Here is a 60948-nt window from a genome sequence, read left to right on the forward strand (position 1 = left end):
AAAGATCATATGAAACTAGATTCTTTAATTTCAAGGTGAAGAGTATAAAAGTCTGAATCTCTGAGGTTCTAACACATCAATCTCCATCAAAAGATAATTACTCCTATACCCTACCTTCTGTATCCTGCTTGGTGAAAAAGGAAACCGGCAACTGAGACCTGGGTTCTAGCCCCAGCTCTGTCATTAATTTGCTATGTGATATCTGGCAAGTAACTTGACATCTCTGATCCTCAACTTTAAAGACCCAAGGTTAGATCAAAATAACTCTTCCAGGGCTAACATAAATTTGACAATTCTGATTAATCTGTGCTTTCAGGTGAACCCAGATTTCTTATCCTTATCTACTTATAGTTGTGACTCTACACCGATTTTCTTTCTTTCTTTTTTTTTTTTTTTTAACCACACTGCATCAGAAAACAATAGGACATTGGCCATTTCTGAATTTATATTAGGCTTTCCTCCCTAACCTTTCCCCATCTCACCACATAGTGCTGGAAAAATACTCTGCACTATTCATTGTGGGAAGCTCAACAGAAAAGAAAATACTCAGCCAGTAATGTGATCAATAAAACCAAATTGGAAAGAAATTTAGGTACATGAATATAAAACCAATGTTTAAAAAATGGTTTCAACCAAAAAATGATTGCTCATAGACATAGACAGGAAGATGTCTTTTCCCAAAGGATTCACTCTTCACAGAGTTCGGCAGCATGATGAAAGGCAGAGGAGTGTGACTCCATGGCAGTAGAAGAAATGATACTCTCATCAGCTGGCAACCAGTTTCCCTCAGAGGAGGTACAGACACAGCTAAGTCAAGCCAAAAGTTATGAATGTCCCCGAATTCCCATGGGAAAACAGTGAAGTGCCAAGAAAGAAGTTTCATCTATTGGGCCTAGATGAGCTTGAAGAAGACAGGGTAGTCCCTTAACAATTTTCTTACAAAGAGAGAAAGCAAGAGAAATATGGGAATGAGGGAAAGAAACAAAGGTAAAGAAGAGAAAGGTTAGAGAAAGAAAGTGGCAGAGAAGCGTTAAGAATGAAAGAGAAGGGGAAAAATTATCCAGCACTAGAGACTCATCAAGAGAGCCCTGATTGTCTTCGTCAATAAGGTATCCTGACCACCTACCAGAGTGCCTGTACAGAACAGGAGTTCAGCATATGTTGAATGAATGAAAGAATGCAGATAAAGAAACAAAAATCAGTTTGGAAAAGGAAAACCAGGATATTCATTTTCTTGCAGTGATGCACTAACTCTAGCTAAAAATTTCATGACCTAAAAAATGTACATGAGGAAGGCTAGAAAAGGTAGCTAGATCAGTACAAATCTATAACCCTTTGAAAAAAAAAAAGAATAAAAATACATGTGCTGCTGTTAAATATTTTGTCACTTTCTTATTTCCTTTTGTATATTAATAATCTGTCTCAATTAAGTACCTCATAAATATTTTAGGATCTCATGTTAAGAAAGAAATAACATCTTTATTTTTATGCCAGTTCAAAAGAATTTGATGGTTCTAAAAAAAAAAAAAAAAACACTCACTTTATTTGGCATAGAAACCACATAGTCATCTATGTCATTTCTTAGAGCTCTGTCGATATTTCAGTATTAAAATAAAGTTGTCAAGAAAAAGTAACTGAGTAAAGAAACATTTCAATGTTTTCTAGGACTTTTATCCTTCCAAGAATAAGTTGTCTGCATATGTGTTTCTTTTGGTTAAATACTGACACAAGCTCAAACTATTACAGTTTGAAATTGCAGCTCATTCGCCTTTTACAGATTTTACAGATTGTTTTAGATCTTGCTCTAACACAACTATCCCTGTAGGACCAGTCACATTGCCATAGTAATTGTTCCGTGACCACAGTTGTTGCAACTTTGACACAGGAATGACCACAGTTCTAGGTCAGCTTTCATTTCACCCAGATATGAAGACACATTAACAAAAGTAGGACTACACACACATAGACAGAATCACAAATACAATATCTGTTATAGAGAGGAAATAGAATAGTATCCAATTTGACATCACATAAAGACTCAGATGGAAAATACTATCTATTATTTTTTTCCTTCATCAATCTTCTCTTTTAAGAACATGAAGAGATTACTTCCACACAGCATTTTAATCAGATATGCTTTGTTTAAATTAATTATATTATTCAGTGGAAATAAACCACATAGCCTGTTAATAATATATGGAATGTTTTTTTCTAAATTCATATCTGGAAGTAAATAAATATTTTAGAAACCAGACTGAGATTTCTTTCTTTCTTTCTTTCTTTCTTTCTTTCTTTCTTTCTTTCTTTCTTTCTTTGAGAGGTAGTCTCACTCTGTCCCCCAGGCTGGAGTGCCATGGCACAATCTCGGCTCATTGCAACCTCTGACTCACGGGTTCAAGCCATTCTCCTGCCTCAACCTCCTGAGTAGCTGGGATTACAGGCACGCGCCACCACACCCAGCTAATTTTTTCTGTATTTTTAGTAGAGACTGGGTTTCACCATGTTGGCTAGAATGGTCTCGATCTCCTGACCTCATGATCCGCCTGCCTCGGCCTCCCAAAGTGCTGGGATTACAGGCGTAAACCACCGCGCCCGGCTGATATTTTTTTCTTAACAAAATTAATTTGTGTTGAGGGGAGAGGGGGCTTTCTGGCAAAAACCAGAAAGCCTGCTAGACAAATTCTAAAAGAGCTGTAGTACTAATAAAATGAGTTTCAAATTATTTTCATGTCACTTTAAAATTTGATTTTTTTGTGGGCTGGGGGGGCGGGGGGCCGATCACGGTGGCTCACACCTGTAATCCCAGCACATTGGGAGGCTAAGGCAGGTGGATCACGAGTTCAAGACCAGCCTGGTCAACATAGCGAAACCCCATCTCTATTAAAAATACAAAAAATTAGCCAAGCGTGGTGGCACACAGCTGTAATCCTAGCTACTCAGTAGGCTAAGGCAGGAGAATTGCTTGAACCCAGGAGGCGGAGGTTGCAGTGAACTGAGATCACAGGTGCCACTGCACTCCAGCCTGGGCGACAGAGCAAAACTCTGTCTCAGAAAAAACAAACAAACAAACAAAAAACATCAATGTCTGATATAAAAAATGTACTGGATGAGATTAATGGAAGGTTAGACATTGCAGAAACAAAACAAAAAACAAAATGGTGACCTTGAAAACATATCACTAGAAACTATCCAAATATAAACACAAAGAGAAAAATATGCAAAAATAAAAAATAAATAAAACAAGAATTAATGAAAGACAGGAAAGAGAGAAGCAAGGGAGAGAGGGAGGGAGGAAAGGAAGGAATATCAGTATCCTGCAAAACAACTTCAAATGGTCTAGTATACCTATAACTGGAATTACCAAAAACAACATGTGAGACAAAAAAAAATTTGAAGAAATATGACTGAAAGTTTTCCAAACTTGTTGAAAACTATAAACCCACAGATCCAAGAATTTCAATATACCCTAAGCACATAAAAGCAAACGATAACGGCCAGGCGCAGTGGCTTACGCCTGTAATCCCAGCACTTTGGGAGGCCGAGGCAGGCAGATCATGAGGTCAGGAGTTCAAGACCAGCCCGACAACATGATGAAACCCCGTCTCTACTAAAAAAAAAAAAAAAAAAAAAATTAGCCAGGCATGGTGGTCGGCGCCAGTAATCCCAGCTACTCAGGAGGCTGAGGCAGGAGAATTACTCGAACCCAGGAGGTGAAGGTTGCAGTGAGCCGAGATCGCGCCATTGCACTCTAACCTGGGTGACAGAGTGAGACTCCGTCTCGAAAAAAAAAAAAAAAGCAAACGATACCAAGGCACATTATAATCAAATTGCTCAAAACCAGTGATAAAGAGAAAATCTTAAAGGCAGCCAGACAAAAAAGACACATTACTTACAGAGGACAAAAATAAAAATTACAGCAGGTTTCTCATCAGGACAAGCACAAGTGAGAAATCTGAAAAATGTACAAAGTACTGAAAATAATAAAAACCTATCAAACTACAATTCTACACCCAGTGAAAATATCTTTCGAAAACAAAGGTGAATATTCATCATAGCCAAAAGGTAGAAACAATGTAAACTTCCACCAGTAAATGAATAAACAAAATATGGTATATCCATACAATATAATATTATTTGCCTGTAGAAAGGAATGAAACACTGATAGGACAATATGGATAAATTTTGAAAATACTATGCTAAGTGAAAGACACCAGTTATTAAAAAAAAAAAAAAAACTATGTACTTTATGATTCCAGTCATATAAAAGCGTAGAATAAGGAAATCTATATGGATAAAAAGTAGTTGGCTGACTGTAATGGCTCACGCCTGTAATCCCAGCAATTTGGGAAGCCAAGGCAGGAGGATCATGAGGTCAAGAGATTGAGACCATCCTGGCCAAGAGGGCAAAACCCTGTCTCTACTAAAAATATAAAAATTAGCTGGTTGTGGTGGCGCGTGCCTGTAGTCCCAGCTACTTGGGAAGCTGAAGTAGGAGAATCACTTGAACTCGGGAGGCAGAGGTTTCAGTGAGCCAAGACTGCACCACTGCATTCCAGCCTGGTGACAGAGTGAGACTCCATCTCAAAAAAAATTTAAAAAAACAGGTAGTTCAGTAGTTGCTTACAGGTTGAACTGGAGGAAGACAGTGGGAAAAGGAACTAATAGCTAAAAAATACAGTTTCTTCTTGAAGCAATAAAAGTGTTCTCAAATTGACTATGGTAATGGTTGCACATATCTGTGAACATACTAAAAAACAAAGAATTATACAATTTATTTTACTATTATTATTATTATTATTAGAGACAGGATCTCACTCTGTCACCCGGACTGGAGTGCAGTGGCATAATCTTGGCTCACTGCAACCTCCACCTTCTGGGTTCAAGAGATTCTCTTGCCTTAGCCTCCTGAGTATCTGGCACTACAGGCATGTACCACCATGCCCAGCTAAATTTTATATTCTTTCAGTAGAGATGGGTTTTCACCATGTTGGCCAGGCTGGTCTCAAATTCCTCAGCTCAAGTGATCTGACCTCCTTGGCTTCCCAAAGTGCTGAGATAACAGGTGTGAGCCACCATGCCCAGCCTAAAGACCAACAAGTTATACAATTTAAATGGGCAAATTGTATTGTATATGTATTATATCTCAATAAAGCTATATTTTTAAAATGAAGTAGCCAGGCACAGTGGCTCACACCCATAATCTCAGTACTTTGGAAGGCCAAGGTGTGAGGACCACTTGAATCCAGGAGTTTCAGACCAGCCTGGGCAACATAGTAAGAGCCCCATCTCTAAAAAAAAAAAAAAAAAAAAAAAAAAAAAAAAAAAAAAAAATTCAAATTAGCCAAGCATGGGGGCACACTCTTGAAATCCCAGCTACTTGGAAGGCCAAAGTGGGAGGATTGCTTGAGCCTGGGAGATTGAGGCTGCAGTAGGCAGTAATGACTGCACCGTGCACTCTAGCCTCTAGACAGAGCGAGACCCTATCTCAAAATAAATAAATAAGTAAATGAAAATGAAATAGATATTAAGATTTCTTCAGACATACAAAAACTGAAAGAATCACCCACAGACCTCCAACACAGAAAATGTTAAATAGTGTCCTTCAGGCAGAAGGAAAACAATATTAGTTAGAAATATGGAATGTAGAAATGGAAATGTACTATTATAAGGTGTTTATACTATATGTGAAGTAGAACAATATCACTTGTATGTAAACTGGTAAAGATCTATACTATCAATTCTAAAGCAAACACTAAAATAATAAAAAAAGTTATAATTAAGTCAACAAAGGAAATAAAATGGAGTCATAAAACACACTCAATCCAAAAGAAGGCAGAAAAAGGAGAAAAGAGGAAAAAAAGAAAGACTGAACAAACAGCAAGATGGCAGATTTAAACCTAACATAATCAATAATCCCATTAAATGTAAATGATATAAATACCCCCAATTAAAAATCAGAGATTATCAAATTGGGTAAAAAAGCAACAACCAACTGCATGCTGCCTACAAGAAACTCACTTTGAATACAAAGACACAACAGGCTAGAAGGAGAAAAATGGAAGGAGTTATACCATGCTAATGCTAACCAAAAGAGAACTGGAAGGGCTGTTAATATCAAGGTAGATTTCATAGGACAGACTATTACCAGGGATAAAGAAAGATATTTCATAAACATAAAGGTGCCAATTCATCAAGATGACATAAAATCCTAAACGTTTATGAACATAATAACTAAGTTTTAAAATAGATAAGAGAAAACCCAATTGAACTATAAGTAGATAAATCTGCAATTAAAGTTAGAGACTTCAATATTCCTCTACAAAAACTGATAAACTAAGTAGAACTCCAGCAAATATACAGAATTGAAAAACACTTATCAACCAATCTGACCTAATTGACATTTATAGAACCCTCCATCCAACAACAGCAAAATACACAATGTTTTCAAGTGTACACAGATTATTTACTACAAAAGACCATATTCTGAGCAATAAAATGTCTTAATATATTTAAAATCATTCAAGTTATACAAGGTGACCAAACTGGAGGTAAATTCGAACTCAGTAACAAAAGAACATGTAGAAAATCCTCAAGTATTTAGAAACTAAGCTTTAAATAACCCATAGGTCAGAGAATAAATTAGAAGAGAAATTAGAAGGTATTTTGATCTGTATAAAAATAAAAGCACAACATATCAAAATTTGTAGGATACTGTTAAAGCCACACTCAGAGAGAAATGTATAGAACTAAAATGTCTATAACAGAAGAAAGACTTCAAATCAATGACCTCAGCCTCCTATATCAAGAAGCTAGATAAAGAGGAGCAAATTAAATCCAAAATAAGCGAAAAAGAAGTAATGAAAATTTGAGTAGAAATTAATTAAATAGAGAAAATCAATGAAACCAAAAGATGGTTCTTCAAGACCAGTAAAATGGATAAACCTCTAGCCAGATTGATCAGGAAAATTTAAGAGTACACAATAAATGAATAATAAGCATACAAATAAGCACAATAAATATCACAAATATAATGTATAAAGTAGAGGAAGGAAAAAGCAAGTTGCTGCTGGGCACGGTGGCTCACGCCTATAATTGCAGCACTTTGGGAGGCCGAGGCAGACAGATCACGAAGTCAAGAGTTTCAGTCCAGCCTGGCCAATATGATGAAATCCCATCTCTACCAAAAATACAAAAATTAGCTGGGCATGGTGGCGCACGCCCGTAATCAGCTACCCAGGAGGCTGAGGCAGGAGAATATCTTGAACCTGGAAAATGGGGGTTGCAGTGAGCCGAGATCACCCCACTGCACTCCAGCCTGGGCGACAGACCGAGACTCCATCTCAAAAAAAACCCAAAAACAAAGAAAAAGCAAGTTGCAAAAGAAGACATACAGTATGATTTCACTTAAGTTCAAAAGTCTATATTTGTGAGTGTGCATGTGTGCATGAGACATACGTAAGAAAAGTATAAAGAAAATCAAAGAAAATAGGTCGGGCACGGTGGCTCATGCCTGTAATCCCAACACTTTGGGAAGCCGAGGCGGGTGGATCACCTGAGGTCAGGAGTTTGAGACCAGCCTGGCCAACATGGTGAAAACCCGTCTCTACTAAAATACAAACAAAATTAACTGGGCGTGGTGGCAGGCGCCTGTAATCCCAGCTACTAGGGAGACTGCAGCAGGAGAATCACCTGAACCCGGGAAGCGGAAGTTTCAGTTTGTCGAGATCACGCCACTGCACTCCAGCCTGGGTGACAGAGAGTTAGAGAGAAAGACTCTGTCTCAAACAAACAAAAAAAAAAGAATAAAAATTTCAGAATAATAATTATCTCTAGGAAGGATGGTTAAATAATGTTGAATTGAAGGTTTCAGTCAAATTATTAAAGTTTCTATTTTTTTAAGCTATAGGTTGGTTACACAGCTGTTCATTTTATTATTCTTAATAACTTACATGTACATAATATGTATTCTTTTGTATGTATAAAATATTTTATAGTAAAAATTTCAGTAACATATATAGGTATAGGTAATCACTAAAAGAATAGAATAGGGACTGGGTGCAAAGGCTCACGCCTGTAATCCTAGCACTTTGGGAGGCCAAGGCAGACAGGTCACTTAGGCCAGGAGTTCAAGACCAGCCTGGCCAATATGGTGAAATCTCATCTCTACTAAAAACAAAAAAATTAGCCAGGTGATGTGGTGGCACACACCTGTAATCCCAGCTACTCGGGAGGCTGAGAGAGGAGAATTGCTTGAACCTGGAAGGTGGAGGTTGCAGTAAGCCGAGATCACGCCATTACACTCTAGCCTCAGTGAGGAATGAAATTGTCTTAAAAAAAATTGTAAATTAAGGTGATAGTAATAAAACCTGCAAGATCAATCATAAAAAATAATAGAACAAAATGTATAACTTCTAAAGCAACAAAGAGGAGTGACATTAGCAAGATGGCAGAATAGAACTTTCTAGAGCTCATCCCATTCATGAAGCCTGGGGAAATATTAATTTGTATCTGTACACCAAAGTACCATCATAAGAGTTAAGAAAATCAGGTGAGAGATTACATCACATAAGTATATCACAGAATTAAGACACATTGAAGAGAGCCTAGGAAGGACAGTTTCATATTACCCACGTTACCTCACCCCCGACCACAAGCAGCACAGCATGGACAGAGATACTATTAGGAGAAGGAATATGAGCACTGGACATTGCCTCAGATCCCAATACCAGGCCCACTCAAGTAAAACCCAGCACCAGGCAGGCCTCCACTGCCCCAGACTCCAGGCCCACCCCAGCACCAAGCCAGTCCTCCCAACTCCAGACCTTAGGCCTATCCCACAGATTCAGATGCCTGTTGGAGACTGTAGACATGCCCCACTACTAGGCTCACTCCGTAGGTCCCAGCTTCCAGATCACTCCCAGCACTAGGCTAGCCCCCATGGCCCCAACCTCTAAGCCAGCCTCTGCAGCCCCATCCTCTAGGGCAGTACCTACAGATTGTAACATCAGGCTGACTGTGTAGCCCCAGAATCTAGGCCTGCCTCCACAGAACCAGCCTCTGACCTAGCTTCCAGGCCCATCCCAATGCCAGGCTAACCCCTGCTGACCTGGCCTCCAGGCCTATCCCAGCACCAAGTCAGCCCTCACAGCCCTAGACTCCAGGCCAGTACCCACAGACCCAGCCTCTAGCCCCACTGCTACACCAGGTTGGCAACCACAGACCCTGGATCAGGGCTAGTTCCTGCAGATACAGGCTCCAGATGTGCCAAGTGCCAGATCAGGCCCCATAAGCTAAGGCTCCAGGCCTTCCCCAGGCTCCAGACTGGCCCAGCACTAAGCCAGCCCACACAGCCCCAGGCTTTAGGCCCACCCCAGCACCCAGTTGGTATTGGCAGACCCGGTAGATCAAAGCCCACCCCTATGGCCTCAAGAACCAGGCCAGTACCCTCAGACTCCACCTCCAGGCTTGCCCAGAGGATACAGGCTCCAAATTCACCCTGTACCATGCCAGCCCCAGGGTCCCAGCTCCATGCCAGTCCCCAAGGACTCAGGCTTTGGGCCCGCCCTAGACTTCAGATCAGCCCAATGCCAGGCTAGCCTCCGTGGACACAGGCTCCAGGCCATTCCTTGTGGGCCCACACTTCAGCAGACCCAGAGCCCAGGCCCAGTAGACAATAGCACTAGGAAGGTTCCTATAGACCCATCCTCCAGAATCATTTCTGAGTCCTAGTTTCCAGGCTGGCCCCAGTGGCCCCAGGTAGACTCTCACAGACCCAGCCTCCAACCCAACCTAGAGCTAAGCCATCCCTCAAAGCACCAGGCTCCAGGCCAGACATCATGGACCTAGCCTTCCAGCCAGTACCCACACAGCCAGCCTCCAGTCTGTTCCCCATAAACCCAGGGATCAGGACCATCCCCATGAATCCAGGCTTTAGGCCAGTCCCCAGGCCCTCAGGTTCTAGTGGACTAGAACTCCAGGCCCAGCATATTAGACACTAGAAACAGCCTGGCCTCTGTGAATTGAGGCTCCAGGACTATACTTGCAGACCAGGCTGGTCCAGGCCAGCTCCTGCAGACCCAGGATCCAGGCCCACCCCTGTAGACCCAGGTTCCAGACCTATGCCTACAGACAGATGCCAGTCCTGTCCAAGTTTCTGGCCAGCCCCTGCAGACTCAAGTTCACTGTCTCAGTGGCAGATTGGCCCCAGTGGGCTCAGGATTCAGGACAGCCCCCATGCACACAGGCTCTGCATCTGCCCTCACAGACAAAGTATCTAAGCCTGTCACAACAGACTCAGTCAACAGGTCCACCCCAGTGGACCCTGGTGCCAGACCAGCCCCCACAGACCCAGAATCCAGGATCATCCCAGCAGACCCAAGCTCTAGGCCTGCCCCAGTGGACTGAGACACAAGGCCCAACTCTGTGGACCCAGATGTGAGGTCCTCCACCTGCTCACCCAGGCACCAGACCATACTACCCAAGGGCTCCAGCAGTAAGCCCTCTTACAAGCAACAGCAACTAGCCTGCCCAGAATCTCTGGTAAAGAGTTTTCCCTGACAAAGCCAGTCTGCAAAAACTGGAATAAATCCCTACCTCTTTAAATGCACAGGCATCAACACATGGTCACAAGTATCACAAACAATCAGGAAAAACATGACACCACCGGAGAAACAAAATAAAACACCAGTAACCAGATCCAACAGAAAAGGAGATTTATAAACTGACTAAAAAAAAATTCAAATAATTGTCTTTAAAAAGCTTGGTGAGCTACAAGAGAATACAAATAGACAACTAAATGAAATTATAAAAACAACACATGAACAAAATGAGAAGTTCAACAAAATAAAGAAATTATGAAAAAGAAAAAAAGAACCAAACAGAAATTCTGGAGTTAAAAAAATAAATAAATAAAGATGACTTAACTCTGAACTGACAGTTTCCATAAAGAGCTTCAACAGTAGGCTCAATCAACAAGAAGTATCAGTTAGCTTGAAGACAAGTCATTTGAAATTATGCAGTTAGAGGAACAAAAGAAATAAAGAAAAAGAATAAAGAAAGCCTACAGAAATTATACAACACTATCAAGCAAATCAATGTAGACACATTATAGGTGTCCTAAAGGAGCAGAGAAAGAGAAAGGGGCATGTATTACTCTGTTCTTTCATTGCTATAAAGAACTACCTGAGACTGGGTAATTTGTAATAAAGAGGTTTAATTGACTCACAGTTCCACAGGCTGTACAGGAAGCATGACTGGAGAGGCCTCAGGAAACTTAAAATAATGGTGGAAGGTGAAGGGGAAGCAGACATGTCTTATATGGCCAGAGAAGGAGGAAGGGAGAGGGAATGGGGAGGTGCTACACCCTTTTAAACAACTAGATCTCATGAGATCTCACTCACTAATCAAGAGAACAACAAGGGGGATGTAAACCCCTATCGTCCAATAACCTCCCACCAGGCCTCTCCTCCAACATTGGGGATTACAATTCAGCATGAGATTTGGGTGGAGACACAAATCCAAACCATATCAGGGCAAAAAAGCTTATTTAAAAAAATAATGATAGAAAATTGTTCAAATTTGGAAAGAGAAATAAACATCCGGATTCATAAAGCCCAAAGAGGCTGGGTGCAGTGGCTCATGCTTATAATCTTAGCACTTTGGGAGGCCAAGGCAGGAGGAACACTTGAGGTCAGGAGTTCAAGACCAGCCTGGCCAACATGGTGAACCCCCATCTCTATTAAAAATACAAAAATTAGCCAGGCATGATGGTGCATGCCTGTAATCCCAGCTACTCGGGAGGCTGAAGCAGGAGAATTGCTTGAACCCGGGAGGCAGAGGTTGCAGTGAACCAAGATTGTACCGCTGCACTCCAGCTTGGGTGACAGAGCAAGACTCCATCTCAAAAAAAAAAAAAAAAAAAAAAAAAGAAAAGAAAAGAAAAAATTAGCCAGGCATGGTGGTGTACACCTGTAGTCCCAGCTACTCTTGAGGCTGAGGCAGGAGAATTACTTGAACCCAGTAGGCAGAGGTTGCAGTGAACTGAGAGCACGCCACTGCACTCCAGCCTTCCAGCCCGGGCCACAGAGCAAGACTCCGTCTCAAAAAAAAAAAATCAGAAACAAACAAAAAAAACCCAGGATTTGGAATTAGATGTCCAGCATCAGCTCTACTACCTACTTATCTGTGTGACCTTAAACAAGGTACTGTGCAACCATAAGCCTTGGTTATAAAATGGATTGATAATACTTACCTTACAGAATTATACAACAGAATGTATATAAAGACCCTAATGAGGCCGGGCGCGGTGGCTCAAGCCTGTAATCCCAGCACTTTGGGAGGCCGAGACTGGTGGATCACGAGGTCAGGAGATCGAGACCATCCTGGCTAACACAGTGAAACCCCGTCTCTACTAAAAAATACAAAAAAACTAGCCGGGCGAGGTGGTGGGCGCCTGTAGTCCCAGCTACTCGGGAGGCTGAGGCAGGAGAATGGCCTGAACCCGGGAGGCGGAGCTTGCAGTGAGCTGAGATCCGGCCACTGCACTCCAGCAAGGGGGACAGAGTGAGACTCCGTCTCAAAAAAAAAAAAAAAAAAAAAAAAAAAAAAAAAAAAAAAAAGACCCTAATGAGTACCTGGCCCATAATGGCTTTTTAAGAAATATTAGTCTTCCTTTCCTTTATATAGCTATTCAAACTAGCACATACTATGGACCCAGCATTTTCATAATACTATTTTCTTTTTTTTGTTTGTTTGTTTTTTTGTTTGTTTGTTTGTTTGTTTTTTTTTGAGACAGAGTCTCGCTCTGTCGCCCAGGCTGGAGTGCAGTGGCCGGATCTCAGCTCACTGCAAGCTCCGCCTCCCGGGTTCATGCCATTCTCCTGCCTCAGCCTCCCGAGTAGCTGGGACTACAGGCGCCCACCACCGCGCCTGGCTAATTTTTTGTATTTTTTAGTAGAGACGGGGTTTCACCGTGTTAACCAGGATGGTCTCGATCTCCTGACCTCGTGATCCGCCCGTCTCGGCCTCCCAAAGTGCTGGGATTACAGGCTTGAGCCACCGTGCCCGGCCCATAATACTATTTTCAATAACTATAAACCCCAATTTAAAGATATACAGATATCTTAGGACGATAGTATACCAAATATACACTTCCCTTAAAATCTTTCCTCAAATGTCACCTTTAAGGCCTACCTTAACAACCATATTTTAAAATTGTGGCCAGGTGCAGTAACTCATGCCTGTAGTCCCAGCACTTTGGAAGACCGAGGCAGGCAAATCACTTGAATCCAGGGGTGTGAGACCAACCTGGGCAATATAGTGAGACCCCATCTCTAAAAAAAACACAAAACTTAGCTGGACATGGTGGTACATGCCTATAGTACCAGCTACTCAGGAGGCTGAGGTAGGAGATTGCTTGAACCCAGGAGTTTGAGGCTGAAGTGAGTCATAATGTTTGCAATTCATTCCAGCCTGGGTGGCAGCGGGAGACTCTGTCTCAATAAATAAATAAATAATAAATAAGTAAAATTACAACAGTCCCATTCCTAGTACTCTTAACCCTTTTATCTTCTTTTTTTCTTAGCACTTACCACCTTCTAAGATAATGTATAAATGTTGTTATCTCTTTTATTATCTTGGTAGAAAGTGAGCTCCACTAGAGCAGGAATCCTTTCTGTTTCACTGATGTGCCCCAAGCACCTACAACAGTGCCTGACCTACAAGCACTCTATAAAGATTTGCTAGCCGGGTGCGGTGGCTCACGCCTGTAATCCCAGCACTTTGGGAGGTCAAGGCGGGTGGATCACGACGTCAGGAGTTCAAGACCAGACTGGCCAACATGGTGAAACCTTGTCTCTACTAAAAATACAAAACTTAGCTGGGCATGGTGGCGGGTGCCTGTAATTCCAGCTATTCAGAGGCTGAGGCAGGAGAATTGCTTGAAGCTGGGAGGAGGAGGCTGCAGTGAGCTGAGATCCCACCACTGCACTCCAGCCTGGGTGACAGAGCCAAGACTCCATCTCAAAAAAAAAAAAAAAAAAAAAAAAAAATTGTTGTATTAATTACCTGAAAGTATAATATACTTAGGATGAAGTTTATCAATGTTAGTGAAGATAAATCCATATTTCAAAAATTCTTGATAATTTTGAGTTTTTGTCGAATTTCTTGACAGATCTAATGAGATCACCATTGCATTGTCTTTATTTTGTAATATTTTAGAGAAAAGTTCTAATTAGATCACCATTATTTTTATCTAGTAATTGTGGCTGAGGAAGAACTCTATTAAAAGGGAAAAAGAGTTGGCTTTGCCATTTTATCATTAGTACCATCTGCAAAACAAAATTTCTTTGCAACAATCTTTTCAAGCTTAAATTATAGGTACAATTTTAAGGGTTATTTTAACTACATATTATAATCTATAAATTTACTTAACCCAACAAATGCTAACTGCAACTACTGCTCAGTAAGCTGGAAGCAAGCAAAAGAATGAAAGATCCCTGAAAGCCTCTCTGTATTGTGCAATTTCTACTCTTCTCTCAAAACACTGCATTTACCTTATTTATACTTACCACTACTTAGGAGATTACTACTTTAAGTAACCAGGCAAAAGAAAACACAAATTATACAATTTGTCCTTAGTGTTAAGGAAAATGGCAAATCCGGGTACCTTCACAATTCATGTCACAGACTATTATTAGGTTTTTCTGACAGAGTAAAAGCTAATTGCATGAATATCCTGTTTAGTCCTGGTAAGGGAGGGGGTGGGTTGCATTCCTGAAATAGGTGTGCAAACTAAATCTGTATATGTGTAGTTGTTTAGCATGGCCCCTGTGGAGATGCTTTTGTAAGTCAGCATTGTTCCCTTCAAATCCCCTGAAGTCACTGCATCCCTTAGGTAACAGTCACCTCGTGCTACCATTCCTACAATTATCGGTCAATCCTCCAAGACTTCAGTAATGTTTATTATGCCCTTCATAATGTCAAAGAACTCTACCAGTGTTTAAAGGGCTTCTGGCTGTTTCTGACTCTTTTTCCTCTATCCTTCACTTGAAGACACATCAAGCTGCCTTGAAAATGCATTTTAACACCCAGTATGATGCCCTTCCTTTGTTACTTTGTTACTATTCATGTATATCTTTTGTCAGCTATTAGAGGTTTGCTAGAGCACAGGATACATGGCAGAGAGAGGCTACAGTAGAGTAGATCCATTGCCTAACACACTCAACTCAGGACTGCAAGATAAAGAGCTCTGATGATTGAGACCGGATGGCCAGAGTTCAGATGTCCAGAAAGTTCAAAGACCAAGAGTATACAACAGCTCAGAGAACATGATGGGTGTGGTGTGTGTGTGTCAGTGGGGGCGTGGTGTGGGGACGGATACACACACACACACATCAGTAACATACATTGTGTTTATATGGGAAATATTTCATATACAGAGATATAGAAAAATCAGTGTCGTTTAAAGCTGTTTTTCTCTGTCCTGATGAGTGTTGTCTTTCTGAAACAACATTTTGGAAGGTTATAAACTTATTTTCAAATCCTCAAAACATTTTTAGAATTCTATGTGGAAAGCAGACTAAAGCACGTTCTTTTAGTCATCCTTAAGGATGAGAAATTGTCATTATTTGTCATTATTTGATGCTGGCTCTAATTCTAGACAACAGCCTCTAAAAGTGAGTTGTAGAAAAGTGGATAATTGGCCAGGCGCAGTGGCTTACGCCTGTAATTCCAGCACTTTGGGAAGCCGAGGCGGGCGGATCACAAGGTCAGGAGATCGAGACCATACTGGTTAACACAGTGAAATCCCGTCTCTACTAAAAATACAAAAAATTAGCTGGGTGTGGTGGCACATGCCTGTAGTCCCAGCTACTCAGGAGGCTGAGGTGGGAGAATCGCTTGAACCCGGGAGGCAGAGGTTGCAGTGAGCCAAGAGCGCACCACTGCACTCCAGTCCGGGCAACAGAGCAAGACTCCATCTCAAAAAAAAAAAAAAGGGAAAAAAAGGGGCTGGGCTTGGTGGCTCACACCTGTAATCCCAGCACTTTGGGAGGCCAAGGCAGGTGGCTCACCTGAGATCAGGAGTTCAAGACCAGCCTGACCAACCTGGTGAAACCTCATCTCTACTAAAAATACAAAAAATTAGCTGGGCATGGTGGCACGTACTTGTAATCTCAGCTACTCGGAGGGAGGCTGAGGCAGAAGAATCGCTTGAACCCGGGAGGCGGAGGTTGCAGTGAGCCGAGATCGCACCATTGCACTCCAGCCTTGGCCACAAGACTGAAACACTGTCTCAAACAACAACAACAAGTGTATAATTGAGCTAGTACTATTTAGGGAGTCAAAAGTTAAATGTCATTATAAAGTAATTAGACAGATTTTATTCTTATGATTATTTATAACATCTCATGAATTTTATAATACTGCATAATAATTTTGGAGTACTTTAGAAAAGAGAACTCAGAAATGACACATGGTACCACAAAGAAAAGATAGTAGAGAAGGAAAAAACACATTTAAATTATAATATTCATTACTTACTATGATCAAAAACCATTAGTAATAGGTCATTATTTTCAGCTATTAAACCAGTTTTATGGATCTATTTGTTTGGTCCAAAATAATGCGAGATTTAAAACATGTTAAATACACATGTTTATATATACATGTATTTATAGGATAATGAAAGTTTTGTTATGTCTTAAAAAAACATAAAGTTGAAAAAACATTTATATAATTAGTATCATTAATGTTCTGTCTTATAGCTGGCCTTAAGTACTCACATCCATAATTTTGTTATGTCTAAGACTAACCCTCTTCTTAGGATGCCATCTCCAAGAAAGTTTACTTTCCCATCCCTTGAGACCATCTGTACCCAAACTTGTTTGATATTGGTAAATGCTAAAACTTTTGGAATAAAAGACAAAAGTGTTTTCAATATATATTTTTAAAACCTGAAAACCTTTTTAAAAAATATGTGCATTACTATTCACAATAGCAAAGACTTGGAATCAACCCAAATGTCCATCAGTGACAGACTGGATTAAGAAAATGTGGCACATATATACCATGGAGTACTATGCAGCCATAAAAAAGGATGAGTTCGTGTCCTTTGTAGGGACATGGATACAGCTGGAAACCATCATTCTCAGCAAACTATCGCAAGAACAGAAAACCAAACACCACATGTTCTCACTCATAGATAGGAATTGATCAATGAGATCACTTGGACTCTGGAAGGGGAACATTACATACCAGGGCCGATTATGGGGGTGTGGGGGGAGGGATGGCATTGGGAGTTATACCTGATATAAATGACAAGTTGATGGGTGCTGATGAGTTGATGGGTGCAGCACACCAACATGGCACAAGTATACATATGTAACAAACCTGCACATTGTGTACAGTACCCTAGAACTTAAAGTATAATAAAAAAAAAAATTTTTTTAATGTGCATTAGAATGTAACTGCTAGAAACACTGGTTTGGTATTAGGGTTTACTAACATTATTTTTTATTTTTTTATTTTGTTACTTGCACATAGGGCTTACTAACATTTTAAGTGTCTTAACTCTGCTAGTAGTCTGCAAGTTCAGTAGGTTAGGCTCCATATTTAAGCCACTTAGTGTAAGACTTCAGTAAATTATTTCTGAATGCCAACAAATGTATTATAGAGATAGTGTGGGAATAAAACACTGGACATTTTCTTTTTTCTTTTTAATAAAAACTGTATATATTTAAAATGTACATGGCTATACACATAAGATTTCAAAATAAAACAAAGTGTACAATATGTTTTGATTTACATATACATTAGCTTGACTACTGTCAAGCTAATTAATATATCTATCTCCCCATATAGTTATGGGGGTGGTGGGGGCGGCGAGCTGGGTATTTTCAAAAGGGAAATTACCAAAGAAAATGCACGCACTCTTGAAAAGGTATTAGAATGCTAGATAATAGTAAAGGGATACAGAGTAGTTTGATTAGAATGTTGACATTTCATTTGATACAATAGATTTACCAAGTGTTCCAATTAAGAATTTCTCAGGCGGGGCACGGTGGCTCAAAAGGCCCAACACGGTGGCTCACGCCTGTAATCCTAGCACTCTGGGAGGCCGAGGCACGCGGATCACCTAAGGTCAGGAGTTGAAGAACAGCCTGGCCAATATGATGAAACCCCACCTCTAAAAAAAATATAAAAATTAGCCAGGAGTGTTTGTGCACGCCTGTAATCCCAGCTACTTGGGAGGCTAAGGCACAAGAATCACTTGAACCCAAGAGGTGGAGATTGCAGTGAGCCAAGATCGTGCCACTGAACTCCAACCTGAGCAACAGAGTGAGATTCTGTCTCAAAAAATATATACAATTAAATTTAAATATATATACACACACACGCATGTGTAAAATCTATACTGAACATGTATAGATTTTTTTCTTGTCATTATTCCCTAAACAATATACAATATAGTATAATAACTAGTTATGTAGCATTTACATTCTATCATGTATTATAAGTAATCTAGAGATGATTTAAAGTGTATGAGAGAATGTGTGTAGGTTATATGCAAATTCCACACCATTTTAAATAAGGGACTTGAGTTTTCATGGATTTCATTATGGTGGGGGCCCTGAAACTAATCCACTACAGATACTATATTTTCTATCACAACACTTTTCCTTGTTTATCACATTTTTTTGGAGGTGCTGTTTTTTTGAGATGGAGTCTCACTCTGTCACCCAAGCTGGAGTGCAGTGGTGCAATCTCTGCTCACTGCAACCTCCACCCCCCAGATTCAAGCAATTCTCCTGCCTTAGCCTCCCAAGTAGCTGAGATTACAGACATGAGCAACCATGCCCTGCTGATTTTTCTATTTTTAGTAGAGGCAGGACTTCACCATATTGGCCAGGCTGATCTCAAACTCCTGACCTCAGGTGATCCACCCAGTTGCTCAGCCTCCCAAAGTGCTGGGATTATAGGCATGAGCTGCCACGCCCCACCTCTTTATCACATTTTGTACTTTTTTGTTTCTTGTCTTTTATCTGTCTGCTCCATCAGACCCTATGGTGGAGAGAGCGTGACCACATCTGTTTGGTTACCACTACATATCTAATACCTGGTGTTTTATAGGTTCTTTATTCATTTGCCTAAATGAATGAAAAAAAAAAAAAGTCAAATCCATGGATTTCAAACTGTAATGTATAAGCTCACTTCAGGATCTTTTTTTGCTTGTTTTTGGTTTCTTGTGTTTTTTTGTGTTTTTAGTAGAGATGGGGTTTCTCCATGTTGGCCAGGCTGGTCTTAAACTCCTGACCTCAAGTGATCCTCCCACCTTGGCCTCCCAAAGTGCTGGGATTACAGGCATGAGCCACCACGTCCGTTCTGACTTCAGGATCTTGATAAGCTTCAACCTCAAGTACTATTATGTTTAAAACATTAGACCTGGGTTCAAATTCCAGTTTAACTACTTACTAGCTATGTAATTTTGAGCTATTTAGTTAAGTCCTCCAAATCTCAAGTTCTTCCAAAAGGAGCTAAAAATAGTATCTACTTCTCAGAGTTGTGAGAACTGAATAATATTCCTCCTTCCCTGTGAAGCTATTAAGCACTCAATAAATGGTTGATATTATTATTCATATTAGAATTTCTTTTGTCTCCCACTGGTTATTTGTTCTTCCTTTCTCTGCATCAATTGCTTCACTTAAAGCACCAATTCTAATTTAATGAGGTTATTTTAAATGTGATCTTGGCTCAAGGGTCTTCTAGACAATATGATAAGGAATGCTGACCAGCGACACTGTGTATAACCTTCCATACCGTATGAATATAGGAGCATCCCTGTTTGGGAAACCTTTAGGAAATTCTATGTATAGATTCACTGAACACATATTTAATGAGTACCAGGTATGTGTCAGGTAGTATTCTAGGAGTCAGGGATATACCAGTGAACAAAACACACAAAAATCCCTGCCTTTCTGGAGTTGACATTCTAGTATTATTTGCTATAATGCAAAAGGATTTGTAAATTTTAGAAATTTTGTGAATTTTTTTAAAGGGGATTCCTTTAAATAGCTATAAACTATACTTAAAAAGTAGCCGGGTTGGCCAAGCATGGTGGCTTACTCCTGTAATCCCAGCACTTTGGGAGGTCGACATAGGCAGATCACCTGAGGTCACAAGTTCGAGACCAGCCTGGCCAACATGGTGAAATCACGCCTCTACTAAAAAACAAAAATTAGCCGGGCGTAGTGGCGCACACCTGTAATCCTAGCTAATCGGGACGGTGAGACAGGAGAATTACTTGAACCCGGGAGGCGGAGGTTGCAGTGAGCCGAGATCGTTCCAATTGTACTCCAGCCTGGGTGACAGGAATGAAACTCTGTCTCAAAACAAAACAAAAATTAAGACTATTCAGAAACATTAAATGTATCCTAATGAAGATTAAATAAATGCATTCTCATTAATGTATTTAGATAAGCATTCTAAAGACTCATCTATCACATAAAGTAAATATAGCTACAATAAAAGACTACCTCTATAGCCGGGTGCAGTGGCTCATGCCTGTAATCCCAGCACTTTGGGAGGCCAGGGTGGGCGGATCACAAGGTCAGGAGATCAAGATCATCCTGGCTAACACTGCGAAACCCTGTGTCTACTAAAAATACAAAAAATTAGCCGGGCGTGCCTCAGCCTTGGGAGGCTGAGGCAGGAGAATTGCTTGAACCCGGGAGGCGGAAGTTGAAGTGAGCCAATATCACGCCACTGCACTCCAGCCTGGCAACAGATCTGTCTCACGCATAGATCTGGCAAGATCAAGACTCTGTCTCAAAAAATAAAAAATAAAATAATAAAATAAAAGAAAAGACTACCTCCACAATCAATTTTTTTTTTTTTTTTTTTTTGAGATGGAGTTTCACTCTAGTTGCCCAGGCTGGAGTGCAATGGCACGATCTTGACTCACTGCAACCTCCACCTTCTGAATTCAAGAGATTCTCCTGCCTCAGCCTCCCGAGTAGCTGGGATTACAGGCGTGCGCCACCATGCCCGGCTAATTTTGTATTTTTAGTAGAGGCGGAGTTTCTCCATGTTGGTCAGGCTGGTCTCAAACTCCCAACCCCAGGTGATCTGCCCGCCTGCCTCGGCCTCCCAAAGTGCTGGGATTACAGGCATGAGCCACCACGCCCGGCTTCTACAATAGGTTTAAAGTGTATCGGAGGCAGAGGTTTCAGTGAGCCGAGATTGCACCACTGCACTCCAGCCTGGGTGACAGAGCAAGACTCTGTCTCAGAAAAAATTTTAAAAAATAAAATAAAATAAAGTGTATCCAGTAAGAATCTCATAATCATACTCAAGTTATGGCTGTTTCATTCATTAACAGATCATTTATTCTATAAGACACTTCCTGGCTGCAACTTCCTCCACTCCTGAAGCTAGCCCTAATAAAAATTTCCCGGCCGGGCGCGGTGGCTCAAGCCTGTAATCCCAGCACTTTGGGAGGCCGAGACGGGCGGATCACGAGGTCAGGAGTTCGAGACCATCCTGGCTAACACGGTGAAACCCCGTCTCTACTAAAAAATACAAAAAACTAGCCGGGCGAGGTGGCGGGCGCCTGTAGTCCCGGCTACTCGGGAGGCTGAGGCAGGAGAATGGCGTAAAAACCCGGGAGGCAGAGCTTGCAGTGAGCTGAGATCCGGCCACTGCACTCCAGCCTGGGCGACACAGCGAGACTCCGTCTCAAAAAAAAAAAAAAAAAAATTTCCCTTCTAGGCAACTATGGAGACAGCAAAAAGATCAGCGGTTACTGGTTTTTGGGGAGAGGATGAATATAGAGGTACAGAGAATTGTTAGGGCAGTGAAAATACTCTGTATGACACTATAATGATGGAGACATGTCATTTTACCTTTATCCAAACCCATGGAATGTACAACACCAAATGTGAACCCTAAAGTAAGCTATGGAGTTTGGGTGGTAATGATTTGTCAATGTACAGTAGCTCTCCCTTATCAGAGGAAGATACATTCCAAGATCCCCAGTGGATGCATGAAACCACAGATAGTATTGAACTCTCTTTATATCATGCACAAATTTCTTTTTCCTTCTTCACAAGTTCACAGATAGAAGAGTTGTTCTTACCATAGACCCTAGCAACATCAGCATGCGATTTTTTTCTTTTTTATTAATTAGAGAACTTTCTCCTTTTCACTGAAAGGTAGTACTTCATGGCTTCTCTTTGGCATATCTGAATTGCCAGCATCACTACCCTTGCACTTTGGGGGCTTTTTACTTTTTTCTGTTTTTTGAAACAGGGTTTTTCTCTGTTGCCCAGGCCAGGGTGCAGTGGCACCATCATAGCTCACTGGTGCCTCAAACTCCTGGGCTCAAAGGATCCTCATGTCTTGGCCTCCCAAAGTGCTGGATTACCTGTGTGAGCCACCACGCCCAGCCTGGGGCCATTATTAAGTAAAATAAGTGTTATTTGAGCACAAGCCCTGATATACTGTCACGGTATCTCAGGATAATCTGATAAGCGAGACTAATAGGTGGGGAGTGTATACAGCAGGGATACACTGGACAAATGGATGATTCACATCCCAGTCAGGATGTGATGGAATAGGACAGCACGAGGTTTCAACATGCTACTCAGAATGGCACACAATTTAAACTTATCAATTGTTTATTTCGGGAATATTCCATTTAATATTTTCAAACAGCAATTGACCATGGGTAATTGAAACTGAGGATAAGATGGGACTTCTGTAGGTTCATCAGTTGTAACAAATGCCCCACTCTGACGTGGCATGGTGATAATGGGAGAGGCTATGCATGTGTGGAGGCAGGGGGTATATAGGAAATCTCTGTATCTTCCTCTAAATTTTGCTGTGAACCTAAAACTGCTCTAAAAAATAAAGTCCTTTTTTAAAATTGTCTTTCCATCTTTATTTTATTTTATTTTATTTTTATTTATTTATTTATTTATTTTGAGACACAGTCTTGCTCTGTCGCCCAGGCTGGAGGGCAGTGGTATGACCTTGGCTCACTTCAGCCTCCACCTCCCAGGTTCAAGCAATTCTCCTGCCTCAGCCTCCCAAGTAGCTAGGGCTACAGGCACACACCACCACGTCCAGCTAATTTTTGTATTTTAGTAGAGACAGGGGTTTCACCATGTTGACCAGGCTGGTCTCGAACTCCTGACCTCAGGTGATCCGCCCACCTTGGCCTCCCAAAATGCTGGGATTACAGGTATGAGCCACCTCACCTGGCCACCTTTCCATCTTTCAATCTGTAAAATCCCAGATCTGAAAATAACATGTGAAGGAAATAAGTAATTAGGTAAAAATGTGAAGGGCAACATAAAGGAAGGGAGGTTTTATTTCGCTTCAGCATTCCCCAAAGTGAATAAGAATATGCTTGTTTCATTCTATTACTTCCTAAAATCTTGATAGTGTTTTATCACACTGTTGGTCCCAAATCATTAGTGGGCCATGAAATCAATTTTGTGGGTCTGACTAGCATTCTTTTTTTTTACTAGAATAGAAAAAAATATGGTATTACACAGTGTGAATTTTGTTCTGTGAAACTTGTGTTTCATGTATGTATATATGTAGTTACATGTATTTTATATACACTGGGTCATGACTATGAAATGTATTTCTCATCGTGAGTCATAGTCAAAGTTCGAAATATCACAGAAGCTTCATGTGTTGGGGAGGAGGAAGGATGCAAGAATGAAAGAATAAGCTGAGTTTTATGAATCAAAGTTCAATATTAAAACTTCTCCAAAATGGTAACCAGTTTGTAGATTTCTGTTTTAACTATTTGAGAGGAGAGCAAGAAACATTATGACCAGAAGCATTCACTTTTAATTCAGAAAATCAGTGCTAATTTAAAACAAACTTTTTTCAACCTCTTTATATAAGACAGAAAATGTTTCGTTCAGAAATAAAAGAAACATGGTTATGTTGAATTCATTTCCAAAGTGCTGTGATTGCCGTTAAGATCTAGCAATTCAAGATTCTCTGGGGTTCTCCATAAGCCTGTCCTATCCCTGGAAGAGTTGATCCTTCCTTCCTTCCTTTGTAAAATAACATGTGAATACCTAGGGCAAGGATAAGCCTCTTGGAAAAACAAAACAAAACAAAAGATGTTCCTACCTTAATAGGTGGTAAATTCATGCTTCCCAACTGCAGGTTTCTTCATTCTAGGCTGAAAATTATTTGCAGCGCCTTATAAATATTATTTGAAACAGGAGCCCTTAGATCAAGAAAGTCATTTTCTTAGGATATTAATTTACATCCTTTGAATGTTATTTATTTACAGGGCTTTAAAAGTAATTAAGACATTTAGGGAACACATTAAACTATGGATTAATGTGAATTTTTCTCTTGGACTATCTATCATTCAAAGGCTTACCCCTACCCTTTTCCACCCAGGGAGATAAATGTTTCAGAACCAAAGAGGCATATTTCCTTTCTGTCTGGTTTCTTAGAATTCATTTAAACATGCTTATTGAAATCTCCTGTCATGCAATATTTTAGCAAGATTCCCTAAATATATACTGCTTGCAGACTGTAAATATTGCATGACAAGATTGTTACCATGTTTTCTTCCTTAGGCAAACAATACCACAGTCAAAATCCCCTATATAAACAATTCCAGTCGGTATGTACATTAATTTACATAACAAAAAAGTAGGTATAGCTGTTTTCCTCTAAGGCTTTTAAATAAGTAGAAGTGAATATTCAAAAACTTTAAATGCCTTGGGACAAGGGGACTGCCTACCTCCAAACTAAATTTCACTTTCTCTAAACACACCCAAATCAGATCACAAAGAAAACATTTTCCTCTTTAAGGCACCGTCTTCAAAAAAACTTGAATTCCTAAGGAGTCCCAGTGGGTTATACACTGATAAGACCACCAGAAACAGAAGACTCCATGAGCATTTTTGAGACCAATTTCCTATTTCTAAAAAGGAAAGATACCTGTCAAAACTAAATATGACTCCCATTAAACAACTGCATAATCAGGACACTAATAAACAAAGATTCATCCCCTTAGGTCTCTTGGCCATGGCATGGTGTAAAGTATTCTAGGAAAAAAGAGAAATATCAGAAGTGGTTGCCACCCTTTTAACAGTTCATTATAGGTGGGGGTGGGTGAGAGGATCTGGGACTGAAATTTTACTCATCTAGCTACTTAAACTGGGCAAAATGATCAGGTCTGTACGGAGCCGGCTAATTTAACAGGCAAACAACCAGTTAGAGAAATTAGAATCTTGATCTTGTTTTAAACTTTTGGGTTTCCATTTCCTTCATTTTAAAGGAAAATAAACATTTAAAATTTGATTTTGTAAAGCTACAATGTTGGCTCCCATAAGAATTACAGCTTTAACCCTAGTTTTCTGTTTATATCCACCAGTTAGGTATATGAACTTAACTAATTTAACACGGACAGCTAGCAAATTGTCCTTCTTGTGGAAGAGTCCCTTTCACTCCTGCATAGTGGTTAAAGCACAGACTTTGGAATCATACAGGCTTAAGCTAGATGCCTGGTGGCCACTTTTTAGCTGCATGATCGTGAGCAAGTTCCTTAATCTCTCAACTAAACACTAAGAATATTACCCGTACCTATTAGATGGGGTCTTTAAGAGAACTGAATAAGACAATGCATGCAAATAAATGGTAGCTCAGAGACTGAGAATCAGGAAGCTTCACAGGAGGAAGAGAAGGAGGAAGGGGAAGGGAATATAGAATGAGGAAAAGCGAAGGGGAAGAGGACAACAGAGAGGAGCAGGGACACAGAGAAGAGGTGGGGATAGTGGAAAGGGGTGAGCGGGGAGAGGAAAGGGGAAAGAAACAACCACAATAATAATCCCTTCTTTTTTTTTTTTTTTTTTTTTGAGACGGAGTCTCGCTCTGTCACCCAGGCTGGAGTGCAGTGGCCGGATCTCAGCTCACTGCAAGCTCCGCCTCCCGGGTTCACGCCATTCTCCTGCCTCAGCCTCCGGAGTAGCTGGGACTACAGGCGCCCGCCACCTCGCCCGGCTAGTTTTTTTGTATTTTTTAGTAGAGACGGAGTTTCACCGGGTGAGCCAGGATGGTCTCGATCTCCTGACCTCGTGATCCGCCCATCTCGGCCTCCCAAAGTGCTGGGATTACAGGCGTGAGCCACCGCGCCCGGCCAATAATCCCTTCTTTGTGAAGGACACCCACTGTACTTGGCAAACACATAATCACATAACATTGCTTGCACCTCAATACCCACTTTCTCCAGTCTTCACCTGAGCGTCTGGCCCCCATTCTCCCCAAAAAACAACCGCACAGCCATACCAACTAGGTTTCACTTGAAATTCATGACCAAAACTAGCAACTGATTTTTTTTTTTTTTTTTTTTTTTTTTTTTTTTTTTTTTTTTTTTGAGATGGAGTTTTGATCTTGTTGCCGAGGCTGCAGTGCAATGGCGCCATCTCAGCTCACCGCAACCTCTGCCTCCCGGGTTCAAGCGATTCTCCTGCCTCAGCCTCCCACAACCAATTTTAAAATAAAGAAAATTTGGTTTTCCAGCATTGATTAATTCAGTCGCACAATTACATAATGAAGAACCTAAGTGCTTTCCATCTTTTTCTTCTGCCAGACTCAGAACCATGAAATGATAACTGTAAGAATGTTATGCAGGCATACCAATGTCTAGTAGAAGAGAGATGCTTTCTTCCCTGGAGATCCTTTTGTCAGAAAAGAAAATCTTTCACAGTAACCCCTAAGCAATCTTCCCCTTCTGTCTCACTGGCCAGATGGCATCACTTGACCAAGTCTTAATGCTTGGCAATGTAAATGAAACTACCACGTTTGGATTAAATCAGCAAATTTCAACCTCTGGAACTGGAATGGGGCTAATTTCCATCAACATACATGGCCATGAGGAAGACAGGAGATATCTGGAGAATTATATCAGCAAAGGAGAATTATAGTGGCAGAAACACTTGCCAGCTTGGACTGAAAGTGACATAGACAGTACAAAATGAAAAGAGGCCTCTGGATCCCCTACTTTGCAAACTTCTACCAGCAGAAAGCAGGTTAAAAAACAAAGCAAACAAAAAAAAACTACTTGGTTGCAAAAACATGTTACCTTTCATGAAAAAAGAAGGATGACTCAGAGGGTGGAAACAAGAGCCAAGAAGGTAGAAAATTATTCTCAGGCTTTGAGACCTAATCAAGGAAAAGCCAATCAGTGCCTAACTGAATTTCAGAATTGCTAAGGACCAGTTACTCTTGTGCGACTTCCCTATTCCCCTTTTCTGAATAGGAGTGTCTGGGTAGCAGTTAACTTATGCCTGTCCTACCATTTTATGTTGAGTATGCATGCAGGAAGCTAACTTGTTTCTTTAGTTCACAGGTCTTCAGATCAAGAGAAACTGTACTCAGGGAGCTGTACTTATGAAACTAAACCTGAGAAGTCTCATTTACACCTGAACGTGATTTATACAATGAAATTCTAAACTTTGAAGTGATGCTGCAACTAAATGGGAGTTATGAGAATCTTGGGGGAAGGTGAGTACATTTTGCATGTGGGAGCAATGTTAATACAGGGTAGATTGTGGAAGCTAGCCTCCAAGATGGCCCCCAGTGATCCTTCTGGGGTCCTTACCTTCTGGTATTCACACCCTTATATCATACACTCCCACATTGCATCAGGGTTGGCTTGTGTGACCGACAGATACTACAGAACTGATAGTACATGACGAAACTAGGTCATAAAAAACTTTGTGATTGCCGGGTGCGGTGGCTCAAGCCTGTAATCCCAGCACTTTGGAAGGCTAAGGCGGGTGGATCACCTGAGTTTGAGAGTTCAAGATCAGCCTGGCCAACAGGGACAAACCCTGTCTCTACTGAAAATACAAAAATTAGCCGGGTGTGGTGGCACATGCCCAAGGCTGAAACAGGAGAATTGCTTGAATCTGAGAGGTGGAGGTTGCAGTGAGCTGAGATTATGCCATTGCATTCCAGCCTGGGCAACAAGAGTGAAACTCCATCTAAAAAGAAAAAAAAAAAATTTGCGATTTCTTTTTTTTTTTTTTTTCTTGAGATGGAGTCTCGCTCTGTCTCCCAGGCTGGAGTGCAATGGTGCGATCTTGGCTCACTGCAATCTCTGCCTCCCAGGTTCAAGCAATTCTCCTGCCTCAGCCTCCCATGTAGCTGGGACTACAGGTGCCGGCCACCACCCCCGGCTAGTTTTTATATTTTTATTAAAGACGGGGTTTCACCATGTTTGTCAGGCTGGTCTCGAACTCCGGACCTCAGGTGATCCGCCCGCCTCAGCCTCCCAAAGTGCTGGGATTACAGGCATGAGCCACCACACCCGGCTAAAAAATTTTGTGAGTTCTTTCTTGCTCTTTCTCTCTCCTATCACTTGCTCTGGCAAGTCAGCTGCCCTGTCATAAGGGCTCTTAGGCAGTCTTATGGAAAGATCTATGTGACAATAAACTAAGGCCACCTCCAAATGGCCAAGTAAGTCAGCCCCAGTCAAGGCTTCAGATGACCACAGCCCCAATCAACAGCTTGCCTGTAACCTCATGAAAGATGCTGAGCAAGAACTGCCAAGATATGCCCCTTCTGAATTCCTGATCCACAGAAACTATGGGAAAATAAGTGTTTGTTATTTTAAGCTGCTATATTTTGGGGAATGTAGTAATAGATCATAATTATAAGTAGTTACTAAATATTCTACATTCATTTTTTCCCCTAGAAACTGTCTGTTCTGAGAAGGCTCTCAAAACGAGTTACAAGAAAATTACTATGAGGCTGGGCGCAGTGGCTCATGCATGTAATCCCAGCACTTTGGGAGACTGAGGTGGGCAGATCATGAGGTCAGGAGTTCGAGACCAGCCTGATCAACATGGTGAATCCCCATCTCTACTAAAAATACAAAAATTAGCCAGGCATGGTGGCGTGCACCTGTAATCCCAGCTACTCGGGAGGCTGAGGCAGGAGAATTGCTTGAACCCAGGAGGCAGAGTTTGCAGTGAGCCAAGATCATGCTACTGCACTCCAGCCTGGGTGACAGAATGAGACTCTGTCTCAAAAAAAAAAACAAAAAACAAACAACAACAACAACAAAAAACAAAACTATGACCCTTTAAAGGAAAAGCACAAAATCATTGACATATCTTCATCTCATAAAAAAGCAAAATATCAAATTCTGCAATAATGACTAGATAATAAAGATCTCTTGTTGTTCTTTGTATATCATCTTCCATAATTCAAATAATTAATAGTAAAAGTATAAAAACAAACAATATTCCCCCATTGAAAAGTTTAATTCAGTTGTAGATGCCAGTGAGAAAGCTACTGGAGATGAGAAAGGGAAGGAAAGGGCAGTACAAAGTCGTGATGAAGATCCTAGGCTCTGAAGTCAAACTGTATTGGTCCAGATCCTGTCTGATGACCTTCCTCACTTGTAAAATGAGAATAATTAGCACTCCTCCCTCATAAGATGGTCGTTAAGTAGTAAATAAATACATGTAAGTTGCATAGGAGAGCATCTGGCACATAACAAGTGCATCATAAATCACTTTCATCATCTTCCTCATCCTGGTGGTGTGGATAGGGTGGGGATGTATAAATGTATTTGGGGTCACAAAGAAGATTCAGTCACAGTCTTATTTGGCAGATCTTGCTGATTTAATTTCCCCTCAGAAAACCTCAAGAGAGTGAAAAGAGAAGCCCTGACCTACCTGGGAGGCAATTAAAACTATAGTAAGTGGTACCTACATTTGTTTCAAGCACTTCCCTATCCATTAGTACATCCCGATGGGCAGCTTCACAGTTGGGCTCCAAGTGTTGAAAGTTACATCAACGATTGGTGGCGGTGGCTCACGCCTGTAATCCCAGCGCTTTGGGAGGCTAAGGCGGGCAGATCACCTGAGGTCGGGAGTTTGAGACCAGCCTGGCCAACATGGTGAAACCCTGTCTCTACTAAAAATACAAAAAATTAGCCAGGTGTGGTGGTGCATGCCTATAATCCCAGCTACTTGGTTGGCTGAGGCAGGAGAATCACTTGAAGCCAGGAGGCGGAGGTTGCAGTAAACTGAGATTGAGCCATTGCACTCCAGCCTGGGCAACAAGAGCGAAACTCCGTCTCAAAAAAAAAGTTACATCAACTACATATGGGGTAGTCAAATATTTTATTATCCAAACTGGGACACCTCTGAGAATTAAAAAAGGCCCTAGAAAAGATTATATTTGAAAAGCAGACTTAAACTGGAATTGTTCCAGGCCAGTCGGGATAAATGATTGGCCACTGTGACTGTGGGATAAGTTCATAGAAAAGCAACACACATAGTTTGTAATGAAATTGAACAATAATATTTTACAACTATGCACAGAATAAGGAAATGGTATCTACTCCCAATAACTACCTCATCAGAAGCAATCCACTTATATTTCAATAATCCTCCTATCATAATAATTATTAAATAAGCAATCTAGTTTACTTAAATAATTCCTATCAGAGGTGACCAAACCCTTATTTTAATATCGATATAAAAATTACATATAGACACACAAGGTGGTGTGTGTCTGTAGTCCCAGCTACTTAGGAGGCTGAAGTAGGACTGCTTGTGCTCAGGAGTTTGAGTCCAGCCTAGACAACAGAGTGAGACCCTGTCTCTGGAAAAACAAATTCATATAATAAATATATATCTCAAAGCACCTGACCTTATTGACTACTCTTATCTTCTCAAAACTCCCTCTTTCTTGGTTTCCATGATAATACTTGCTCCCAATTTATGCTCTATTTATTTTCAAACTTTCTTTTATGGGCCTTTCTTCCTTTTACCATCTATGATATCTCCTTATCCTTTTTCTTTATTCCACATCCTCTAATTTACTGAGCTAACACACTCTCATTGCGTGACATACCACACTTGAACACTGATGACTCCCAAATGTTTATTTGTAGTCCTGACCTCTCTCTTAAGATCTGTATCTGAACTGTCCAATATGATAACAATTAGTTACATGTGATTATGAAACGATTCAAATGTGGCTAGCTCAAATTGAGATACACACCATATTTCAAAGACTTAGTATGAAAAAATGAAAAATGTCTTAAATTTTATATTGATTACATGCTGAAATATTAATATTTTTAGGTATAATAAAAATAAATATTTTGGGGTTAAATAAAATGTATCATTAAAATCAATTTCACTTAGGTTAATGTCATAACATTAGAAAAAATCAACTTTATGTGTTTCTGTTTGTTTATTTATTTATTTATTTATTTATTTATTTTTGAGACGGTGTCTTGCTCTGTCACCCAGGCTGGAGGGCAGTGGCCGGATCTCAGCTCACTGCAAGCTCCGCCTCCCGGGTTTATGCCATTCTCCTGCCTCAGCCTCCCAAGTAGCTGGGACTACAGGCGCCCGCCACCTCGCCCGGCTAGTTTTTCGTATTTTTTAGTAGACGGGGTTTCACCGTGTTAGCCAAGATGGTCTCGATCTCCTGACCTCGTGATCCGCCCGTCTTGGCCTCCCAAAGTGCTGGGATTACAGGCTTGAGCCACCGCGCCCGGCCCCCTGTTTATTTTTTTTAAAAAACTTTCGGCCGGGCGCGGTGGCTCAAGCCTGTAATCCCAGCACTTTGGGAGGCCGAGATGGGCGGATCACGAGGTCAGGAGATCGAGACAATCCTGGCTGACACGGTGAAACCCCGTCTCTACTAAAAAATACAAAAAAACTAGCCGGGCGAGGTGGCGGGCGCCTGTAGTCCCAGCTACTCGGGAAGCTGAGGCAGGAGAATGGCGTGAACCCGGGAGGCGGAGCTTGCAGTGAGCCTAGATCACGCCACTGCACTCCAGCCTGGGCGGCAGAGCGAGACTCTGTCTCAAAAAAAAAAAAAAAAAACACTTTTGTGGGTACATAGTAGTTGTATATGAATTTATGGGGTATATGTGATACTTTGATATACGCATGCAATACGCATCAATCACATCATGGTAAATGGGCTATCCTTCCACTCAAGCATTTATCCTTTGTGTTACAAACAATCCAATTGTACTCTTTTAGTTTTTTTGTTTGTTTGTTTGTTTTTTGAGACAGAGTCTCGCTCTGTTACCCAGACTGGCATGCAGTGGCATGATCTCGGTTTACTGCAACCTCCACCTCCCGGGTTCCCGTGATTCTCCTGCCTCAGCCTCCTGAGTATGTGGGGCTACAGGCACGCAAAACCACGCCCGGTTAATTTTTGTATTTTTAGTAGAGAAGGGGTTTCACCATGTTGGTCAGGCTGGTCTCAAACTCCTGACCTCAGATGATCTGCCTGCCTTGGCTTCCCAAAGTGCTGGGATTTTACAGGCGTGAGCCACCACACCCAGCCTCTTTTAGTTATTTCTAAATGTACAATTAAGTTATTATTGACTATAGTCACCCTGTTGTGCTGTCAAATACTGTCTACTCATTCTTTCTAAATATCTTTTGTACCCATCTGTTTACTTTTTAAAATGTGGGCGTTAGAGATTTAAAAGTACATACACAGCTCACATTATATTTCCATTAGACAGTACAACTCCAAATGCTTACCTCTACTAATTATCTCTACTTAGAAATTCCACCAGCACCTCAAATTCAGTATGTGTAAAACTAAACTCATCTTCCCCCTTTCAGCCCATTCTCCACATTGATGATACAGTGATATTTCTAAAACACATATCCAGTCGCATCACTTCCCTGCTCAAAATTCTGTAATAGTCACTTTCAGGGGGAAAAAAAAAAAATCTAAGCCTCTCAGTCTCTACCTTCAAGGGCTTACAATGTCTGCCTCTCTTACTCTTCATAAGTAAACTGAAAATTCCTAGAAGGCTGGGACTATGTCTCTCAATAAAAACAAATAAATAAATTAATTAAATAAATTAAATTTAAAACAGGAGAAAGCATTACAATCTATTTAAAAATTTTTTTGAGTGATCCTTAATTATGTGCCAAACTCTATTCTAAGTGATTTGGTCATCCTTAATCCTTACAAAAACCCCATAAGGAAGATGCTATTATCTCCATTTTACAGATGAAGATATGAGGCACAGAGAGTTTAAGGAACTTACTCAAGGTCATATAACTGGTAAAGGATGGAGGCCACAGTGTGTCCTGGGAATGCATTATAGTCCCATAGGGCAGGGGCATGGAGTGCAAAGGAAACTAGAAGGTATATTGGAGCCAGATTATGGTACACCTGAAGTATCTTACTAAAGGGCTTGGGTTTTCTTCTACAAGCAATGAGGTAGCATTAAACAGTTTTGGTTTTGTTTTGTTTTGTACGAGACAAGGTCTCTATCTCTCAGGCTAAAGTGCAGTGGCAGGATCATTGATCACTACAGCCTCAACCTCCTGGGCTAACTCAAGCCTCTTACCTCAGCCTCCCAAGTAGCTGGGACCATGAGCATGTACCACCATGCCCAGCTAACTTTTTACTTTTTTGTAGAGACAGGGTCTTGCTATGTTTTCCAGGCTGGTCTCAAACCCCTGGCCTCAAGCGATCCTCCTGCCTCAGCCTCCCAAAGTGCTGGAATTACAAGCATGAGTCATCATATTCAATGTGAATTAAATGTTTTTGACCAGAGGAGTGACTGGCATGCTCCAACTGACATTTAAGGGAATAATCTGAGTAGTCATGTCTATGACTGAGGAACAAGGGACTAGAGAGTGTTTCTCCATCTGTATTCTTCTTCCCAATTAATGATAACACCATTTCTTCTAGACATGCAAATTTCATATCTGGGAGTTACTGTGAACTCTTTCTTCCTTAGCAATCAGACACCACTTAGTTCCATCCATTTTACTTCTTCAGTCCTCTCAAAGTCATCATCATCTCCTCTTTTCCAGTCTCACTGCCAATAATTTAAATTGCAACTTCATCATCTCTTAATAAGATAACGAAATAGCCTCCTTGCTATCTCCAGTCTTTTACTCCCTCAGTTTATCCTTCACATTCCCGCAAAGAATAGTTCCAAAATTTTATTTCAATCATGCCAATCAGTTAAAGACCTTTACTGGCTTCTTAATAACTTTGGGCTCTTTAGCCCAGTATTCAAGAGTCTTTATTATTTTACTCTGGCCATTCCCTTATCTCATTTCAGTTATACCAAACCACATACTGCTCCTTGTGTCTTGCATAAATCTGTGTCTTTACTTGTGCTATGTTCTCTTTCTTTTCCCAGAACTCTGTTCCTTTCTTTCTCCACCTAATTGCTGCTTATCATTCACAACAGCTCAAGTATTATTTCTTAGGGAAACCTTCCTATCCACCTATTCTCTTTCCCAGGCATAGTTAGTTATGTTTCTTTTGCGCTCCTGTAACATTCTATCATGTATTTATAACTCATCACACTACATTTTAGCTATGGACTTCCTTGAATAAGTCCCCCATTAGAGTGAGAATATGTCTTACTGATCTGGTTATTTAAGCAATATTTATTGAGCCATACCTCCACACCTACACACCTAGTACTTGGCTGGAGGCTAGGGATACAACAGTGAGCAGAAAAAAATTCCTGCCCTTCTGGAATTAACATTCTGAAGGTAGAGTCTATCTTCTTATTTACTTTTGTAGTTCCAGTGCCTGGCCCTTGATGAATACGATAAGGTTAGAAAAAGAGCTGGGTCTAACAACTAGCCTTTTGAATATTTTCTTTTCAAAGGATCTTTTCCTTTATCTACGTTCCCTTTTAAATTTCTTCCCTGTGTTTTTTAGTCAAATACTTCCATGTAGTCTAAATGTACTATACCTAGACAAAATTTCTAAGCAAATTTCAATTTTTACATTTCCCTTCTCTCTTCTTCTATCCCTTTCTGTTTCCTTATCACACATCTATTGTCCATTTCCCTTGAGACCAAGTACTTTCTGGCTGTCCAGAAGTACCATTAGGCATCCAACTTAGTACTTTCTTTTCCCAAAGTATCCCAGATTCTAACTTCTCCCAAATCTCCTCTGGAAACCCCTAAAGTCAGAGCTAGCTGGTCAGTAGCATCTTCTGTATTGAAGGTTTCACACTTTCTCAATCCCTACCCAGTGAGAAAGGCCCTCCTCTGCGCTGTTTCCCCTTGCCATGGCACCTATCAACCTGCATGACAAACACTGATTCTCTTGCCTGGTTCTTCCTTGAGGAATCTTGGGTTTAATTCTTCTTTTCATTCCTAGTACTTTCCAGGTCTACACCAGTTCAATAAATTACTAATAAGGAATAAATGAGTAACTAAATATATATTATATACTTATATATCCTCTCCCCCTGAATTCAGCTGCGGGTATGACTTAAATCCAAGAAATTTCTGTATTAGAATGAGAGTTACCAAAAAAGGCAGCCAGAGATACCTACGTTTGACCCAAAGAAAACTTGTTTCTTTAAAAATGATAGAAGAATTTAAATTTTAAAAGATGTGTTTTGGCCTGGCAGGGTGGTTCACACCTGTAATCCCGGCACTTTGAGAGGCTGAGGTGGGAGGATCGCTTGAGGCCAAGAGTTTGAGACTAGCCTGGACAATAGAGTGAGATCCCATCTCTACAAAAAATAAAAATAAAAAATTAGCTGGGTGTGGTGGTATGCATCTGTAGTCCCAGCTACTCAAGAGGCTAAGGCAGGAGGATGGCTTGAGCCCAGGAGGTCGAGAGCTGCAGCCATCTATGATTGCACCACTGTACTCCAGCCTGGGACATAGAGTGAGACCCCGTCTCAAAGAAAAACAAAAAAATGTGTTTCCATATCCCTGATCCATGTCACATCATGTTAGTGTAACTTTAGTACATGACTTCTGCATTGTTTGCTAACTGACATTCTTTGTGAATAAAGCGTGGATCACAATGGTGTTTCTGTATGTTATCCAAGTGGGTCCTTTCCCCAGGATGTGAGTGAGCCTTTGGCATGGTCTTTTTAAGATTTTGCCAAGGGAAGACTGGGCTGGAACTGAGGAGCTAACATACCATTGAAATCAAATATCCCGTTGGGTGCACTGGAGGGTAGAGAAGGGATTCCTGCATGCACACTAAATGATGAACTTTTCGAAGGGCAGGGTCGTGAGAGGTCTTCCAGGTCACCTAGTGTTCTGGGTCATGCATAAGTAAGAAATGGACACAATACTCCCCGCAAAGAATCCTTCCCACAGGACTCATCCTGTCCCTTCCTCCCCTCCCCCACACAAGGCGGAATCCCCACCCAGTGCACTGCCGGCGCGGTAGCCACTGCCCCTAGAACCAGATCTCTCTCCCAATCCTGTCCTCTCCAACCTCCGGATATGTCAAGGTTTCTTAAGCAGGGGTTTTCCAATCTGCCCCTTGAGGAACTGCCCCTGAGGCAAGGCGGGCGGGCCCAAGCTGCGATGTGGAGAATTCGATGTCCGAGCGACCTCCTCGGAGGAGTGGGTCGAGTTAAATATAACCGCGCGAATGGAATGGCGCTAAAAATAAGGCAGCAGCTGGCCTGTCCACAGCCCTGTCCCAGGAGGGGCGGGGGCCCGAGTGGTCTTGGGCAGGAAGGCCGCGTCCGGCCCATGGGCGAGGAGGCTGCGGCGTCCGCAGCCTGGGCTGGAAGGCCTGGGAGGCCGCGCTCTGTGGGCCCCGGGCCCTCCACTCGGGCTGGGTCGCGGGCCTGGACGGGGACTGTCCAGAGGCATCCGAAAGCCGGGCCAACTTGCCTGGACGTTAACAAGGCGGAAGGGCTGGGCGCTGAGGTCCTGCCCGCCCGGCCGCCAGAGGGAGCCGGGCACCAGAGGAGGACAAGAGGAACCCTCCAGGAGGCCGGGCGTCTCCAGAGACCAAAGCGCCGGGGGACCCGTGGAGGTCTGCTCCACGCACTGCTCTGAAGGCTGCCGGGGCGGGTGGCGCTCGGCCTTTCAGCTCCCTGCCTTCCCACAAGTCCCTTCCCGCGCGCGCCCCACGGCCCTGCCCGCCCTCCCGCGTCAGCGCCCCAACCATCAAGCCAGCAATTGAAACGTTTCCAAAACGGGCTATTTATTTGCTCCCAATAAATCGATCGGCGGTGATTAAGGAATCGATGTGGCCTGGGTGGGCGAGTCGCTCGCGGGGAGGGATGGGGGCTTTCGCCCAGCGCCTGCAGGGAGGCCGAGGGCGGGCGCGGGCCTGAGGGAGGCGTGTCCCGCCCGAGCCACACCCGAGGACCCGACACCTGGGTGCGCAGGCCCCGGCAGGCCGCGTTCCCTCGGGCGGAGAGGGGCGCGCGCGGGCCGCCTGCTTTCCTCGGCCCCTCTCGCCTTTCTTTCTCGCGCGCCGGGGAGGCTGTGGCTGCCAGCGGCTGCCGAGCTGCTCAGAGGCTTTTGTTGCTCCTCGGCCGGCTGAATGGGGATTTTGTAAAGCGGGACAGATAAAAATGAGCAGCATCATATTGTTTGACAGAATGATCTCGCATGATGAAGTGTCGGCTCCGAAGGGGGTGAAAATGGTGAATTCCTAAAAACCCAGCCCTGGGCTCCTCCTCGAGCTGCCGGTAGCCCGGAGGGACCCAGCGGACAGCCGGGCCTGGCCGCATCGCTCCAAACGGTGTCGGAAAGACTCCGGCTTTCAATGCCAAGTCATTTTTAAGCCCCGATCCTGTCCAGGACCTTTCTCCTCGTGGATGAAAAGAACAATTTTCGAGAGAAAGGCTCGTTTTGATTAAATCTGACATGCTGCTGATAACTCCATGCTAATGTGAAATAATTAACATAATAGCCATAATTAAAAGCACGCTAACAATGCCATAAATTTATCACACAATTTTACTAGCTTTCTGCCCCTAACTGCTCTCTCATCGTTAATTAAACGTGTTGCCTTTTACAGAATGGATGTTTATACATTTCCAATATAAATAAATTCGAAACCATCCTCTCTCTCTTCCTCTTTCTCTCCTCCTTTCCTTTTGGTCTCTCGCCATTTACAGTCACGCCTTGGCGTGGACCCTGAGTGGCAGACACCTTGAAAATAAATGAAGTTTTGAGATGCAAATCCAAACAAGAACACTAAAATAGCCTCTTTTTTTTCCACCCCGAAAAGATCCGGAGAGGTATACAAGGGGGGGGGTGGGTGGGTAAGAGAGTTAAAAATTCCCCGCTTTGGGAAATGGAAATAATCTGAGTGGGTTGGGGCCTTGGGTATCACCTCTGCCCTTTCCCACCTTCCTTGTTGGCGGCTATCCAGACAAAGAGGCCGGTAATAGTTTAACAAATCTATGCAGATTGTCAAAAGAAGCAGACTTTGATTGTTGTGGGCGCGGGGCTGTTGGGGAGAAAGGAGGGGTATTTTTCTAATAGCCCCACCCACGTTTTGCTCCCTCTTGGACACAGAATAACTGCTCTTGGTGGGGGACACGCCCTTCACTCCCCGGAACCTGGTCCCAACGCCCCGGATTGTAAGAAAATTGCACCCGCGCGCGGGCGTGATGATTCTATCTCACGTCGCGCCAACGATTTATTCAAGTCACTGGCACTGTCTCTGACTTAAAAGAAGAGAAAAGAGGTATCTGGGTTCACTTGGGCCTGGTGAGGGGTAGGTGGGCAATTCCCGCCTTCCGCACTCTAACTGTGCCCCTCCTCCAGTGTTGACCACCTAAGAACCCAAAATGGGCTGTAATTAATTTCCCTTTCTCCATCATAAATTTTTCTATCCATTTCTTCCCTCCCCCATCCCCCGCCCGGGAGTCACACACTAAATCTCCCCTCCCCTGGAAACGTCTCAATTTCCTTCCTATCGATCCGGACTCCACTCTTCTTGCCTCCTGTTGCTAGAACCTAGATCCCCACTCGCCCCACCCCTCACTCCCACCGCGTCCAGGTGGCTTTCCCAGCGGGGTACCACGTACTCTGCCCGCTCCAGGAGGAACCAAAGGGGTTTCATTCCATTCTCCTTTGGTTGTAACATTTCAAACATTTGAGCAGGTGAGGCAGCTGGCTGCCATCTTCCTTTTTAAATCTCTCCTGGGAAGTTCGCTTGTTGAGACTCAAAGAGTCACTTAAACTCGTAACTGTGTGTGTGTGTCTACTCATTCTCTCTCTACCTCTCGAATAACCCCTTGAGGCTCAAAAACTTTTTATCCACATACACCCTTTTCCCTTCCCTTTATCACATTTTCTTCCCCCCCCCCACTACATGTGTCTCACTTTCTCTATCTATCTCGCTTATTCCATCTCTGTCCTACAGCTTGGCGGTAACTGACGACCTGCGGGCTTTTGGCTGCAAACTGCAACTACGCGGCAAACAAATTTATTTAGCCCGGCATCTAGCCGGTCTCCGGCAGGACCCTGCACAGCGTCGGGATCGGACCCTTTCGCTGGGGCAGCCTCCTGCGTCAAGGCCAGCAGGAACCTTCCTGTCTCCCTTCCCGGCCGCCGCTTCGCCTCCTTCCTGCCCCCGGAGGTTGTGCGGGCGCTATGGTCCTCCTGGAGGGAGAAAGCCGGCGGCCGGTTCCTGAGCCGAGAGTGTCCACGGAAAAATCCTCTGCCTCCGCTGGAAATCGATATTAGGCCGGCGCGGGCGCAGGACGTCGGGGCCGCAGCCAGTAGGTTGTGCACGTCTCATCATTTAGCTAATCGAGTCGAAAAGTTTCTGTAAGGGCCGGACCCAGCATCAGATGGTAACACTGATTGAACAAGAGATTAGCACAATAGATCTCTAACCGAGGGGAAGCGTTGCTTTTCACGCTACGCGCCGTAATTAATGGTATGAATCAATTAATTTGACTTTTATTGTGTTGAAGGAAAAAAGCGCAACAAATGGAACCGGCAGCTGGGAGTTGTTCATCCTCCACCCCCTTCCCCAGGGAGGTTCCAAGGAGACACCGGGGAACGGACGGATCAGGCCCGGCCGTGGCAGAGGGAGGGTAGGAGGCAGCGACCAGCGGCGTGGAGGGATTCCAGAGAGCTAGCCTCGGCGGGCGGCAGAATCGAAATTAGCCTCATTTGGAGACTACTTCGAGACCGGTGAGGGGAGCCCTGTAGCCACCATCCTCCGGCACGCGTCCACACTTACTTGTCCACGCGGGCCAAGCCACCAAGGCCGCGGCAGGGCCAGCGCTGCGCCCCGCGCCCCTGCCTCTAGGGCTGGGCAACCCAAGCAGAGCAAAGGAAGTTCCTGAATGTGTAAATTTCAGGATTTTCTTTTCTTTTCTTTTCTTTTTTTTTTTTGGACCTTCCGACCCTCCTTCGGTTGCTGAGGCAGTTGCAACCGCGAACTCTGCAGTTCCGGGCGGTGGCCAGCCAGCTCAGCCCGGGTCGGTTTCGCGGAAGGCTGTCTAGACGGCATGGTAAACGGTTCGAAGCCTGCGGGCCACAAAGCTGTGAAGCTACAGAAATCAACTCTGAGATGCGTTTTAGGGCCGGGTGCAACCTTGGGATCATTTAGATAAAGAAAACCCGTGGAGGTTAGCGGGCGTCTCAGGATAGAGTCACCACACCCCACCCTGCTCCCAGCCTCAAGTGAGTTAGTATTCTATCCGGGGAAACTGTCTAATGAAGATGAAAGTCAATCTGTGTGTCTCAATGCCTGTAATGAAGCAGGTTTACAGATTTTAAAATTTTTATTTTATTGAATTATTTTTAGTGTGTCTAGGCCAAGGAAAGAGGAGATCGTGGATGGGGAAACAGACTGAGGGAATCGGAAGCACCACTGTCCATCCGGAATTAAATCCACATCCCAGCATCTTCTGCAAATATTTCACTAATTATTTCCTCTCGGAACTCCTCCCCTCGTGCTCCTTCCTCTGGTGAGGCCGGCGCTCCCCTCCCAGGCCGCAGTGTACAGACAGGGATTGGGTTACGTGTGCCTGCCACACTAGGCACAGGCTCTTGCGGCTCCCAACTAGGCGGCCTAAATTCGGAAGGAAAGAGGCAGCGCATCGCGGATTCACCGGGTCAAGAGCACTGACTTTCCTTGGAGGTGTGAGGTCCACGCATCCCAGCCACGCACTTGGGGGTCGGTTTTCGGTGCCTCCCCCTCCAGTCCCAGTGAAATCCCCACAGTTTTTCCTACCATCACTGACTTGCCTTGCACTCCGCGTGCGCTGGCCACACATCCTCGCCTCCTCCAACCGCTCCGCCGCTGGTTTCCTTGGAAGTTAAATCTTGGAGGATTTGTCTACACCTTAAGAGGACAAAATCCACTTTAGTTGGCAGCAACGGAGAGCCCAGCACGCTGGCGTGCCCAAGACTGCCCAGGTTCCCCCGAGGCCATGCCCACCGCCCGGGAAGTCACCGCCCGCACACCTCATGTTTCTTCAGCCGTCCCTGGGCGCTGCGTCTACCTGGAGGCACCAGGCCTCTTCCCGGATCCACTCGACTTACCCGGGCCGCTGCCAATGCCGGCTCCTTCCCCAGCGCCTCATTTCCGATTTTTTCATATGCTAAGTCGTTTAACAACTCCAAGTAGCCAGTTATGGCTTCTTTATTTATAGGGTCCCTGTTATTTTACGTCGTTTTTATTTCTCTCGGCAACTATTCTAATAGATTAATCAATAGCCATTTTCTGACCTTCGGGAACCCCAGCTGATGCTGTTTGTGGCCGCATGAAAAAATACATACAGGAAAACACGCTCGCATCCAGCCGGGAAAGAGCAGGCAGGACCTAAGTGGTTTGGTTGAGGGAGGGGGAAAAAGACATCTCAGCAGGTGTCTTCCCCAGAATGAGCACTGAGGCCAGAGGGAGATCTGAAGTCTAATTAGCAGGAGGGAGCCGGGTGCGCTGCTCTTACTCTTTAAAGCTAAAAACAATAAAACAAAAGGCAAAACAGAGACCAAGTTTTGCTTTTCAAAAGACGGTATGGGAACCTCGTTCTAGGTCGCCCGTCCCTGTCTAAGGAGTGTGGCAAAGGGGGGCAGAGAAGGGGGAATGGAGAGGGGGCGGGGAAGGCAGGGCAGCGACAGTCGCACAGTCCCGCGGACGCTCTCAGGCCCACGCCCTCACTCGCTCACACCCACCCACACTCACACCCACCCGCTCCCTGGGTCCCAGGGCCCGGCTCCAGCCTGGGCTGGGGGTCTCCGGGCGGGCCGGAGCGCCCTCGGGGCCCGGGGGATGCTGGCGCACAGTGCGGAGCGGAGTTGCGCGTCTCTGGTCCCTTTGTTGACAATTCCCTGAACCAACTTGAGTTTGGCCGGTTCCGCCGCGGCCCTGACGTCACGCACGGTCACGTGGCCCCGCCTCCCGCTGGATCTTTAAGTAGAAAGTAATCTATCAGGCCAGTCCTTAAAACGGGACTTTCGACTACCGGGGCTTCGGCGTCCCTGACACCCAGCCCCCTGCCCCCCCGCTACTGCCCCTGCCCGCGCCCTCCCGAACTGCTCGGCGCCCGGCGTCCCGCGCCCGCCTGGACCGCTCCTGCGCCCCAAGCCAGGGCCAGAGGCCGAGGAAGGCCGGCAAAGTGAGGGGGCGCGGCGTGGAGAACCGCCGGGGCCGGGAGTGGTAGCGAGCACCTAGTACCGAGCGCCAGGGACGGCAGGAGTTCGCGGAGCGCGGCCGCTGGGGGCGGACGGCAGAGCCCGCGCCGCGCGATGCGGGGCCGCCGAGTGTGAGCTGAGCCGAGCGGGCCCCAAGCCACCTGCGGCCCCCTCCCCTCTCCCTGCCCCCCATCTTTCGGGGGCACTCAAACCCTCTTCCCCTGAGCTCCGCGGCAGCCCCCGACCACCCCCATCGCCCTCTGCCCCCTCCCCGCCGCCGCTACCAACCCCGAGGAGGGATGACCCTCTCCGGCGGCGGCAGCGCCAGCGACATGTCCGGCCAGACGGTGCTGACGGTCGAGGACGTGGACATCGATGTGGTGGGCGAGGGCGACGACGGGCTGGAGGAGAAGGACAGCGACGCTGGTTGCGATAGCCCAGCGGGGCCGCCGGAGCTGCGCCTGGACGAGGCGGACGAAGTGCCCCCGGCAGCACCCCATCACGGACAGCCTCAGCCGCCCCACCAGCAGCCCCTGGCATTGCCCAAGGAGGCGGCCGGAGTCGGGGCCGGACCGGGGGGCGAGGTGGGCGCGCCCGAGGCGGACGGCTGCAAGGGCGGTGTTGGCGGCGACGAGGGCGGCGCGAGCGGCGGCGGGCCCGGCGCGGGCAGTGGTTCGGCAGGAGGCCTGGCCCCGAGCAAGCCAAAGAACAGCCTGGTGAAGCCGCCCTACTCGTACATCGCGCTCATCACCATGGCCATCCTGCAGAGCCCGCAGAAGAAGCTGACCCTGAGCGGCATCTGCGAGTTCATCAGCAACCGCTTCCCCTACTACCGGGAGAAGTTCCCCGCCTGGCAGAACAGCATCCGCCACAACCTGTCACTCAACGACTGCTTCGTCAAGATCCCCCGCGAGCCGGGCAACCCGGGCAAGGGCAACTACTGGACCCTGGACCCGCAGTCCGAGGACATGTTCGACAACGGCAGCTTCCTGCGGCGCCGGAAACGCTTCAAGCGCCACCAGCAGGAGCACCTGCGCGAGCAGACGGCGCTCATGATGCAGAGCTTCGGCGCCTACAGCCTGGCGGCGGCGGCCGGCGCTGCGGGACCCTACGGCCGCCCCTACGGCCTGCACCCGGCGGCGGCGGCCGGTGCCTATTCGCACCCGGCAGCGGCGGCGGCCGCGGCGGCTGCGGCGGCGCTCCAGTACCCGTACGCGCTGCCGCCGGTGGCGCCAGTGCTGCCTCCCGCCGTGCCCCTGCTGCCCTCGGGCGAGCTGGGCCGCAAAGCGGCCGCCTTCGGCTCACAGCTTGGCCCGGGCCTGCAGCTGCAGCTCAATAGCCTGGGCGCCGCCGCGGCCGCTGCGGGCACAGCGGGCGCCGCGGGCACCACCGCGTCGCTCATCAAGTCCGAACCAAGCGCACGGCCGTCGTTCAGCATCGAGAACATCATAGGTGGGGGCCCCGCGGCTCCCGGGGGCTCGGCGGCGGGCGCTGGAGGCGCCGGCGGCACTGGGGGTTCCGGGGGCGGCAACACGGCGCAGTCATTTCTGCGGCCACCCGGGACCGTGCAGTCGGCAGCGCTCATGGCCACGCACCAACCGCTGTCGCTGAGCCGGACGACTGCCACCATCGCGCCCATCCTGAGCGTGCCGCTCTCCGGACAGTTTCTGCAGCCCGCAGCCTCGGCCGCCGCCGCTGCAGCCGCCGCCGCTCAAGCCAAATGGCCGGCGCAATAGGGACGCGCCAGTGGCCGGTACCCAGGGCCCGGCGGCGGCCTCGAGCGGCAGCTGCACCTCCAGGCTGCGAGCCCCGTCCCGAGCCCGGTCCCGGTCCCGCTGCCCAATCCTGGACTCTGCCTCTCCCCCATTTCCTTTCCCCTGAGCCCCCAACGCCTACCTTCCGCGGCCTCCGCCCCCTCGCGCACACTTAAGCTGGTCGAGCAAACTCACCGCGTGCCCGCCGGGAATAGCTTTCCATACAGGTAAAACCGAAAACCGAATTTTCCAAAAATGCACCCCGACGGCGCCTGCTCTTAGTACCGTGGGGATGGGAGGGAAATTCTTTGTATATATTTGTAAAAAAATTATTGACTTTCCTTTTGGGGTTTTTATTTTTTTAAGAAAAAACAAATTCCGTAGATTTAGAGCTCTGAACTTTCATTTTTTTTGAAGGTTCACTCTCCGAAGTTTTATCTGAGAAAAGAATGTATAGAGACGTTGGGAGATTTTAAATATAAAAAATTTTCAAAAAGGCAAAAAGTGTCATTCTATTATAAAAGTCTGTTTATATATGAATGAATATATATGGTATTCTAAATGTTATTCCATCGTGTTGTACACAAATTTGTAAATAAATTTTTAAAATGCCCAGCCTAGTGTTTTATTTAGTTGTCTGAAGTAAATGGCAAGATTTTTAAATGGTTTTTGCCTTTTCTCCTCCCCAGAAAATCAAGGAATTTCAAGTAATGAGCTTTTCAAACTTTGTAAATTCATAATTTGAGTGTAAGAAAATTTTAATTGGAGAAAGGAAACAGTATGCCTAATTTTAAATGTGTTAATATTTTTCTTTTAGTTTTCACATAAAATCAGGATGTGAGTGATATCATTCATATCAACCCATTAAATCTAAATGACCAGACATTTCTGTAAAGTAAGCTGTCATTTAAAAAAAGAAACCGAAACAACAGCAGTCTTTAAATTTTTTTTTTTTTTTTAATGACCAGACTTGTGTCTTCCACAGTGAAAACTTCCCAAATGAGAGAGTTTCTGGTCATTTCAATTATCCTTTGAAAAGTAAGTAAATTACAAACATTCCTCTTTTTAACATTTAAATCTTAGATTTTTGAAATTATTTCTCTTCATTCCTTAAGTGGAAGTGGTAAATAGACCCAGCTGGTTTTAAAAATTTATGTTAAGGCATTTTACATTTTGCAGTGAGATTTTATTTATATTCATCTGATAGATAATACATAGTTTTGTTTTCATAATATTTTCAAATAAGATACCTCATTTATATGGCAATAATCAATTCACAACATAATTGGATTTCTGAAGGGTTCCTATAGATGCTTCCTCTCCCTCCAATCCGAAGCCTTTCTAAAGGCCAAGGAATGGTGGCCTTAATACCCTTTTAAAAACAGCTGAACATCACCTCTCTCCCCTTTTTTTCTTTACCTTAGGCTAGGTTAGTGTGAAATGCGAGATCGTAGGGCAGGAATGGGGAAGGTCCTCGTAGATTATTTTTAATGTGCATTTCAGCTGTTAAAAACCTTTTAAAAGAAAGTATGAAGGTAGAAATGAAACATCTTGATGTGGAAGGCTGGTTCTCACCACTATCAGCATATCCTCAAAAGGCATCAATTCTAATTATTTTGTAATTAATTTAGCTGTTACAATTACTTGTGCGAAATCGCTTTTAAAAACTGGAGCGAGTAGCAGTGCTGTCGGCTCGGCCCTGCGCGCGTCCTTTTGGTTAAACCCGGCCAGTGCCCAGTGTTGTCCACTTTGCCTCCCTGGTGGTGGAGATGCCTCCCCGTCGCGGATCCTAGCCTCATTTCTCCTCTGTCGACGTGGGCTGGGAGTTGCTTTGAAATACACTTCCTTGCAAATACCGAATCTGTTTTCCTGGTAAACCGTAAACATTATTGTGTCCTTGAGTAAACATTCCTTCGGGATCAGGGTCCTAAAATAAAACAAGCTGCCGGGGGTGAGATAGTTTAACTTGATAAACAAGAACCTGATAACCACCGCGAGAGAGGAGCAATGGTAACCTTCACCGAGGGGAGATTATGGACCACACGGTCTCCGGGTGTGTCCCTTCTAATCTCCTTTTACAAGGAAAACTAAACGGATCTAATTTTGTTTGTGTGTTGCAGCTATAAAAGTAACAAGTTGTTTCACAGTTGTGTCTGGCTAATCGGTTTTTACACAAACAGCAAATGGTACATGATTTGTGCAAACACATAGAGAGGTTATTTCTAAATTTAGCTGACACCCCCTGGGAAAAGGGAAAGGCAGGGCTTCTTGAATTCACTTTTAGCCTCAAGAAGCTGCTGATCCAAGGCTTCTAAATGACATTGGATAACAGGGGCCTCATTCCATCCCTGATCCTTTGTTACTTATAAAATTACTCGCTCATATTTCCTCGCATAGCAGCAATACCGGCCGAGCCTGCGCCAGCAGCGTGACACTCAGCCACAAGCCGCCGCCGGAGACTCGCAGGGCTTTTTCCAGGGCTACATTCATTAGGCGGCGGGGTGAACAGGAGAGACCTGCCGGCAACTTTCCTTCCAGCCAAATCTTACCCTTGAACGACGGCCTAGAGATGGTCCCCTTCCTTTATGTCGTGGAGGGCAGGAAACTCTCGGACCCAGACCCCCAACCTGCCAGCGGTTGTTTAAAGTCCTGGTAGATGTCAGGAAGATGGGCCCGACCGTCGCACCCTCAAAAACTTTTTGGTTTAAGCTTTTTAAACCTCGAAGATTTAGCACAGAAGGGGAAATGCAAATATCATAGATAATGATCGCAAGCACTTAGTGGTAGGGCGGGGGGAAGCCTGAAACCCTTGTTTGATGTTACGGAACTCAGGCATCTGCGACAAACGACACTGGAAACAGCTCTCTCGTTGAGATTTAAAGGCAACTACTGATATCCACTTTTTATTCCACTTAAGAAAAGAAAACTAAAGGAAGGGAGGGCAGATTTATTTGCAATAAAAGGAGGAAGCGGGTTGATTTTTATGGGGAAGATTTTAGCTTTCGGCTACACACGCATTTAGACATTTCTACTTTCTCTAGCACTTATTCCTAGAAAAATCAATCCAGCCCTGAGGCCTGTGGCCCCTACAGTGTTCCCAGGACCAAGTTCTGAGTGGGACCGGCCGCATCTAGTCCCTCCGGAAGGTGGATCTGGATGTCCAGGGAAAGGCAAACGAAGAGTAGAGCAAAACATGTGCGGGCTGAGGGCTCTCGATGCGATGGCAGATGTGGCCTGTAGGGGGCGACGAGCAGACGGAAGACTTCGCGGTTTGTCTGGAAGGGTCCAGCCCCAGCCCCGAAGGCCTCTCCTTCCCTCCCACGCTCTGAGCCTCCTGACATCCTTGCTTATTCTTAGGCCCCATACGCCTAGGTCGAACCTCAAGAAGCTGCTTTCCTCCTCTCCTCCGCCTGTGTCCTGGGAGGAACAGAGTCCCAAGAGGAGTTTGTCCTAAAGATTGGGAGGCAATAAAGTTTAGTGATGAGGAAACATTGACTTGGAAGCAATTAAGAGTTATATTTGAGGTTATTTATTTCACGTGGTTTATAGGGTGAGTCTTGTTAGTAAGGAGAACATGAAAGGCTGATACGTGTGTGAGAGAGGTGGGTATTTTTAACTTGAGTCCCTTGAGAAACTGTCCTGAGGGGTATGTGATCTTTCAGATCTTTCTTTCAGAAAGTGTGTTCCAGAGCCTTATGTCCCCCGACTCCACCTGTGTCCCCGGTGGTGCAAGCTGCAGAATAAAGTAGTGGAGGTAGGAGGTTGAAAGGGCATTCTGAAAGTGCCAGGCTGAGCTTTGTGGGGGGCCGTCTGTTTCAAGGGAGGAGGCGACAGGAAGAAGCAGGATGAGAAAGGCCTTGCAGAAGGCGTTCCAACAGGGATTAGGCATTTCCTAACTGTGACTTTGGACAAGCTGCTTGATTTCTTTGCATGTCTGCATTTCCTCGACTCTACAGTGAGAATGAGTCTGCCTGTCACCCGGGCTTGCAGAATTAGGTGAATTGGTGTCAGTGAAAAATGTCTTATAAACTGTAAAGTACTGGGGGCATGTAGAGTTTGTTTTTTAATGGCCTCTGCACGAAGAAACAACTCTGTTCTAAGCACTGATACACTACCAAATACGTTGACTTGGTTTTGAACAATTTGATTTTAGGTATGAAAGGTGGATTTTTCTAAGAGGGGTTGCAGAACCCATCCCAGGAAACTCCCACCTTAGAAAGGGCTTTTAAAAGGTGGAGCCTCCTCCTGGTCTGTAGCCCTTTCACCATGCCTGCGGAGAAGCCCTCGGTGCCCACCCATCCTTCAGCCTGCACCCCCAGCTCCAGGGGCAGGGCATACCTCTCTCTTCTCTCTGGCAGAGCGGCCTACTCTGCTGTTTGCCCCTATGCTTCCACTATCCGAGGCAAGTGGGGAAACCTGAGTCCACTGCTGACAGACACCCATTAGTGCAAAATGTGGCCTGGGAGGCGAATTAAAGGTAACCAGATCCCAAACCCACTTAAAAGACCATCCTCCCCTTGCTGCCCTCCAACAGTTGGCAGAGTTACACCGAGAACCAACTACTGTCTTCACCACTCCCCCTCCCCTTGCCCTCTGAGGAATGTACAAGCCATTCTTTGCTCCCTGGGGTACACAAAACAAAATTTGAAAATAAATGTAAAACCAGCCAGGGTGTCTGTAAGAAAGCATAACCATCTCATTTTTATTTCCTGAAGTACTGTCATATATTAGAATTTTCCTAAATGCAGAATTAAATTGGTCCCCTCCCCCATTTTAACATAAAACTGCTACCTAAGGCTCTCCTCCAGATGATCTGTGCTTTTGCACACAGCTCAGTCCCATCAGGGGCGAGGTGGGGAAAAAGAGGGACACCTTCACTCTCTTGCCTGAGTCCTCTGGTGCTGAAGAATATCGGCATTAGAAGTGGCCTCCGGGGTCACCCTGGCCCTCTTTTCACACAGGCCCACCCAGAAGGTTCTGGGACTTACCCAGAGTCACTCAGCAGCCCAAGTGCAAGCTATGGAAGTACTCGGAGGAGGAAAAAGTGTGCTTTACCCAGCAAGAAGGCGTCACTTGAGGAAACAAAAACAGCAGACACTGGGGCAAGGAAGATTGGGGAGGGTTGAGAGAAGGGAAAGACAGACATAGACGCGCCAGGCCGATGGAACTCAGCTCCGGGAAGGCTGTGGACCTGGACCCTGGGGCTTCCCGCGGCCTGGGCGCCTCTAGCCCGGCGATGGGCGGTTCTGCCGGGACCGACGGCCCCATTTCCTTCTTGCCTCATGATTTGGAAGGGAGGAAAGAAGGCGGGAACTGCAGGCCCGAAGCTCCCCTCGCCCAGCGGCCCAACCACAGTGCTGTCGTGTCGGGGATCGGTCCCCAAGGGCGCCCCCAACCCTCTGTCCACGCCAAGATCACCCCCGTGCTAACCTCGAGGGCTCGGCCTGCGGGACTCCAGCTGTCCCTGCCTGGAGGGAGGGAAGGGAGAAGATAATACGAATTAATTACGAAGGAAACCCAGGTGTGAAAGGCACCCTCCGCGGAGCTGGGCGTGCAGCGGGGCGCGCGGTGGGGCCTCTGCTCCCGTCCCAGTCCCGCGGCGACTCAGTTGACGGATCATGGGAGGCTCGCGAAGGAAAATAAATCCCCTCAGAGTGAACCTGGGAGGCCGTGAGGACCCAGCCTGGGATCTCTGGGGAAACAGGGGCTAGTTTACCACGGTCTAATTAAGCCACAGCCCTAGTGTGAGGACCCTGGCCACCCGGCCGGGCTGGGGGATGGATGGGAGTGTCCCCCACCCCCGGCCGCGAACCGGCAGCGAGAAGCACATTCTCCGCCATCCCTGGCCTCGCTGCTCCCGCCTCTGCGGACTCCGCGTTTGCCATGCTGCTTCCCGGGGTCCGGGGACCAGAGCTGCAGTGCACGTCTTAGTGAAGGGGAGAGTTTTGGTTCTTTTCCTGCCTCCATCCCTCCCACTTTCCTCTCAACAGATGGTAAGGAAGACTCAGTTTTCTCCGAAAAAGCTCCTGTTACCCCTTTCTGGAAGGGGCGCGTGCCTAGGTTCGCGAGGAGCTCTCTTGTCCGCCCCAGAACAATTCCTAAACTCTGAATGTTCTTTTTGCTCTCGAGGTTCCCCTGGGATGCAGCGTCTCCTCCGCGAAGCCTTCCTGAGCCTCCCTGCCCAGGTCAGTTGCTTCTTCTTGAAGCTCACCGTGCCAATTAATGAGCCATTGTCATTAGTGTTGCCCTGTGAGTTCCTGGTGAGTTCCTGACCGCCTAGCATTGCTGAACACAAAGGGGACGATCTAAATTATTTGTCTGATGAATAACAGCCTTGCACCACGGGAACGGGGATAGGGGGTCTTGAAGGCTGTTAACTTATCAAATCAAATCTTTCTCAAGAGTTTGGGGGACTGTTTTCTTCCCATTTCTTTTCTTCAGTTTCCTTCTTTGTAATAAATGCTTTTTATAAACACTTAATTTTTTAAATGAATGAATTTTAAGCCTTTATTAGAGGTCTAAAAAGCATAAGACCCATCAACTATGTATATTTCTCAGTCATTGTGAAATTAGCTGAAAACTTCTCCCAGCCTGAAGTACCAGTAGCTGGTTCCACCTCCCACCCTAATGTAGAAACCTCTTCAGAACACCTCGGTTTTCAGCCAGCATCTGTTTCCATTTTTCCAGTGGAAGAGGAAGAGGAACCACCACCTCACAAAACAATCCATTCCACTTAAGGGCATCGTTATTTGTTCAAGAGTCTTTCTTTTCTAGAATCCCTTTATTTCCTTAGTAAAGGATAGTGGATTTGAGAGTCATTTGCTCAGATTTTCATATGAAAGACGGTCGTATTTCCGTGTGTTGGGTTTCTTTATTTAGAAACACAAAGAATTCACTGTACTTTGGTTCCTACATTAAAAAAACTATTTGTGGGGGGAAACTGAGCAAAAGCTAAAGTTTTTAGAAAGCCTCTGGATTCTGTATTCATTACACACGATCCAGGGTGGTCCAGAGGCCTTGCTTTGAGACCCACTTGGAGAGCCTTGGGTTCAGACTACACTGGTGGTAAAACTCTTGTGGAATGGTTGTAAGAGTTTTGTGTTCTTGTTTTTTTTTTAACCAGGTAAAAAGCTTTTTTTTTTTTTTTTTTTTTCATTTTGTTTTTACAAGCTAAGATAAAAAGTATTTTTTAAAAAGTTAAATCATTTAATTCATCTTTCATTGCTGTATTCCTTGGCATAAAAGTTACGTCTTACCTATATTAGTCATCTAAACCACTCATCATATAAAACTAGGAACTTAGATGTCTTCTCTGGAAAATATTAATATAGATTCCACTGTTTAATTACAGAAGCAGAGAGAGGGAAAATCCCAGATATTTGGCCTTTGCCTTCCAATTGGAATCAAGATAATGTGTTCTTTTGTGTTACCCATTTAATGCATTTTTTTTGACAAATTTATATCCCAGTTTGTGTGGTTCCCATTTGATTTAGTCTTCATATAGCCCTGTTTGTTTCCTTCTTTGCCATTATTACAGGTTATACTGGTAAACCTTCTCTCAAATTCTACCAGCTTGCAAATGTAAATGTTGGTTATAAAAGCAAGGTAGTATCAAGATCAGCACAAATTAATCACAACCACTGTGAAGCATCTGCTTTATTGATGGTACTTCAACAGCATCATCTTTCCACATATATCAGGAATTAAGACTTTATAATAAAGTTGCTCTTGTTGCTAGAGGGAATCAAGTACAAGAGTTAATAGATTGGATTAAAAGACAAGACTAATTCCTAGTCCTAGTCCTGACATTGAATTTAGAAGCCCACATACAGTAAAGATTGCTAGTGAAAATTTAGCTGAGAGAAGGAAAGGAATTATAGTATAATAACTATCATTTCAAAATTTTAGCTTTTTGAGTAACTGTTTTAAAAATTTAGAGTTTTTTTTAAACCTTGATTTTACTTTTATCTTGATTTAAGATATCTGTCATTCAAACCTCCAGCAGTTTCAGAACTTATTTACTCTAATACTGATACTATATAATACAATTCAGGGTAAGGGACTGAAATATTCTCTGCTACCACCACCTATGAGGTCCAACAAATAATTTGAAGAAGACTCACAGGAGATTATGAGCAGGAATCCATGCTCAACTTTGGGAACCAGTATTCTAGTGCAGTATATTCAAAATACATACTTAATGGGTTACTTTTTTTGTTGTTGTTACTTTAAAATAAAATATTCTTACAGTAAATGAGATGAAGTTTGGGAAGCATATTATTAGTTGTGAGAGCTGAACACTTATGATGTGGGAGATATCTATATTGTATTTTTCAAACTGATTCCCTTACTTGGGAAGGTTTCTTATTTGAGACAGAGAATGATATTCTGGAAGGAGCATAGGCTTTGGAATTGATAATCTTAGGGTCAAATTCTGGCTCTGCCATTTCTGAACTATGTGATCCTGATTAAAGTTACTTAGCCACTCTGAATCTCAGTTTTCTTACCTACAAAATGAGGATCAGAATAGGAAGATTTACTATCACGTATTTGGAGTGCTCAAATATGGGCGCTCTTAGTACTATAACAGTTTTGCTGTTATATAGTGGTCACATTTTCATGAGGCTACCTTAATTTTTACTCTGATATCATATACCAAATAGTTGCACATTTCATATTTAAAAATGAAGTCATTGAGACCACTGTCCCTTCCATCTGTTTGAGCTAGGTATCATTTTTGTGTTCTCACAACTTAACAAATGTGAAACAATTTACTCTGTAGTGTTGCTTGGTAAATCACTTTTTCACTTTCAGGATATTTTTCAGTCTTGTGGATGAGAGGTCTTGACAATAGTCATTAAAGATATGATAGCATTTTCACAAGAACAAGGACATGTGTCTTATGTCTCTTTGCTGAGCTCCAGTCTGGGTGGACTAGTTTTAACATTTCTCTAGATCTACACTAATATTTCACTAGGATACGTCACTCTCTGCCTAGGTCGGATCTGATTAAGTCAGTACCTACCTTTGCTAATAACGACCACCTTAGTTACACTATCTAGTTAATGGGAGGATGTGATGTTGTATAGTTCCAGGAGGATGGGATAGAAGTCAGCCGGTTTGGGTTTGCTGGATGGTGACTTTGGTTAAGTCACTTGAAACTCAAAACTGCAGATTATTATTATCTAGTGGAGACATATTACATATCTGTTTAGCTTACTCCCATTAAACCAAACATCATTTTAAAAGCAGTGTTACAGTTCTTTTAGAATTAGTCTAGCAGGTTTTCCAGTTCTCACCAGAAAACTAAAGAAATAAAAATAAAAAAATAGAGAGAGAGAGAATGAAAATCCACTTAAATGTGAAGCTACCCTGAATTCCACTTAATGGGCACGAGATGCAGGGAAGTGAAGCAAGGGTGGCACAAATTGCTGTTTCCATAGTTAGTGTCAGTTCTCTTATCCTTTTCTTTTTTCTTTTCTTTTTCTTTCCTTTTTTTTTCTTTTTCTTTCTTTCTTTTTTTTTTTTTTTTTTTTTTTTTTGAGGTGGAGTTTCACTCTTGTTGCCTAGGCTGGAGTGTAATGGCGCAATCTCAGCTCACTGCAACCTCTGCCTCCCGGGTTCAAGCACTTCTCCTGCCTCAGCCTCCCAATTAGCTGGGATTACAGGTGCCCACCACCATGCCTGGCCAGTTTTTTGTATTTTTTTTAGTAGATATGGGGTTTCACCATGTTGGCTAGGCTGGTCTCGAACTCCTGACCTCAGGTGATCCACCTGCCTCGGCCTCCCAAAGTGCTGGGATTACAAGCATGAGCCACTGCACTCGGCTCTCTTATACTTTTTACAGTATGGGCATCTTGCTGCCAAAAGTGTTGGTGTTTAAATATACTACCCTCATTTTTTGTACAACATAGCCTCTAAATGCAAGTCAGCTATTTCTTTTCTTTTTCCTTCCTTCCTTCCTTCCTACCTTCCTTCCTTCCTTCCTTTTTCTCTTTCTCTCATTCATTCATTCATTCATTCATTTCTTTTGACAGAGTTTCACTCTGTCACCCAAGCTACAGTGCAGTGGCATGATCACGGTTCACTGCAGCCTCAACTGCCCAGACTCAAACAATCCTCCCAAGTATCTGGGACATCACATGTGCACTGCCACACTTGGCTAATTTTTATAGAGACAGAATCTTGCTATGTTGCCCAGGCTGCAAATTAGCTATTATATCTATAGCTCAACCAAAGGAAAAGTTAGCTATTTAGATTAATGGAGATATGGTAATGCTTATATACTGTAAAGAAAAATTTAAAAAAATTTTGTGATTAATTTTTATTATATTTGATTTTTACCTTACATGTTTCTTTAGAGTCTAACTCCTGTATAAGATGCAATTTCCATTGTAATATCTGCCTTACCAGGGATTTTCTGAGAATCAAGTGATATATGTTTAATTGCTTTGCAAAATTTAACAGTGCTATGAAATGTAAATTGTATCTGTCCTCTGGACAAGACTTGGCCAGGAATTCATTCTAACAGATTTGCTCTTATTTGTTCTGTGTTTTCACACAGAAAAGGAATTATAGATAAGTATAGAACAACAGCCATGATGATGATGATAGGAGCTTAGAAGATAAATTGACCCCTTACCACATGCCAGAAAATGTGCTTAGTGCTTTAAGAAGATTATCTTAGTTAGATACTTCTTTGGGGGGAGTTCCTCCTCTAGATTTCTATCATGTAGGCCCTCCTAGAGTTACCTCACTTCAAATTGGGAGATCTCCAAGTGTGTGTGTGTGTGTGTGTGTGTGTGTGTGTGTGTGTCTAGTGCTTTTTTTATTCTTATAGAGCTGAACTAGTAAGTGCTAGGCAGGGAAATATTTATTTTCTACTCAACATGTTTCCATGGTGAGGAATTTTTATTAGAGGAAGATGTGAGCTTCTTCCTTTCCCCCTGCCCCCTCCACTAAGGGCAGGAGAGTGACTTATCTGATTGAAGAGTTTGGAAGAGGGAATTGGGCATTTGTGGATTAGCCACTCTTGTACGTTTTGGGCATGACTGCTTGCAGAAAGGATGCATTCTGGTTTTCAGTCTCCACCATGCTGTGACTTAGCAAAATATGCTCTATACCTGTGGGTGAGGTCTGCATCTGTTTAGTGCTGCCTATGGCTGGGTAGGTAAATCTGACTAGCTCAGCAACTGTTAACAGTTAGTCCACTTGATTTTATGTCTTTAATTCAACTTTCATCAGAAATACAGCTAATATTTTTAATCTCTGACTCCTGTGTCTACTTTTAATTGGTTCCAAATTTAGATGGGAAAGAGAAGGGTTATGAATTAACTACTTAAAAGCCTGATAAGAGGCAGTGTAAGGGAGTGGTTAAGAGCACTGGTGTGGAAATGAAATTGCCGATTTCAAATTCTGGCTCCATGACTTATTAGCTGTGTTATATTGTGCAAGTTACTTAATCTCCTGTGCCTTAGTTACCTTATCTTTAATTTAAAAAAAAAATTTTTTTAAGACATCTCACTCTTTTACCCAGGCTGGAGTGCAGTGGTGCAATCATGGCTCACTGTAGCCTCAACCTGCCAGGTTCAACTGATCTTTCCACCTCAACTTCCCGAGTAGCTGGGACCACAGGCACACACCACCATGCCTGGCTAATAAGACGAGGTCTCATTATGTTGCCCAGGCTGGTCTCAAACTCCTGAGCTCAAGCAACTCTCCCTCCTCAGCCTCCCAAAGTGCTAGAATTATTGGCATGAGCCACCATGCTCAACTTAATTACCTTATCTTTTAAACAGGGACAATAATAGTCCCTATTTTACCTTCGCTGAGTTGGTGAGAGGATTAAATAATTTAATACATGTAGAGTGTTTCTAATAGTCCTGGGCACATAATAAACATTAAAAAAACTGTTAGCTATTCTTATTATTATATCAATATTAACAGCCCAAGGATATAATCTAAATATTTGCACATAATTTGCACTCAGCTTCCTTTTTTTTGAGACAGGGTCTCACTTTGTCACCCAAGCTGGAGTGCAGTGGTGCAATTTTGGCTCACTGCAACCTCTGCCTCCTGGGCTTAAGCAGTCCTCCCACCTCAGCCTCCTGAGTAGCTGGGACCACAGGCTTTCACCTCCACATCGAGCTAATTTTTTGTATTTTTGGTAGAGACAGGGTTTCACCACGTTGCCTAGGCTGGTCTCAAACTCTTGGACTCTAGCGATCCACCCACCTCAGCCTCTCAAAGTGCTGGGATTACAGGTGTGAGTCACCATACACAGCTGCACTCAGCTTCTAACTTTCTTCCTGCAATGACTGAATGTTTATGTCTCTCCAAAATTCATATGTTGAAATCCTAACCTAATTCTGAAATGATGGTATTAGGAGGTGGGGTCTTTGGGAGGTGATTAGGTCATGAGGATAGAGTCCTCATAAATGGGGTTAATGCCCATAATTGGCTTGACTATAGTAACCACTATTTATATATTTTGGTTTCCCTGGGCCACACTGGAAGAAAAGAATTGTCTTTGGCTACACACAAAATACACTAACACTAATGATAGCTGTTGAGCTAACAAACAAACAAACAAAAAAAATCGCAAAAAAAAAATCTCACAATGTTTTAAGAAAGTTTACAAATTTCTGTTGGGCTATATTCAAAGCTGTCCTGGGCCACATTCGACTCACAGGCCACAGGTTGGACAGGCTTTACGTGTATCAAAACATCATGTTGTATACCTTAAATATAATAAAAATAAAATATGGCTGGTCAAGCTGGGCATGGTGACTCACGCCTGTAATCCCAACACTTTGGGAGGGCAAGGTGGGTGGATCACCTGAGGTCAGGTGTTCGAGACCAACCTGGCCAACATGACGAAAACCCTGTCTTTACTAAAAATACAAAAAATGAAACTAGCTGGGAGTGGTGGCGGGCTCCTGTAATCCCAGATACTCAGGAGGCTGAGGTGGGAGAATCGCTTGAATCAGGAAGGTAGATGTTGCAATGAGCTGATATCGTGCCATTGCACTCTAGCCTGGACAACAAGAGCAAGACTCCATACCAAAAAAAAAAAAAAAAAAAAAGGCTGGTCTGAGTGCGGTGGCGTTTACAATTGACACAACCAGTTATAGAGTTCTTTCTTTTTTCTTTTTCTTTTTTTTTTTTTTGAGACAGGGTCTCTCTCTGTCCCCCAGGTTGGAGTGCAGTGGCATGATCTCGGCTCACTGCAACCTCTGCCTCCTGGCTTCAAGTGATTCTCTAGCCTCAGCCTTCCAAGTAGCTGAGATTACAGACATAGGCCACCACAGCCGGCTAATTTTTGTATTTTTTTGTAGAGACAAGGTTTCTCCATGTTGCCCAGACTGATATCAAACTCCTGAACTCAAAGGCATCCACCTGCCTTGGCCTCCCAAAGTGCTGGGATTACAGGTGTGAGCCACCATGCCTGGCCCAGTTATAGATTTCTTTGTTCTATCTTCACTCCCAGTGATTCACTTGACTAGCCTTAAAATATAAATAGGCCAAGTGCAGTGGCTCATGCCTGTAAACCCAGCACTTTGGGAGGTTGAGGTGGGAGGAGTACTTGAGCCCAGGAGGTCAAGACCAGCCTGGGCAACATGGTGAGATTCCATCTCTACAAAAAATACAAAAATTAGCCAGTGTGGTGGTGTACGCCTATAGTCCCAGCTACTCAGGAGGCAGAGGCAGAAGAATCGCTTGAACTGGGGAGGCGGAGGTTGTGGTGAGCCTAGATCGCACCATTGCACTCCAGCCTGGGCAACAGAGCGAGACTCCATTTCAGAAAAAAAAAAAAAAAAAGACTGGGTGCAGGAGCTCACGCTTGTAATCCCAGCACTTTGGGAGGCCGAGGCTGGCGGATCACCTGAGGTCGGGAGTTCCAGACCAGCCTGCCTAACCTGGTGAAACCCTGTCTCTACTAAAAAATACAAAAATTAGCCGGGTGTGGTCATATGTTCCTGTAATCCCAGCTACTCAGGGGGCTGAGGCAGGAGAATCACTTGAACCCAGGAGGTGGAGGTTGCAGTGAGCTGAGATCACACCATTGCACTCCAGCCTGGGCAACAGAGCGAGACTCGGTTTCAAAAAAAAAAAAATGTTGATTCACTGGTTATTAGAATAGGGGCATTCTGTGCACTAAATATACTTTAATCATATAGTTAAATATGGTTTAATTTTTTTCTCCTATTTCTCTACTTGCCACAATCTGCAAAAATGAGACTCACAGTGACATTCCTTGGGGGCGCTTATCAGGCTAGTCCATAGTGATTACCCTTATTTCAGAGTTGCATGGCATTTTGTCTGTCCTATACAATTTAGTAGTTAAATGTGTGCTGTCATATGTAGTGGGATGCTGGATAAGGTAGACTTTTGAAAAAAGAATTATCTGAGTGGCTCATAGGGTGCAAATATGTTGCAGTAATATTTGAGGAAGGGTGCTCAATATTTTATTATGAAAAAGTTCAGACACAGAAAACATGAATTTTGTTACAAATACCTGTATAATTTCCATTCTACCATGAACACTTTAATACACGTGCTTTTTAAAATTTATTTATTTTTAGTTTTTATTTTTTGAGACAGAGTCTTGCTCTGTAGCCCAGGCTGGAGTGCAGTGCCCACAATCTGAGCTGACTGCAACTCTTGCCTCCTGGGTTCAAGTAATTCTCCTGCCTCAGCCTCCTGAGTAGCTGGGATTACAGGTGCATGCCACCATGTCGACTAATTTTTGTATTCTTAGTAGAGATGGGGTTTCACCATGTTGGCCAGGCTGGTCTCCAACTCCTGACCTCAAGTGATCCATCCACCTCAGCCTCCCAAAGTGCAGGGATTATAGGTGTGAGCCACTGCGCCTGGCCTAATACATATGCTTTATTACATAACCAATCTATCCATTTATCATTTGATCCATCCATCAGTCCATCTTACTTTTCTGATGCATTTCAAAGTAGAGTGTTGCAGTAAAATTTTGAGATGCTAACATTCTGCTGGGTATAGTGGCACATGCCTATAATCCCAGTGCTTTGGGAGGCCAAGGCAGGATAGTCCCTTTAGCTCAGTAGTTTGAGTCCAGTCTGGGCAACATAGAGAGACCTCGTCTCTACAAAAATTAAACAAAATTAGCTGGGTGTGGTAGCAGGCACTTGTGGTCCTAGCTACTTGGTGGGGCTGAGGTGGGAGGATTGCTTGAGCTCTAAGGGGTTTGAGGCTGCAGTGAGCTGTAATCACACCACTGCACTCTAGCCTGGGGGACAGAGCAAGACCCTGCAGCCTGGGTGACAGCAAGACCCTGTCTCAAAACAAAAGAAAGAAAAAAATGCTAACATTTGATTCCTTTCTTGGAATTTCTTGTGACTCCTTTATTTCCTCTTGAGAGGCAGAAGCTATACAGCAGAGCAGACAAGGTCTGGAGCCTGACTGCCTGGGCTTGAAATCCAGCCCTGTCACCTACTAGCTGTGTGACCTGAGCAACCTTACTGTGATTTAGTGTTCTCATCTGAAACAAGAGGATTATAACAGTTCCTACCTTGTGAAGTTGTTGTGGGACTAAGTGAGGTAGTTACAGGCAGGGCATTTGCAACAGTGCTTGGCGAACAAACAGTTGTAGAATGCTAAGCGGCACTAGGCACTGAATACATATTAACTCAGTTAATTGTGACCAAAACCTTATGAGGTAGTACTATTATTATAAAATATAATGAATATTAAGCTATTATTGTTTGTTTTAGCAGAAATTCATAGAGGAAAAAGTCTGCTTAGTTTGTAGTGGCACAATTGTCACTCATTGTAACCTCAAACTTCTGGGTGTAAGCAATCCTCCTGACTCAGCCTCCTGAGTAACTAGGACTACAGATGTGCACCACCACACCCAGCTAATTTTTAAATTCTTTTGTAGAGACAGGGTCTCACCTAGGCTGGTCTTGAACTCCTAGCCTCAAACCATTCTCCCACCTCAGCTTCCCAAAGCATTGGGATTACAGACATGCACCACTGCATCAAGCCTAGTTTTTTAGTTTTAAAACAGACATTTTGAAGTTCATGACAAAGGGAATTCTTTGGAAAGGAAGGCTTTTTGAAAGAAACGGTTCTTTGCCTGTCAAAAACCAAAGTACCTAGAGTCAAAGTTTATGTCGTTAACAACTGATTTGGAACAACAGGTGAAGAGTTTCACCTGATCGAATTATATAACGATGCCTGGCCTTGGGGAGGAGAGAGAGAAAGAACCAGGAAGAAGCTGATGACAGTATCTGGAACTTGCCTTAATGCCAGGCTGATTTCCACAGTTGGGATAAAAGTACCTCCGGATTTGAAAGCGAAGGAGAATTGGGCTTTCCTGTGACTATTTGGACTGGGGCTTGGGAGTGGGATAAGGTGAGGTAGCTCTTGATATGCAATGCTTTTTTTTTTTTTTTTTTTTCTCAACCTCATCCCTCTCTCCAGTTCAAACTAGAACTTGTCGCCCAATGCCTCAGGAAAGGGAGGCCATAAGAAACAAAATAAGTTAAATTTTTGGCTTTTGAACACTAAAAACCAAAGACCTGGCCAAAAAGTAAAAATAAAAACATCTAAAATCCCAGCACTTGGGGAGGCCAAGGTGGGCAGATCACCTGAGGTCAGGAGTTCAAGACCAGCCTGGCCAACATGACAAAACCCCTTCTCTACTAAAAATACAAAAAAATTAGCTGGGCATGGTGGCATGTGCTTATAGTCCCAGCTACTCGGGAGGTAGAGGCAGGAGAATCACTTTAACCCGGGAGGCAGGGGTTGCAGTG

General features: G+C 44.0%; 1 protein-coding gene and 2 non-coding genes across 3 annotated transcripts; 2 read left to right on the forward strand and 1 right to left on the reverse strand.

Annotated features, from left to right (window-relative positions):
• Positions 1–2640: 2640 nt before the first annotated feature.
• Positions 2641–2702, reverse strand: LOC126944963 (U7 small nuclear RNA). Its single transcript, XR_007722247.1, has one exon. It is a non-coding gene; the product is annotated as a U7 small nuclear RNA (small nuclear RNA).
• A 39506-nt stretch (positions 2703–42208) lies between these two features.
• Positions 42209–44768, forward strand: FOXD3 (forkhead box D3). Its single transcript, XM_050772819.1, has one exon. It carries the CDS (start codon positions 42701–42703, stop codon positions 44135–44137), a length of 1437 nt encoding a protein of 478 aa, XP_050628776.1. The 5' UTR covers positions 42209–42700; the 3' UTR covers positions 44138–44768.
• An 8636-nt stretch (positions 44769–53404) lies between these two features.
• LOC126945024 (U7 small nuclear RNA) lies at positions 53405–53466 on the forward strand. The gene has a single exon (XR_007722271.1). It is a non-coding gene; the product is annotated as a U7 small nuclear RNA (small nuclear RNA).
• Positions 53467–60948: the final 7482 nt, after the last annotated feature.

Source organism: Macaca thibetana, chromosome 1 (assembly GCF_024542745.1).
Source record: "Macaca thibetana thibetana isolate TM-01 chromosome 1, ASM2454274v1, whole genome shotgun sequence".
Taxonomy (NCBI): Eukaryota; Metazoa; Chordata; class Mammalia; order Primates; family Cercopithecidae; genus Macaca; species Macaca thibetana.

What these genes read in the sequence shown, in the direction of transcription:
- FOXD3 (XM_050772819.1), top strand. Translation starts at nt 42,701, where the DNA reads ATGACCCTCTCCGGCGGCGGCAGCGCCAGCGACATGTCCGGCCAGACG.